This window comes from Apium graveolens, unplaced genomic scaffold (genome assembly GCF_009905375.1).
Source record: "Apium graveolens cultivar Ventura unplaced genomic scaffold, ASM990537v1 ctg7096, whole genome shotgun sequence".
NCBI classification, from domain to species: domain Eukaryota; kingdom Viridiplantae; phylum Streptophyta; class Magnoliopsida; order Apiales; family Apiaceae; genus Apium; species Apium graveolens.
Genome location: NW_027420034.1, coordinates 1 through 59,423, shown reverse-complemented (window position 1 = coordinate 59,423; position 59,423 = coordinate 1). Strand labels below are relative to the sequence as shown.

Here is a 59,423-nt window from a genome sequence, read left to right as displayed (position 1 = left end):
GGGGAACTCACAAACTACACTTAAGAGCCGTCAATTCATGTAGAAACTACTAAGCACATCATTAGCAACTTGTAACTGTTAAATCAAAACATAATTCCCCTGCCCCATATATAAAAACAGTTTCCCCTCCCCATTGTTCTTCAAACTTTTATATACATCCACTAGGAAGTGATAAAGAGAAAATAAACCTCAAAATATTTGAAGAAAAATTATAGCTAGGTAATTTATTAAGTGACCATTTCTCTTTATTTTTTCCTCTATATGAAGTACAATTTAAATTTCTTCACAGGAATTCTGATCTATCTAATTATATGTATGTCATATAGTATTCATCAAAGGTATTGATTGAAAACCATTCTTATTTTATTTTTAGATGGCTCGTACCAAGCAAACTGCTCGTAAATCTATTCGAGGAAAGGTTCCTCGAAAGCCGCTCACACAAGGTTACATCTTATTAAATGCCTATAATAGAATACATTATGATCTATCTTCTCCTAACTTGATATATCTTCTCCTAACATTTCTGTGTTTTGTTCTCCATCACAGGTTGCTCGTATGCGTGCTCCAACAACTGGTGCCTATAGGAAGCCACATAGATACCGCCCTGGAACAGTTGCCCTTCGGTATATATTTATCAATTCATGTTATTTATTGAAACATCATTTCCTGGTTGTTGCCCAAGGCTAATCATACAGTAATTTCTTGTAGTGAGATCCGTAAGTATCAGAAGACTACTGAGCTTTTGATATTAAAACTTCCATTCCAGAGGCTTGTACGTGAAATTGCTCAAGGAATTAAGGTTAATTAGTTTTTAGTATATTTTTTCAAATAACTTTACCCAAGAGAAACCTATCTCTGTGTATGGCATGTGCCAAATTTATTTCTAATTTGCAATAGTGAATTTGTTGCAGAGTGATTTGCGTTTCCAGAGCCATGCAGTCCTGGCTCTACAGGAGGCATCGGAGGCCTACCTGGTAGGCCTATTCCATGATGCCAACTTGTGTTTAATTCATGCTAAGCGGGTGACAATAATGCCAAGGACATTCAGCTGGCAAGGAGGATCCGCGGAGAGTGTGCTTAAGCAGTTGATTCTGCCCGAGAGCAGTTTAATTAAAATAGTAGTTGTAATTGTAAGTTTGAGGATTGCTGATATATGTGGGAGTGATGAAGAAAAATTATATGTTGAGTTAATCTTCAATGAGGAAGATACCTTTTTCTTTCGGTATTCACTAATATTAGGAAAGAAGATAATTCAAATAATGAGGAAATCCTAAATTATTAAAATGTAATAAGAAATGAAAATAGTACATTTACCTTTAATTAGTTTACTTATTAAAATGAGAATCCAAACTAATAAAAATTTAGAAAAAAATGAGAATCCAAACTAATGAAATTTAGTGAAAAAAATTACTTTATTCAAATTTAATATATTTGTACCCTTATTCCTCAATTTCTATTCCTTGTTGTATGTATTACCTCATGAAAGATTGTTCTAGCCAGGAGATGCCACTCACACATTCCTCATTTTCCAATTTGCCCCTCTCACCATCTCTAAAAGCATGGGTCAATTTGACTTTTTTGATAGTCTTTGTTCATAACATTTATTATTTTAATTCAAATTTTGTTATTTTAATTTTGAAAATTATGATATATAGTTTATTTAGTTTGTGTTTTATTAATTTTGATGATTATACATTTGATATTCAATCAGATCAATACTAAACAAACTCTAGAATTCAGTATGATATATCTCCTAACTTTTCTATAATTGTAAGTTTGAGAATTGATGATTTATGTGGAGTTATGAAGAAAAAATATATATGTTGAGTTAATCTTCAATGAGGACATGCTTTTTCTTTTGGTATTCAATAATATTAGGAAAGAAGATAATTTATCACATGAGGAAATCTGAAATTGTTAAAATGCATTATGAACTTAAAAATAGTATATTTACCTTAAATAAGTTTGTTTTGATAAGAGACACATGAAAAATGAGAATCCAAACTAATAATTTTTTTTTAAAATAAATCACTTTATTCACATCTAATCAATATATTTGTCCTACCTATTCCTCCATTTTTATTCCTTAATGTAAGCTTGTTCTAGCTCCTCTGCTCCTACACCATGAGATTACCATTCATTTACTCCTCCTTTCTATGGTCTGCCACTACATATTTCTTATTTTCCCATTTGCCCCTCTCCTATCCGAGCATCTCTAATAGTAGCATGGTTATGTTCTCTTTAGAATTTGGACATGAACTAAAATATTTTTTGAACATTTTTTTCAAATAATTATTCCTTCAGATTTTATTTGCTGAAATATTGGGTTTTTAACCGAGTCTACTACTACAAGTCTTTTATAAATATTAAAATACAATAATATTTAGAGAAGAAATAAAGTAAAAATATTTTGGATCGTGAGTCTTAGTCAGTAAACTTAAATAGTTTAATTTTGAATTTAGCACAATATTGATGATGCAATCAAATGTCAATTTGTAAAGATTTGCTCACACACACTAACCACCTCAACAAAAGAAAAACTTGATATCACAGTTATTCAAGAGTAGAACAATACTGGAGATTGGCCCGTTTAAGTGAACTCAGTTCGTCTCGTCTCCTTAGTCAAAACGATCTTAAACATGAAAATGAGTTCGGATGAGTAAAAGAGTGAAGCCGAGCTTTTTTCTTTTAAACTAGTACTCGGCTCGTTAAAATCAAAATCGCTTGAACTCAGTCCGGTTTCGGTAATAATTTAGTTCGGAATCAGCTCGAACTCAGTTAAAATTCTGTTATAATAAATTATTTATAATGATATATATTACAAATGATAAATTATTACTAATCACTAATATATTTATAAATTTATTTTTCTCGTCATTTATTAATAATTTAATTATTATGGAAATGTCGTTCATATTTCAAAATTTAACGCTTAATTTTTTCATAAGAGAACTATCAAACATTGTAATCATGATTTATTTGTCTTCAATTTTTTCATAATTTCATGAACATCATTAAATAACCTGTAATTTAGATACACCCGATTTTAGTAAAATATTAGAACATAATAAAATTTTGACATCTATATTTTAAAAAGTAATGTACGATTTCTAAAATTAGCATTTTCTAAACAGTGTAAAATAAAATTGGACATATTCTTAAACCTCGACGTCAAAAATAAATATATATAGATTTAAGAAACAAGTGTAGATCGATAATGTTTATATCATTATAAGAAAAAGTTTATTAATCAATATTGAACATTACTATTCTTTCGGTCGTTACACTCTGATCATCTCGTTTCATTTTTTTTAAAATAATTAACCTCGGCTCGGTTCAGAAAGAACTTGACTTGTTTGCAGCTCGATGAGTTTGATTTGATTTGCAAATGTAACTACTAAGCTCCGTATCATATAGTAAGATTATAGTCTTTGTACCATATTAGAACTTTATTACATATGAATTTACACGTACTTTTTATGAATATTTAAAATTAATTATCGTAAATTTATGTAAATGTATTTTAATTTAACTTATATACGTGTTAACCAAAGTTTTATATGAGTTTTATTTATTTATTTTTTGTAATTTTGTAGATAAAGACAGTTTGCATGCACCTATATATATATCAATATATGAATAATACGTTCAAGATCAAATACAAAATTCTTAAGTACAAGATTACAGTTTTTTTGATTCTACTTATATAACCCGGGTTAAACATCATTTATTCACTAATAACTTAAATTTTAATAAAAATGTAATTTATTTCTTCGATATCCTTCTCATTCGCCAGTATTAAATTAGCACGATCATAATATGATTTTATTTTTCTTCAAAAACCAAAAGATTATTTCTTTAATATAGAAGTGTGCTTAGTCATTACTAAAATTTTATTAAATTAATATTATATACTTTTCAATTTTCTTTATCAGTTCACCCAAAAACTATTGGGTACAAAAATTATAAAATATTGTTAATTTATTTTAATTTTATTAATAATACCAATTTAAAATTATATATGATATGAATTCAACACATGAACTATTGTTTAACACACACGAGTTTGAACTCTAGTTATGTATTTGTTGAGCATAGCTATAAGAAAATATGAGAATTTTGTAGAAATTTTTGCAACTTTTTCATAAATTATGAAATGTTATGAAAATGTTGTACGTATATAGTAAATGTTTTTAAAAATTTTACTCATTTATTGTTAAATGATGTTAAATTCAAGTGATATATGTAATAACCAAAATTTACTCATTTATTGTTAAATGATGTTAAATTCCAGTAATATATGTAATAACCAAAAAAGTTTGTACTAAAAAAGTTTGTACCGGATTTTATAATCAAAATTTATTGGTCTACGTGTGATTACTCGGGTTAATTTAGTCTAGTTATTAGTAAGCCCATTTGTAAAAATCTTCTATTATTTTTAGAAATTAAAATATTTTTTTAAATCTTTGCATATTTTGCACACAATCATCTAGATTTTTTATTAATTTTAGAATTATTACCATTTTATCTATAAAAGATCCTCGATCCAAAATTTTTTGAACACTCCAATAAGAACACATTGAGTAGGATTTATGATCCGCACCTACCTTTAAGATTGATTATAGACCGTCAGATGGAGGGGCCGGGAACTCACAAAACTACACTTAAGAGCCGTCAATTCATGTAGAAACTACTAAGCACATCATGAGCAACTTGTAACTGTTAAATCAAAACATAATCCCCGTGCCCCATATATAAAAACAGTTTTCCCCCTCCCCATTTGTTCTTCAAACTTTTATATACATCTTCACTAGGAAGTGATAAAGAGAAAATAAACCTCAAAATATTTGAAGAAGAATTATAGCTAGGTAATTTATTAAGTGACCATTCTCTTTATTTTTTTCCTCTATATGAAGTACAGTTTAAAGTTCTTCCCATGATTGAAAACCATTCTTATTTTATTTTAGATGGGCTCGTACCAAGCAAACTGCTCGTAATCTAGTGGAGGAAAGGTTCCTTGAAAGCAGCTCACACACAAGGTTACATCTTATTAAATGCCTATAATACAATACATTATGATCTATCTTCTCCTAACTTGATATATCTTCTCCTAACATTTCTGTGTTTTGTTCTCCATCACAGGTTGCTCGTATGCGTGCTCCAACATCTGGTGCCTATAGGAAGCCACATAGATACCGCCCTGGGAACAGTTGCCCTCTGTATATATTTATCAATTCATGTTATTTATTGAAACATCATTTCCTGGTTGTTGCCCAAGGCTAATCATACTGTAATTATTATGAACAACACTGGAGATCGGCTCGTTTAAGTGAATTCAGTTCGTCTCGTCTCCTTAGTTAAAACGATCTTAAACATGAAAATGAGTTCGGTTGAGTAAACGAGTGAAGCCGAGCTTTTTCTTTTAAACTAGTACTCGGCTCGTTAAACTCGAAATCGCTTGGACTAGTCCGGTTTCGGTAATAATTTAGCTCGGAATCAGCTCGAACTCAGTTAGAATTCTGTTATAAAAATTATTATAATGATATATATTACAAATGATAAATTATTACTAATCACTAATATATTTATAAATATATTTTTCTCGTCGTTTATTAATAATTTAATTATTATGGAAATGTCGTTCATATTTCAAAATTTAACGCTTAATTTTTTCATAAGAGAACTATCAAACATTTTAATCATGATTTATTTGTCTCCAATTTTTTCATAATTTCATGAACATCATTAAATAACCTGTAATTTACATACACCCGATTTTAGTAAAATATTAGAACATAATAAAATTTTGACATCTATATTTTAAAAAGTAATGTACGATTTCTAATATTAGCATTTTCTAAACAGTGTAAAATAAAATTGGACATATTCTTAAACCTCGATGTCAAAAATAAATATATATAGATTTAAAAAACAAGTGTAGATCGATAATGTTTATATCATTATAAGAAAAAGTTTAATAATCCATATTGAACATTACTATTCTTTCGGTCGTTACACTCTGATCAGCTCGTTTCATTTTTTTAAAAATAATTAAACCCGGCTCGGTTAAAAAAGAACTTGACTTGTTTGCAGCTCGATGAGTTTGAGTTGATTTGCCAATGTAACTACTAAGCTCCGTATCATATGGTAAGATTATAGTCTTTGTACCATATTAGAACTTTATTACATATGAATTTACACGTACTTTTTATGAATATTTAAAATTAATTGTCGTAAATATATGTAATTGTATTTTAATTTAAGTTATATATGTGTTAACCAAAGTTTTGTATGAGTTTTATTTATTTATTTTTTTTGTAATTTATAGTTAAAGACAGTTTGCATGCACGTATATATATATATATATATCTATATATGAATATATAGGTTCAAGATCAAATACAAAATTCTTAAGTACAAGATAAAATTTTTTTTGATATAAAATCTATTCTAATTTTATGTTGAGTTCTTCAATATAAATTGGAATAATTTAAACCAATAAGGACAAACTGGGTATTTGTACAACATCTCGATAAGTCACTATCTAGTTCTCGATAAGAGTCAAGAAAGTGACATCTGTACTTGAGTTCTCTATAGGTCATGAGACTTCTCTACAAGCAAATATTAACAGTTCATTATTCACTTTTTGACAAGTCACATCTCTACCCTATAAATACCCAGACATCTCGATATAACCCCTCTTACGCTTTTGAGATCTCAATTGACATATTTTCTGCAAAATTTCACCAATCTCTTTCGTTTCAACTTTTTCTTTCTCAAATCACTTACCCACTAAACGCAAACTCTTTAATGGTTGCTAACAATATGAGAACTGTTATTTCCAAGGATGGAACCAATTATCTGGCTTTTGTGGATCCAACTCAAGAACCTAATAACTTTAAGTGCTTTGTCAAGTTTATTTCTGATTCCTATATTTCAGGAGGATTAACTGTAAACCCAGAGCTCTACCTGGATGTCTTGAACGATTTCTGGAGCACTGTAGTCATGAACACCGTTGTTCATGAGAATCAAGCAGTTTCATGATGGTTAACCGTACAATTAGGGGTATTTCTGCGGAGTTCAATGCCGAGGACATCAACAAGGTCCTGTGTATTCCAATAGACAACTTTGTTGAAGCTGCCATAACTCAGGAATTGGTTGAATTCATGGACTTTATCAACTATAGTGAAAAGATGGACATGTCCAGGCTAAACAAGAAAAACTTGAGGAGGCAATGGTAATTTGTTTTTGACTCCATAACCAGGGCATTCACATGCAGGAAACTGGCCATGATAATATTTATGCGAATACTCGAGTTAAGCACCACACATAAAGTGTTAACCTGTTCTGTGTTTATATACTACATAGCTACAATCAATCCCTATCAAATACAAGATATGTTACAGTATAACTCTTCTACTTTCTATATATATCTAAATCAACTACGATCCTACAAATCAGCACCTCATGATTTATCTCGCAGAATTGACTTATCCACTCAGATCCTGATAGTAATCTTATCCTGACGGCTTGACATATCCTGACTGTCAAACATATCCTAATTGGCTTAACATATTCTAATTCCTCTCTCAGATCTTGACGCCTTGATAAATCGATCCCTGACATAGATAATTATTAAAATTTCTCCGCCAATTTATGCTTTGCAGAATAAGCATAAATTCCAAAGTAATGTCTAGTGCCAAAAACCAAAGAGATAAATTGTAGAGTACAAAGCATACTGTATTTTAGACTTTAATTTTTATATTTATTGATAAACTCTACAGTATCTTTGAACAAAAACTTTAAATCTATCATCAAACTTTTTCAACAATATCTCTTCTAATCTGATATTCTAGTTTTTCCCATATTCATATTAATTTGACAGTTGATAGATAGAAGCCCTTAAGTTTATGATGGGAATTCTTTCAATCATCAACTCGTCCAGTGTCACATAACAAGCATTAGAACCATCAGGATTCATGGTTTTTTGTCTGTGTAAGAACATTTTCAATAATAGCTCCTCCTTTCGTCATATTGACTTCTTGCCTTTTGAAATTTATGTATGTAGGAATATATGATCCAAATTAATATTGAGCATCATCCAGTATCTTTTTTCTGATATTGGCAAGAATCATGTTCGACCATAACCTTCAAGTTTCATCTTCAACTCTTAGCAAATAGTGAATGTATTTCAGTTCCTTTGTTGACATGATCATCAGTTCATCAAGTGAAAGAACTTGAATTTGATCATTTTGCAATAAGAGTAAGATCTTCTGTTCAGGTTCTGAACCATCATGTTTGTCAAGTATAATCTTCACAACTTCAAGTCTTTCCAGATGATCAACAATTACTTCCTGACCAGGACTATCAGCAAGAGTTTATATTGGTTCTTGATTTTTGGAAATACTTGAGCTTTTCTTTCTGCTCTTTCATGTAACATCTTCTTATCTATACTCCTCCATCTATTCATTTGAGGTCTTTTACGCATGTTCCTGTATGCTTGATTTGCTTTATCAACAGCAATTCTGATTTTTCTTCCCGTGCTCTTTTATCTCTGTCAAAAACTATTTCTTCTTCCTTGAAGTTTTCAACATTAAAGGCTTCACAATAAGCAGAAAGAATCTCTAAATCCACTCAAAATAGAATTTCTTCTTCTTCAATTTTAACATAATGAGGAGTTACTATCACTCTATCAGTGTCAGGAAAAGAATCAGAACTTGTTTCTTTGTTGTCAGGAATTGAACTTGGAGTAACACGAGCAACTTCTAAATTAGATCCATGTGATCTACCCTTAGAGACTTGAGTTGACTGTGTAGTTTGATTTGAATTCCAGTTCCAGTTTAAACTCTCACAACATCAGAGGTCTTCTTTGCTTGCTTATCACCATCATCGGAATTGGTATTCTCTTCAAAACTGATTCAGGTTGACACTTTGTCTTTGGTACTATCTCCCCCTTTTTGGCATCTAGACTTTGTAGAAGAGAGAGAATAACATCCAACTTAGAATTTGTTGTAGTCTGACTTGCTTCCAGAGCTGCGAGCTTCTCAGAAATTTGATCCTGCTTAGCTTCCATGCTGAACATCCTCTTGATCAAGCCATTATGTTTGTTTGTTCCTTTAATAATCACTGAAAAATCAACAATATTTTCTCTAAGATCAACATTATCTTTCTTGAGTGTAGAGACAGAAGAATGCAATCCTTTAACTAAAACTGTTGTAGCATTGATAGACGCTTTCATATCAGAATTAGAAAGCCAAATGAACAGAATGATCAACTAAAGTCTGAGCAGATTCCAGAGAGATCTTTTCACTTGGTAGTCCCAAGAGTGATTCCATTCATAAGCCCTATGAGTATTAAGAGTGGGAGCATGACCAGATGATGAACCAAAAATAGATAATTAGATACTTTTATTCCAGCTTTCATAGCAGTATCATCAGGATTATCAATGTCTACACGGGTGTAGAGAAACCACAAGTACCCAGTCAAACCACAAGTATGCTTCATCTCCTACAACTTCTTGAAGAATTCGCGTCTTACTTGGCATGTGGGTCCTCGACATGTGGCTGTCCAAATCATCATGTGGGCCACATTCACTGTGATCATACTCATTTCTCACCGATGTTATTTCCCACCTAGGAATTTCATCATTTCCTATAGATTTTGGGCATTTCCTACCAATTCCTCGGTAGGAAATACCCGTTTTTCTTGTATTGTAATATGATATTTTATTTTTATTAAAAAAATCATTTCTTTAATATAGATGTGTGCTAGCCGTTACTAATTTATTTTAATTAGTGTTATATACTTCTCAATTTTCTTTATCTATCACCCATTGGGTACAAAATTATGAAATATTGTTAATTTATTATCATTTTCTTAATAATACCAATCTAAAATTTTATATATTATATGAATTGAACACATGTATAACTATTCTTTAATACAAACAAATGTGAACTCTAGTTATGTATTTTTTTTATCGTAGGTAACCCGCAGCCGCTACCCTTCGGGTGCGCACCGGCTAAACCCTACGGGTTCACGTAATAGCCTGCAAACCACGTGAACCAAGGTAAACCGCATTTAAGTGACAGGCTTTGGATCGGGAGGTATAATCATAGATACTCCTCCCGTGGGATTCGAACCTGTGACCAAGAGGTTAGTTTTCCTCTCTTTAACCAACTGAGCGGGCAACTCTAGTTATGTATTTTTTGAGCACTAGCTATAAGAAAAATATCATAATTTCGTAGAAAGTTTTGCAATTTTTTAATAAATTATGAAATATTCTAAAAATGTTGTATGTATAAAATAAATGTTTTTCAAAATTTTACTCATTTATTATTAAATGATGTTAAACTCAAGTGATATATGTAATAACCAACAAAATTTGTACCATGTATAAATCTTAGTATGTTTTGCACACAATCATCTATATTTTCTATAATTTTAGAATTATTACCTTTTTATTAAAAAAAGATCCACATTCCAAATATTTTTGAAGACTCCAATAAAAAGACGTTGATCGAATGGAGTTTATGATCTCCTACCCTAGCTTTAAGATTGATTATAGACCGTTAGATGGAGGTTTCCCCATCCCCATTTGTTCGTTCAAACTCTTATATACATCTTCATTAGAAAGTGATAAACAAGAAATAAATATCAAAATATTTGAAGAAGAATTATAACTAGGTAATTTAAGTGATTATTTCTCTTTTAACTTTTTCCTGTATATGAAGTATAGTTTAAAGTTCTTCCTAGTCATTTTGATCTATCTAATTATTTGTATGTCATTTAGTATTCATAAGAGGTATTGATTGAAAACCATTCTTATATTATTTGTAGATGGCTGATACCAAACAAACCCCCTAGTAAATCTAGTGGATGAAAGGTTAAGAGAAAGCAGCTGGCACACAAGGTTACATATCTTATTAAATGCCTATAATAGAATTCAGTATGATCTCTCTTCTCCTAACTTTTCTATAATTGTAAGTTTGAGGATTGATGATTTATGTGGGAGTTATGAAGAAAAAAATATATATGTTGAGTTAATCTTCAATGAGGACATGCTTTTTTCTTTTGGTATTCAATAATATTAGGAAAAAAGATAATTTATCACAATGAGGAATCTGAAATTATTAAAATGTATTATGAAATTAAAAATAGTATATTTACCTTAAATAAGTTTGTTTTGATAAGAGACACATGAAAAATGAGAATCCAAACTAATAATTTTTTTTTTAAAACAAATCACTTTATTCACATCTAATCAATATATTTGTCCCACCTATTCCTCCATTTTTATTCCTTATTGTAAGCCTTGTTATAGCTCCTCTTCTCGTACAACCATGAGACACCATTCATTTACTCCTCCTTTCTTTGGTCTGCCACTACATATTTCTTATTTTTCCATTTGCCCTTCTCCTACACCAGCATCTCTAATAGAAGCATGGTTCAAATCTGAACACATAGGATGCCGATCTTGAAACATATGTTGTCTTTAGAATTTGGACATAAACTAAAATATTTTTTGAACATTTTTTTTTCAAATTATTATTCCTTCAGATTTTATTTGGTGAAATATTGGGTTTTTGACCGAGTCTACTACTACTAGTCTTTTATAAATATAAAAATACAATAATATTTAGAGAATAAATAAAGTAAAAAATTATGGATCGTGAGTCTTAGTTAGTAAACTTAAATAGTTTAATTTTGAATTTAGCACAATATTGATGATGCAATCAAATGTCAATTTATAAAGATTTGTTCACACAGTAACCACCTCAACAACAGAAAAACTTGATACCACAGTTATTCATGAGTAGGGCGATAAATAAACAGAGTTAGCTATAAATAAACAGAGTTAGCTATGAATAATAGTGGAGATCGGCTCGTTTAAGTGAACTCAGTTCGTCTCGTCTCCTTAGTCAAAATGATCTTAAACATGAAAATGAGTTCGGATGAGTAAAAGAGTGAAGCCGAGCTTTTTTCTTTTAAACTAGTACTCGGCTCGTTAAACTCGAAATCGCTTGGATTCAGTCCGGTTTCGGTAATAATTTAGCTCGGAATCAGCTCGAACTCAGTTAAAATTCTGTTATAATAAATTATTTATAATGATATATATTACAAATGATAAATTATTACTAATCACTAATATATTTATAAATATATTTTTCTCGTCGTTTATTAATAATTTAATTATTATGGAAATGTCGTTCATATTTCGAAATTTAACGCTTAATTTTTTCATAAGAGAACTATCAAACATCGTAATCATGATTTATTTGTCTCCAATTTTTTCATAATTTCATGAACATCATTAAATAACCTGTAATTTACATACACCCGATTTTAGTAAAATATTAGAACATAATAAAATTTTGACATCTATATTTGAAAAAGTAATTTACAATTTCTAAAATTAGCATTTTCTAAATAGTGTAAAATAAGATTGTACATATTCTTAAACCTCGACGTCAAAAATAAATATATATAGATTTAAGTTTATTAATCATATTGAACATTACTATTCTTTCGGTCGTTAAACTCTGATCATCTCGTTTCACTTTTTAAAAATAATTAACCTCAGCTCGGTTCAGAAAGAACTTGACTTGTTTGCAGCTCGATGAGTTTGATTTGATTTGCAAATGTAACTACCAAGCTCCGTATCATATAATAAGATTATAGTCTTTGTACCATATTAGAACTTTATTACATATGAATTTACACGTACTTTTTATGAATATTTAAAATTAATTGTCGTAAAATATATGTAATTGTATTTTAATTTAAGTTATATATGTGTTAACCAAAGTTTTATATGAGTTTTATTTTTTTATTTTTTTTAATTTTGTAGTTAAAGACAGTTTGCATGCACCTATATATATATATATATATCTATATATGAATATATAGGTTTAAGATCAAATACAAAATTCTTAAGTACAAGATAACAATTTTTTTGATTCTACTTATATAACACAGGTTAAACATCATTTATTCACTAATAACTTAAATTATAATAAATAAATGTAATTTATTTCTTCGATATCCTTCTCATTCGCCAATACTAAATTAGTTCACCCAAAAATATTAGGTACAGAAATTATAAAATATTGTTAATTTATTTTGATTTTATTAATAATACCAATTTAAAATTATATATGATATGAATTCAACACATGCATAACTATTGTTTAACACACACGAGTTTGAACTCTAGTTCTGTATTTGTTGAGCATAGCTATAAGAAAATATGAGACTTTCGTAGAAATTTTTGCAACTTTTTCATAAATTATGAAATTTTATGAAAATGTTGTACGTATATAGTAAATATTTTTAAAAATTTTACTCATTTATTGTTAAATGATGTTAAATTCAAGTGATATATGTAATAATCAAAATTTACTCATTTATTGTTAAATGATGTTAAATTCGAGTGATATATGTAATTACCAAAAAAGTTTGTACATAATTTGTACTGGATTTTATAATCAAAATTTATTGGTCGAGTGTGATTAGTCGGGTGAATTTAGTCTAGTTATTAGTAAGCCCATTTGTAAAAATCTACTCTTATTTTTAGAAATTAAAATATTCTTTTTAAATCTTTGCATATTTTGCACACAATCATCTAGATTTTTATTAATTTTAGAATTATTACCATTTTATCTATAAAGGTCCTCGAACCAAATATTTTTGAACACTCCAATAAGAACATGTTGAGTAGGATTTATGATCCGCACCTACCTTTAAGATTGATTATAGACCGTCAGATGGAGGGGGGGAACTCACAAAACTACACTTAAGAGCCGTCAATTCATGTAGAAACTACTAAGCACATCATTAGCAACTTGTAACTGTTAAATCAAATCATAATTCCCCTGCCCCATATATAAAAACAGTTTCCCCCTCCCCATTTGTTCTTCAAACTTTTATATACATCCACTAGGAAGTGATAAAGAGAAAATAAACCTCAAAATATTTGAAGAAGAATTATAGCTAGGTAATTTATTAAGTGACCTTTCTCTTTATTTTTTTCCTCTATATGAAGTACAATTTAAATTTCTTCCGAGGAATTCTAATCTATCTAATTATATGTATGTCATATAGTATTCATCAAAGGTATTGATTGAAAACCATTCTTATTTTATTTTTAGATGGCTCGTACCAAGCAAACTGCTCGTAAATCTATTGGAGGAAAGGTTCCTCGAAAGCCGCTCACACACAAGGTTACATCTTATTAAATGCCTATAATAGAATACATTATGATCTATCTTCTCCTAACTTGATATATCTTCTCCTAACATTACTGTGTTTTGTTCTCCATCACAGGTTGCTCGTATGCGTGCTCCAACAACTGGTGCCTATAGGAAGCCACATAGATACCGCCCTGGAACAGTTGCCCTTCGGTATATATTTATCAATTCATGTTATTTATTGAAACATCATTTCCTGGTTGTTGCCCAAGGCTAATCATACAGTAATTTCTTGTAGTGACATCCGTAAGTATCAGAAGACTACTGAGCTTTTGATATTAAAACTTCCATTCCAGAGGCTTGTACGTGAAATTGCTCAAGGAATTAAGGTTAATTAGTTTTTAGTATATTTTTTCAAATAACTTTACCCAAGAGAAACCTTATTTGAAGGGCTACAAATAAACAGAGTTATTATGAACAATACTGGAGATCGGCCCGTTTAAGTGAACTCAGTTCGTCTCGTCTCCTTAGTCAAACGATCTTAAACATGAAAATGAGTTCGGATGAGTAAAAGAGTGAAGCCGAGCTTTTTTCTTTTAAACTAGTACTCGGCTCGTTAAAATCAAAATTGCTTGAACTCAGTCCGATTTCGGTAATAATTTAGCTCGGAATCAGCTCGAACTCAGTTAAAATTCTGTTATAATAAATTATTTATAATTATATATATTACAAATGATAAATTATTACTAATCACTAATATATTTATAAATATATTTTTCTCGTCGTTTATTAATAATTTAATTATTATGGAAATGTCGTTCATATTTCGAAATTTAACGCTTAATTTTTTCATAAGAGAACTATCAAACATTGTAATCATGATTTATTTGTCTTCATTTTTTTCATAATTTCATGAACATCATTAAATAACCTGTAATTTAGATACACCCGATTTTAGTAAAATATTAGAACATAATAAAATTTTGACATCTATATTTTAAAAAGTAATGTACGATTTCTAAAATTAGCATTTTCTAAACAGTGTAAAATAAAATTGGACATATTCTTAAACCTCGACGTCAAAAATAAATATATATATATTTAAGAAACAGTGTAGATCGATAATGTTTATATCATTATAAGAAAAAGTTTATTAATCGATATTGAACATTACTATTATTTCGGTCGTTAAACTCTCATCAGCTCGTTTCATTTTTTAAAAATAATTAACCTCGACTCGGTTCAAAAAGAACTTGACTTGTTTGCAGCTCGATGAGTTTGAGTTGATTTGCAAATGTAACTACTAAGCTCCGTATCATATAGTAAGATTATAGTCTTTGTACCATATTAGAACTTTATTACATATGAATTTACACGTACTTTTTATGAATATTTAAAATTAATTGTCGTAAATATATGTAATTGTATTTTAATTTAAGTTATATATGTGTTAACCAAAGTTTTGTATGAGTTTTATTTATTTATTTATTTATTTGTAATTTTGTAGTTAAAGACAGTTTGCATGCACGTATACATATATATATCTATATATGAATATATAGGTTCAAGATCAAATACAAAATTCTTAAGTAAAAGATAATTTTTTTTTGATATAAAATCTATTCTAATTTTATGTTGAGTTCTTCAATATAAATTGGAATAATTTAATCCAATAAGGACAAACTGGGTATTTGTACAACATCTCGATAAGTCACTATCTAGTTCTCGATAAGAGTCAAGAAAGTGACATCTGTACTTGAGTTCTCTATAGGTCATGAGACTTCTCTATAAGCAAATATTAACAGTTCATTATTCACTTTTTGACAAGTCACATCTCTACCCTATAAATACCCAGACATCTCGACATAACCCCTCTTTACGCTTTTGAGATCTCAATTGACCTAGTTTCTGCAAAATTTCACCAATCTCTTTCGTTTCAAGTTTTTTCTTTCTCAAATCACTTACCCACTAAAACCCAAACTCTTTAATGGTTGCTAACAATATGAGAACTGTTATTCCCAAGGATGGAACCAATTATCTGGCTTTTGTGGATCCAACTCAAGAACCTGATAACTTTAAGTGCTTTGTCAAGTTCATTTCTGATTCCTATATTTCAGGAGGATTAACTGTAAACCCAGAGCTCTACCTGGATGTCTTGAACGATTTTTGGAGCACTGTAGTCATGAACACCATTGTTCATGAGAATCAAGTAGTTTCCATGATGGTTAACCGTACAATTAGGGGTATTTTTGCGGAGTTCAATGCCGAGGACATATCCTGACTGTCAAACAGATCCTGATTGGCTTAACATATCCTAATTCCTCTGTCAGATCTTGACGCCTTGATAAATCGATCCCTGACATTGATAATTATTAAAATTTCTCCGCCAATTTATGCTTTGCAGAATAAGCATAAATTCCAAAGTAATGTCTAGTGCCAAAAACCAAAGAGACAAATTGTAGAGTACAAAGCATACTGTATTTTAGACTTTAATTTTTATATTTATTGATAAACTCTACAGTATCTTTGAACAAAACTTTAAATCTATCATCAAACTTTTTAAACAATATCTCTTCTAATATGATATTCTAGTTTTTCCCATATCCAGATTAATTTGACAGTTGATAGATAGAAGCCCTTAAGTTTATGATTGGGAATTCTTTCAATCATTAACTCGTCCAGTGTCACATAACAAGCATTAGAACCATCAGGATTCATGGTTATGTGTCTGTGTAAGAATATTTTCAATAATAGCTCCTCCTTTCTTCATATTGACTTCTTGCCTTTTGAAATTTATGTATGTAGGAATATATGATCCAAATTAATATTGACCATCATCCAATATCTTTTTTCTGATATTGGCAAGAATCATGTTTGACCATAACCTTGAAGTTTCATCTTCAACTCTTAGCAAATAGTGAATGTATTTCAGTTCCTTTGTTGACATGATCATCAGTTCATCAAGTGAAAGAACTTGAATTTGATCATTTTGCAATAAGAGTAAGATCTTCGGTTCAGGTTCTGAACCATCATGTTTGTCAAGTATAATCTTCACAACTTCAAGTCTTTCCAGATGATCAACAATTACTTCCTGACCAGGACTATCAGCAAGAGTTTATATTGGTTCTTATTTTTGGAAATACTTGAGCTTTTCTTTCTGCTCTTTCATGTAACATCTTCTTATCTGTACTCCTCCATCTATTCATTTCAGGTCTTTTATGCATGTTCCTTGTATGCTTGATTTGCTTTGTCAACAGCAATTCTGATTTTTCCTTCCCGTGCTCTTTCTTCTCTGTCAAAAACCATTTCTTCTTCCTTGAAGTTTTCAGCATTAAAGGCTTCACAATAAGCAGAAAGAATCTGTAAATCCACTCGAAATAGAATTTCTTCTTCTTCAAATTTAACAGAATGAGGAGTTATTATCACTCTATCAGTATCAGGAAAAGAATCAGAACTTGTTTCTTTGTTGTCAGGAATTGAACTTGGAGTAACACGAGCAGTTTCTAAATTAGATCCATGTGATCTACCCTTAGAGACTTGAGTTGAGTGTGTAGTTTGATTTTGAATTCCAGTTCCAATTTGAACTATCACAACATCAGAGGACTTCTTTGCTTGCTTATCACCATCATTGGAATTGGTATTCTCCTCGAAACTGATTCAGGTTGACACTTTATCTTTGGTACTATCTCCCCCTTTTGGGCATCTAGACTTTGTAGAAGAGAGAGAATAACATCCAACTTAGAATTTGTTGTAGTCTGACTTGCTTCCAGAGCTGCGAGCTTCTCACAAATTTGATCCTGCTTAGCTTCCATGCAGAACATCCTCTTGATCAAGCCATTATGTTTGTTTATTCCTTTAATAATCACTGAAAAATCAACAATATTTTCTCTAAGATCAACATTATCTTTCTTGAGTGTAGAGATAGAAGAATGCAATCCTTTAACTAAAACTGTTGCGGCATTGATAGATGCTTTCATATCAGAATTAGAAACCAAATGAACAGAATGATCAACTAAAGTCTGAGCAGATTCCAGAGAGATCTTCTCACTTGGTAGTCCCAAGAGTGATTCCATTCATAAGCCCTATGAGTATTAAGAGTGGGAGCATGACCAGATGATGAACCAAAAATAGACAATTTAAACTCGAAATCGCTTGGACTTAGTCCGGTTTCGGTAATAATTTAGCTCGGAATCAGCTCGAACTAAGTTAAAATTCTGTTATAATAAATTATTTATAATGATATATATTACCATTGATAAATTATTACTAATCAATAATATATTTATAAATATATTTTTCTCGTCGTTTATTAATAATTTAATTATTATGGAAATGTCGTTCATATTTCAAAATTTAACGCTTAATTTTTTCATAAGAGAAGTATCAAACATTGTAATCATGATTTATTTGTCTCCAATTTTTTCATAATTTCATGAACATCATTAAATAACCTGTAATTTACATACACCCGATTTTAGTAAAATATTAGAACATAATAAAATTTTCACATCTATATTTTAAAAAGTAATGTACGATTTTTAAAATTAGCATTTTCTAAATAGTGTAAAATAAAATTGGACATATTCTTAAACCTCGACGTCAAAAATAAATATATATAAATTTAAGAAACAAGTGTAGATCGATAATGTTTATATCATTATAAGAAAAAGTTTATTAATCAATATTGAACATTACTATTCTTTCGGTCGTTAAACTCTGATGATCTCGTTTTATTTTTTTTAAAAATAATTAACCTCGGCTCGATTCATAAAGAAATTGACTTGTTTGCAGCTCGATGAGTTTGATTTGATTTGCAAATGTAACTACTAAGTTCCGTATCATATAGTAAGATTATAGTCTTTGTACCATATTAGAACTTTATTACATATGAATTTACACGTACTTTTTATGAATATTTAAAATTAATTGTCGTAAATTTATGTAATTGTATTTTAATTTAAGTTATATATGTGTTAACCAAAGTTTTATATGAGTTTTATTTATTTAGTTTTTTGTAATTTTGTAGTTAATGACAGTTTGCATGTACCTATATATATATATCTATATATGAATATGTAGGTTTTAGATCAAATACAAAATTCTTAAGTACAAGATTACAATTTTTTTGATTCCACTTATATAACTCGGGTTAACATCATTTATTCACTAATAACTTAAATTTTAATAAATAAATGTAATTTATTTCTTCGATATCATTCTCATTCGCCAATATTAAATTAGGGCACATAATATAATATTTTATTTTTCTTCAAAAAACCAAAAGTTTATTTCTTTAATATAGAAGTGTGCTTAGTCATTACTAAAATTTTGTTAAATTAATATTATATACTTTTCAATTTTCTTTATCAGTTCACCCAAAAAATATTGGGTACAAAAATTATAAAATATTGTTAATTTATTTTGATTTTATTAATAATACCAATTTAAAATTATATATGATATGAATTCAACCCATGCATAACTATTGTTTAACACACACCGAGTTTGAACTCTAGTTATGTATTTGTTGAGCACAGCTATAAGAAAATATGAGACTTTCGTAGAAATTTTTGCAACTTTTTCATAAATTATGAAATGTTATGAAAATGTTGAACGTATATAGTAAATGTTTTTAAAAATTTTACTCATTTATTGTTAAATGATGTTAAATTCAAGTGATATATGTAATAATCAAAATTTACTCACTTATTCTTAAATGATGTTAAATTCTAGTAATATATGTAATAACCAAAAAAGTTTGTACATAAAAAAGTTTGTACGGGATTTTATAATCAAAATTATTGGTCGAGCGTGATTACTCGGGTGAATTTAGTCTAGTTATTAGTAAGCCCATTTGTAAAAATCTGCTATTATTTTTAGAAATTAAAATATTCTTTTTAAATCTTTGCATATTTTGCACACAATCATCTAGATTTTTATTAATTTTAGAATTATTACCATTTTATCTATAAAAGATCCTCTATCCAAATATTTTTGAACACTCCAATAAGAACACGTTGAGTAGGATTTATGATCCGCACCTACCTTTAAGATTGATTATAGACCGTTAGATGGAGGGGCGGGGAACTCACAAAACTACACTTAAGAGCGGTCAATTTATGTAGAAACTATGAAGCACATCATTAGTAACTTGTAACTGTTAAATCAAAATATAATCCCCCTGCCCCATATATAAAAACAGTTTCTCCCTCCCCATTTGTTCTTCAAACTTTTATATACATCTTCACTACGAAGTGATAATGAGAAAATAAACCTCAAAATATTTGAAGAAGAATTATAGCTAGGTAATTTATTAAGTGACCATTTCTCTTTATTTTTTTCCTCTATATATATAAAGTACAGTTTAAAGTTCTTCCCATGAAATCTGATCTATCTAATTATATGTATATCATATAGTATTCATCAAAGGTATTGATTGAAAACCATTCTTATTTAAGTTTTAGATGGCTCGTACCAAGCAAACTGCTCGTAAATCTAGTGGAGGAAAGGTTCCTGGAAAGCAGCTCACACACAAGGTTACATCTTATTAAATGCCTATAATACAATACATTATGATCTATCTTCTCCTAACTTGATATATCTTCTCCTAACATTTCTGTGCTTTTTCTCTATCACAGGTTGCTCGTATGCGTGCTCCAACAACTGGTGCCTATAGGAAGCCACATAGATACCACCCTGGAACAGTTGCCCTTCGGTATATATTTATCAATTCATGTTATTATTGAAACATCAATTCCTGGTTGTTGCCCAAGGCTAATCATACAGTAATTTCTTGTAGTGAGATCCGTAAGTATCAGAAGACTACTGAGCTTTTGATATTAAAACTTCCATTCCAGAGGCTTGTACGTGAAATTGCTCAAGGAATTAAGGTTAATTAGTTTTTAGTATATTTTTTCAAATAACTTTACCCAAGAGAAACCTTATCTTTGTGTATCGCATGTGCCAAATTTATTTCTAATTTGCAATAGTGAATTTGTTGTAGTCTGACTTGCTTCCAGAGCTGCGAGCTTCTCAGAAATTTGATCCTGCTTAGCTTCCATGCTGAACATCCTCTTGATCAAGCCATTACGTTTGTTTGTTCCTTTAATAATCACCGAAGAATGCAATCCTTTAACTAAAACTGTTGTGGCATTGATAGATGCTCTCATATCAGAATTAGAAACCAAATGAACAGAATGATCAACTAAAGTCTGAGCAGATTCCAGAGAGATCTTCTCACTTGGTAGTCCCAAGAGTGATTCCATTCATAAGCCCTATGAGTATTAAGAGTGGGAGCATGAACAGATGATGAACCAAAAATAGACAATTTAGATACTTTTATTCCAGCTTTCAGAGCAGCATCATCAGGATTATCATCATCATCATCAGAATCATCAGACTCAGCATCATCACCAGAATATTTCTCAGGAACATCAAAATTAGTGTGAGGAACTATGCCTTTGAGCTTTAAATCAGGATTTGACTTAGAAGGCTTAGTTGCCTGTGATGATCCTTAAATACTACTAGAAAAAAGATCAATATACACCAGTTCTGAACTGATGTCTATTTCCTTCAAAACCAATGTCTACACGGGTGTAGAGAAAAGTATTTTTTTTCACATCAGTCCAAAACTGATATGAAATGTCATCTCAGATATCAGTTCCTTTAATTTCACATCGGTCCGAATCGTTGTTAAAAATCACCCCAGGCATCAGCTCCTTGCAAATATTGATGTCAAATATGTACATAAACATCGGTTTTAGGCGATGTCTGGTTAATATACATCAGCTATAAACTAATGTCTGGTTATTTAAAAACTGATGTTTTCGTAGCTGTAGAGAATGGGCTTTTTATATCAATTTTTTAAAAACATTTATTATGTAGATAAACATTTTATACATAATTTATAGTTATATAAACTGATGTTAAATATTTGACTGATTAAATTATATACATACAAAAAAATAGATAAAATCAAAAACCAACCAATAGTATTGCATTTGATTAACCAATACATAATTTTCATTACCAAACCAATCCAAAGGATTTCAGTAAACAATAGGAAAATCAAAAACATTAGTAATCAAAGCCTAATTTTCTTAAGAATAATGTCAGAAGCATGCGTTAATAGCATCGGCCATGCCAATTTCGATGTTTGTCTTCTTCAAAGCTTGGGGCATCATTGTCACCATATCCAGTCAAACCACAAGTATGCTTCATCTCCTACAACTTCTTGAAGAATTCGCGTCTTACTTGGCATGTGGGTCCTCGACATGTGGCTGTCCAAATCAACATGTGGGACCATGTTCACTGTGATCATACTCATTTCTCACCGATGTTATTTCCCACCTAGGAATTTCGTCATTTCGTATCGATTTTGGGGCATTTCCTACCAATTCCTCGGTAGGAAATACCCGTTTTTCTTGTATTGTAATATGATATTTTATTTTTCTTAAAAATATCATTTCTTTAATATAGATGTGTGCTTAGCCGTTACTAATTTATTTTAATTAATGTTATATACTTCTCAATTTTCTTTATCTATCACCCATTGGGTACAAGATTATGAAATATTGTTAATTTATTATCATTTTCATAATAATACAAATCTAAAATTATATATATTATATGAATTGAATACATGTATAACTATTCTTTAATACACACAAATGTGAACTCTAATTATGTATTTTTTGAGCACTAGCTATAAGAAAATATCATAATTTCGTACAAAGTTTTGGAATTATTAATAAATTATGAAATATTCTAAAAATGTTGTATGAATAAAATAAATATTTTTAAAAATTTTACTCATTTATTATTAAATGATGTTAAACTCAGGTGATATATGTAATAACCAACAAAATTTGTACCATGTATAAATCTTAGTATGTTTTGCACAGAATCATCTATATTTTCTTTAATTTTTTCCTCTATATGAAGTACAGTTTAAAGTTCTTCCTAGGCATTTTGATCTATCTAATTATTTGTATGCCATTTAGTATTCATAAGAGGTATTGATTGAAAACCATTCTTATTTTAGCAAACCCCTAGTAAATCTAGTGGATGAAAGGTTAAGAGAAAACAACTGGCACACAAGGTTACATATCTTATTAAATGCCTATAATAGAATTAGTATGATCTCTCTTCTCCTAACTTTTCTATAATTGTAAGTTTGAGGATTGATGATTTATGTGGGAGTTATGAAGAAAAATATATATGTTGAGTTAATCTTCAATGAGGACATGCTTTTTCCTTTTGGTATTCAATAATATTAGGAAACAAGATATATTATCACAATGAGGAAATCTGAAATTGTTAAAATGTATTATGAAATTAAAAATAGTATATTTACCTTAAATAAGTTTGTTTGATAAGAGACACATGAAAAATGAGAATCCAAACTAATAATTTTTTTTAAAACAAATCACTTTATTCACATCTAATCATTATATTTGTCCCACCTATTCCTCCATTTTTATTCCTTATTGTAAGCTTATTCTAGCTCCTCTTCTCCTACACCCATGAGATTACCATTCATTTACTCCTCCTTTCTTTGGTCTGCCACTACATATTTCTTATTTTCCCATTTGCCCCTCTCCTACACCAGCATCTCTAATAGAAGCATGATTCAAATCCGAAAATATAGGATGCCGATCTTGAAAACATATGTTGTCTTTAGAATTTGGACATGAACTAAAATATTTTGTGACATTTTTTTCAAATTATTATTCCTTCAGATTTTATTTGGTGAAATATTGGGTTTTTGACCGAGTCTACTACTACTAGTCTTTTATAAATATAAAAATACAATAATTTTTAGAGAAGAAATAAAGTAAAAATATTTTGGATCGTGAGTCTTAGTTAGTAAACTTAAATAGTTTAATTTTGAATTTAGCACAATATTGATGATGCAATCAAATGTCAATTTGTAAAGATTTGCTCACACATACTAACCACGTCAACAAAAGAAAAACTTGATACCAGAGTTATTCATGAGTAGGGCTACAAATAAACAGAGTTATTATGAACAATACTGGAGATCGGCTCGTTTAAGTGAACTCAGTTCGTCTCGTCTCCTTAGTCAAAACGATCTTAAACATGAAAATGAGTTCGGATGAGTAAAAGAGCCGAGCTTTTTTCTTTTAAACTAGTACTCGGCTCGTTAAACTCGAAATCGCTTGGACTCACTCCGGTTTCGGTAATAATTTAGCTCGGAATCAGCTCGAACTCAGTTAAAATTCTGTTATAATAAATTAGTTATAATGATATATATTACAAATGATAAATTATTACTAATCACTAATATATTTATAAATATATTTTTCTCGTCATTTATTAATAATTTAATTATTATGGAAATGTCGTTCATACTTCAAAATTTAACGCTTAATTTTTTCATAAGAGAACTATCAAACATCGTAATCATGATTTATTTGTCTCCAATTTTTTTATAATTTCACGAACATCATTAAATAACCTGTAATTTACATATACCCGATTTTAGTAAAATATTAGAACATAATAAAATTTTGACGTCTATATTTTAAAAAGTAATTTACGATTTCTAAAATTAGCATTTTCTAAATAGTGTAAAATAAGATTGGACATAATATTAAACCTCGACGTCAAAAATAAATATATATAGATTTAAGTTTATTAATCAATATTGAACATTACTATTCTTTCGGTCGTTAAATTCTGATCATCTCGTTTCATTTTTTTAAAAATAATTAACCTCAACTCTGTTCAGAAAGAACTTGACTTGTTTATGAGTTTGATTTGATTTGCAAATGTAACTACTAAACTCTGTATCATATAGTAAGATTATAGTCTTTGTACCATATTAGAACTTTATTACATATGAATTTACACGTACTTTTTATGAATATTTAAAATTAATTGTCGTAAAATATATGTAATTGTATTTTAATTTAAGTTATATATGTGTTAACCAAAGTTTTATATGAGTTTTTTTTTAATTTTGTAGTTAAAGACAGTTTGCATGCACCTATATATATATATCTATATATGAATATATAGGTTTAAGATCAAATACAAAATTCTTAAGTACAAGATTACAATTTTTTTGATTCTACTTATATAACACGGGTTAAACATCATTTATTCACTAATAACTTAAATTATAATAAATAAATGTAATTTATTTCTTCGATATACTTCTCATTCGCCAATATTAAATTAGTTCACCCAAAAAATATTGGGTACAGAAATTATAAAATATTGTTAAATGATGTTAAATTCGAGTGATATTTGTAATAACCAAAAAAGTTTGTACATAATTTGTATCGGATTTTATAATCAAAATTTATTGGTCGAGTGTGATTAGTCGGGTGAATTTAGTCTAGTTATTAGTAAGCCCATTTGTAAAAATCTACTCTTATTTTTAGAAATTAAAATATTCTTTTTAAATTTTTGCATAATTTGCAAACAATCATCTAGATTTTTATTAATTTTGGAATTATTACCATTTTATCTATAAAAGATCCTCGATCCAAATATTTTTGAACACTCCAATAAGAACATGTTGAGTAGGATTTATGATCCGCACCTACCTTTAAGATTGATTATAGACCGTCAGATGGAGGGTGGGGAACTCACAAAACTACACTTAAGAGCCTCAATTCATGTAGAAACTACTAAGCACATCATTAGCAACTTGTAACTGTTAAATCAAAACATAATCCCCCTGCCCCATATATAAAAACAGTTTCCCCCTCCCCATTTGTTCTTCAAACTTTTATATACATCCACTAGGAAGTGATAAAGAGAAAATAAACCTCAAAATATTTGAAGAAGAATTATAGCTAGGTAATTTATTAAGTGACCATTTCTGTTTATTTTTTTCCTCTATATGAATTACAATTTAAAGTTCTTCCCAGGAATTCTAATCTATCTAATTATATGTATGTCATATAGTATTCATCAAAGGTATTGATTCAAAGCCATTCTTATTTTATTTTTAGATGGCTCGTACCAAGCAAACTGCTCGTAAATCTATTGGAGGAAAGGTTCCTGGAAAGCAGCTCACACACAAGGTTACATCTTATTAAATGCCTATAATAGAATACATTATGATCTATCTTCTCCTAACTTGATATATCTTCTCCTAACATTTCTGTGTTTTGTTCTCCATCACAGGTTGCTCGTATGCGTGCTCCAACAACTGGTGCCTATAGGAAGCCACATAGATACCGCCCTGGAACAGTTGCCCTTCGGTATATATTTATCAATTCATGTTATTTATTGAAACATCATTTCCTGGTTGTTGCCCAAGGCTAATCATACTGTAATTTCTTGTAGGGAGATCCGTAAGTATCAGAAGACTACTGAGCTTTTGATATTAAACTTCCATTCCAGAGGCTTGTACGTGAAATTGCTCAAGGATTAAGGTTAATTAGTTTTTAGTATATTTTTTCAAATAACTTTACCCAAGAGAAACCTTATCTTTGTGTATGGTATGTGCCAAATTTATTTCTAATTTGCAATAGTGAATTTGTTGTTACAGAGTGATTTGCGTTTCCAGAGCCATGCATTCCTGGCTCTACAGGAGGCATCGGAGGACTACCTGGTAGGCCTATTCCATGATGCCAACTTGTGTTCAATTCATGCTAAGCGGGTGACAATAATGCCAAAGGACATTCAGCTGGCAAGGAGGATCCGCGGAGAGTGTGCTTAAGCAGTTGATTCTGCAGGAGAGCATTGTAATTAAAATAGTAGTTGTAATTGTAAGTTTGAGGATTGCTGATATATGTGGGAGTGATGAAGAAAAATTATATATGTTGAGTTAATCTTCAATGAGGATGATACCTTTTTCTTTCGGTATTCACTAATATTAGGAAAGAAGATAATTCACAATAATGAGGAAATCCTAAATTATTAAAATGTAATAAGAAATGAAAAATAGTACATTTCCCTTCAATTAGTTTACTTATTAAAATGAGAATCCAAACTAATGAAAATTAGAAAAAAATGAGAATCCAAACTAATGAAATTTAGTGAAAAAAATTACTTTATTCAAATTTAATATATTGTACCCTTATTCCTCAATTTCTATTCCTTGTTGTATGTATTACCTCATGAAAGATTGTTCTAGCGAGTAGATGCCACTCACACATTTCTCATTTTCCAATTTGCCCCTCTCACCATCTCTAAAAGCATGGGTCAATTTGACTTTTTTGATAGTCTTTGTTCATAACATTTATTATTTTAATTCAAATTTTGTTATTTTAATTTTGAAAATTATGATATATTGTTTATTTAGTTTGTGTTTATTAATTTTGATGATTATCAATTTGATATTCAATGGGATCAATACTAAACAAACTCTAGAATTCAGTATGATATATCTCCTAACTTTTCTATAATTGTAAGTTTGAGAATTGATGATTTATGTGGGAGTTATGAAGAAAAAATATATGTTGAGTTCATCTTCAATGAGGATATGCTTTTTTCTTCTTGGTATTCAATAATATTAGGAAAGAAGATAATTTATCACAATGAGGAAATCTGAAATTGTTAAAATGCATTATGAAATTAAAAATAGTATATTTACCTTAAATAAGTTTGTTTTGATAAGAGACACATGAAAAATGAGAATCCAAACTAATAATTTTTTTTTAAATAAATCACTTTATTCACATCTAATCAATATATTTGTCCCACCTATTCCTCCATTTTTATTCCTTACTGTAAGCTTTTTCTAGCTCCTCTGCTCCTACAACCATGAGATTACCATTCATTTACTCCTCCTTTCTTTGGTCTGCCACTACATATTTCTTATTTTCCCATTTGCCCCTCTCCTACCCTAGCATCTCTAATAGAAGCATGGTTCAAATCTGAAAACATAGGATGCCGATCTTGAAAACATATGTTGTCTTTAGAATTTGGACATGAACTAAAATATTTTTGAACATTTTTTTCAAATTATTATTCCTTCAGATTTTTTTGGTGAAATATTGGGTTTTTAACCGAGTCTACTACTACAAGTCTTTTATAAATATAAAAATACATAATATTTAGAGAAGAAATAAAGTAAAAATATTTTGGATCCTGAGTCTTAGTTAGTAAACTTAAATAGTTTAATTTTGAATTTAGCACAATTGATGATGCAATCAAATGTCAATTTGTAAAGATTTGCTCACACACACTAACCACCTCAACAAAAGAAAAACTTGATACCACAGGTTATTCAAGAGTACGGCTATAAATAAACAGAGTTATTATGAACAATACTGGCGATAGGCTCGTTTAAGTGAACTCAGTTTGTCTTCGTCTCCTTAGTCAAAACGATCTTAAACATGAAATGAGGTTTGGATTAGAAAAAGATGAAGCCGAGCTTTTTTCTTTTAAACTAGTACTCGGCTCGTTAGAAATCCAAATCGCGCTTGGACTCACGCTCCGCTTTCGGTAATAATTAGCTTCGGAATCAGCTCGAACTCAGTTAAAATGTCTGTTATAATGAAATTATTAGAATGATAATATATACAAATGATAAATTATTACGAATCAACATAATATATTTATTAAAAATATAGTTTTTCTCGTCGTTTATTAATAATTTATTATTAAGGAAATAAAAGTTCGTTCATATTCGAAATTTAACGCTTAATTTAATTTTCATAAGAGAACTATCAAAACATTGTAAGGTCATGATTTATTTGTCTCCAGATTTTTTTTCGATAATTTCATGAACAGTCATTAAATAACCGTAATTTACATACACCCGATTTTAGTAAAATATTAGAACATAATAAAATTTTGACATCTATAGTTTAAAAAGTAATTTACGATTTCTAAAATTAGCATTTCTAAATAGTGTAAATAAAATTGGACATTTCTTAAACCTCGACGTCAAAAATAAATATATTAGCTTTAAGAAACAAGTGTAGATCGTATAATGTTTATATCATATAGAAAAAAGTTATTAATCAATATTGAACAGTACTATTCTTTCAGTCGTTACACTCTGATCATCTCGTTTCATTTTTTTAATAATAATTAACCTCGGCTCGGTTCAGAAGAACTTGACTTGTTTGCAGCTCGATGAGTTTGATTTGATTTGCAAATGTAACTACTAAGCTCCGTATCATATAGTAAGATATACGTCTTTGTACCGATTAGAACTTTATACTATGAAGTTACCAACGTACTTTTTATGAAATTTAAAATTAATTGTCGTAAATTTATGTAAATGTATTTTAATCTAACTTATATACGTGTTAACCAAAGTTTTATATGAGTTTATTTATTTATTTTTTTGTAATTTTGTAGATAAAGACAGTTTGCATGCCCTATATATAGATATATAAATATATGAATATATAGGTTCAAGATCAAATACAAACATCTTAAGTTACAAGATTACAATTTTTTTTGATTCTACGTATAGACCCGGGTTAAATATCATTTATTCACTAATACTTAAATTTTAATAAATAAATGTAATTTATTTCTTCGATATCCTTCTCATTCGCCAGTAAGTAAATTAGCACATAATATGATATTTATTTTCTTCAAAAAACCAAAAGTTTAGTTCTTTAATATAGAAGATGCTTAGCTTACTAAAATTTTGTTAAATTAATATTATATACTTTCAATTTTCTTTATCAGTTCACAACCAAAAAATATTGGGTACAAAAATTATAAAATAACTGTTAATTTATTTTAATTTTATTAATAATACCAATTTAAAATTATATATGATTAATTCAACACATGCATAACTATTGTTTAACACACACGAGTTTGAACTCTAGTTATGTATTTGTTGAGCATAGCTATAAGAAAATATGAGACTTTTGTAGAAACTTTTGCAACTTTTTCATAAATTATGAAATGTTATGAAAATGTTGTACGTATATAGTAAATATTTTTAAAAATTTTACTCATTTATTGTTAAATGATGTTAAATTCAAGTGATATATGTAATAACCAAAATTTACTCATTTATTGTTAAATGATGTTAAATTCCAGTAATATGTAATAACCAAAAAAGTTTGTACATAAAAAAGTTTGTACCGGATTTTTAATCAAAATTTATTGGTGGAGCGTGATTACTTAGGTGAATTTAGTCTAGTTATTAGTAAGCCCATTTGTAAAAATCTTCTATTATTTTTAGAAATTAAAATATTTTTTTAAATCTTTGCATATTTTGCACACAATCATCTAGATTTTTATTAATTTTAGAATTATTACCATTTTATCTATAAAAGATCCTCGATCCAAAATTTTTTGAACACTCCAATAAGAACACTTTGAGTAGGATTTATGATCCGCACCTACCTTTAAGATTGATTATAGACCGTCAGATGGAGGGGCGGGGAACTCACAAAACTACACTTAAGAGCCGTCAATTCATGTAGAAACTACTAAGCACATCATGAACAACTTGTAACTGTTAAATCAAAACATAATCCCCCTGCCCCATATATAAAAACAGTTTCCCCCTCCCCATTTGTTCTTCAAACTTTTATATACATCTTCACTAGGAAGTGATAAAGAGAAAATAAACCTCAAAATATTTGAAGAAGAATTATAGCTAGGTAATTTATTAAGTGACCATTTCTCTTTATTTTTTTCCTCTATATGAAGTACAGTTTAAAGTTCTTCCCATGAAATCTGATCTATCTAATTATATGTATGTCATATAGTATTCATCAAAGGTATTGATTGAAAACCATTCTTATTTTATTTTAGATGGCTCGTACCAAGCAAACTGCTCGTAAATCTATTGGAGGAAAGGTTCCTCGAAAGCAGCTCACACACAAGGTTACATCTTATTAAATGCCTATAATAGAATACATTATGATCTATCTTCTCCTAACTTGATATATCTTCTCCTAACATTTCTGTGTTTTGTTCTCCATCACAGGTTGCTCGTATGCGTGCTCCAACAACTGGTGCCTATAGGAAGCCACATAGATACCGCCCTGGAACAGTTGCCCTTCGGTATATATTTATCAATTCATGTTATTTATTGAAATCATTTCCTGGTTGTTGCCCAAGGCTAATCATACAGTAATTTCTTGTAGTGAGATCCGTAAGTATCAGAAGACTACTGAGCTTTTGATATTAAAACTTCCATTCCAGAGGCTTGTACGTGAAATTGCTCAAGGAATTAAGGTTAATTAGTTTTTAGTATATTTTTTCAAATAACTTTACCCAAGAGAAACCTTATCTTTGTGTATGGCATGTGCCAAATTTTTTATTTGCAATAATTTGCAGAGTGATAGTGAATTTGTTGTTACAGAGTGATTTGTGTTTCCAGAGCCATGCAGTCCTGGCTCTACAGGAGGCATCGGAGGCCTACCTGGTAGGCCTATTCCATGATGCCAACTTGTGTTTAATTCATGCTAAGCTGGTGACAATAATGCCAAAGGACATTCAGCTGGCAAGGAGGATCGGCGGAGAGTGTGCTTAAGCAGTTGATTCTGCCCGAGAGCAGTTTAATTAAAATAGTAGTTGTAATTGTAAGTTTGAGGATTGCTGATATATGTGGGAGTGATGAAGAAAAATTATATATGTTGAGTTAATCTTCAATGAGGAAGATACCTTTTTCTTTCGGTATTCACTAATATTAGGAAAGAAGATAATTCAAATAATGAGGAAATCCTAAATTATTAAAATGTAATAAGAAATGAAAAATAGTACATTTACCTTTAATTAGTTTACTTATTAAAATGAGAATCCAAACTAATGAAAATTTAGAAAAAAATGAGAATCCAAACTAATGAAATTTAGTGAAAAAAATTACTTTATTCAAATTTAATATTTGTACCCTTATTCCTCAATTTCTATTCCTTGTTGTATGTATTACCTCATGAAAGATTGTTCTAGCCAGGAGATGCCACTCACACATTCCTCATTTTCCAATTTGCCCCTCTCACCATCTCTAAAAGCATGGGTCAATTTGACTTTTTTGATAGTCTTTGTTCATAACATTTATTATTTTAATTCAAATTTTGTTATTTTAATTTTGAAAATTATGATAATAGTTTATTTAGTTTGTGTTTTATTAATTTTGATGATTATACATTTGATATTCAATCGGATCAATACTAAACAAACTCTAGAATTCAGTATGATATATCTCCTAACTTTTCTATAATTGTAAGTTTGAGAATTGATGATTTATGTGGGAGTTATGAAGAAAAAATATATATGTTGAGTTAATCTTCAATGAGGACATGCTTTTTTTTTTGGTATTCAATAATATTAGGAAAGAAGATAATTTATCACAATGAGGAAATCTGAAATTGTTAAAATGCATTATGAAATTAAAAATAGTATATTTACCTTAAATAAGTTTGTTTTGATAAGAGACACATGAAAAATGAGAATCCAAACTAATAATTTTTTTTAAAACAAATCACTTTATTCACATCTAATCAATATATTTGTCCTACCTATTCCTCCATTTTTATTCCTTAATGTAAGCTTGTTCTAGCTCCTCTGCTCCTACAGCCATGAGATTACCATTCATTTACTCCTCCTTTCTTTGGTCTGCCACTACATATTTCTTATTTTCCCATTTGCCCCTCTCCTTCCCGAGCATCTCTAATAGAAGCATGGTTCAAATCTGAAAACATAGGATGCCGATCTTGAAAACATATGTTCTCTTTAGAATTTGGACATGAACTAAAATATTTTTTGAACATTTTTTTCAAATTATTATTCCTTCAGATTTTATTTGGTGAAATATTGGGTTTTTAACCGAGTCTACTACTACAAGTCTTTTATAAATATAAAAATACAATAATATTTAGAGAAGAAATAAAGTAAAAATATTTTGGATCGTGAGTCTTAGTCAGTAAACTAAATAGTTTAATTTTGAATTTAGCACAATATTGATGATGCAATCAAATGTCAATTTGTAAAGATTTGCTCACACACTAACCACCTCAACAAAAGAAAAACTTGATATCACAGTTATTCAAGAGTAGGGCTACAGAGTAGGCTACAAATAAACAGAGTTATTATGAACAATACTGGAGATCGGCCCTTTTAAGTGAACTCAGTTCGTCTCGTCTCCTTAGTCAAAACGATCTTAAACATGAAAATGAGTTCGGATGAGTAAAAGAGTGAAGCCGAGCTTTTTTCTTTTAAACTAGTACTCGGCTCGTTAAAATCAAAATCGCTTGAACTCAGTCCGGTTTCGGTAATAATTTAGCTCGGAATCAGCTCGAACTCAGTTAAAATTCTGTTATAATAAATTATTTATAATGATATATACAAATGATAAATTATTACTAATAACTAATATATTTATAAATATTTTTCTCATCGTTTATTAATAATTTAATTATTATGGAAATGTCATTCATATTTCGAAATTTAACGCTTAATTTTTTCATAAGAGAACTATCAAACATTGTAATCATGATTTATTTGTCTTCAATTTTTTCATAATTTCATGAACATCATTAAATAACCTGTAATTTAGATACACCCGATTTTAGTAAAATATTAGAACATAATAAAATTTTGACATCTATATTTAAAAAGTAATGTACGATTTCTAAAATTAGCATTTTCTAAACAGTGTAAAATAAAATTGGACATATTCTTAAACCTCGACGTCAAAAATAAATATATATATATTTAAGAAACAGGCGTAGATCGATAATGTTTATATCATTATAAGAAAAAGTTTATTAATCGATATTGAACATTACTATTCTTTCGGTCGTTAAACTCTGATCAGCTCATTTCATTTTTTAAAAATAATTAACCTCGACTCGGTTCAAAAATAACTTGACTTGTTTGCAGCTCGATGAGTTTGAGTTGATTTGCAAATGTAACTACTAAGCTCCGTATCATATAGTAAGATTATAGTCTTTGTACCATATTAGAACTTTATTACATATGAATTTACACGTACTTTTTATGAATATTTAAAATTAATTGTCGTAAATATATGTAATTGTATTTTAATTTAAGTTATATATGTTAACCAAAGTTTTGTATGAGTTTTATTTATTTATTTATTTATTTGTAATTTTGTAGTTAAAGACAGTTTGCATGCACGTATATATATATATCTATATATGAATATATAGGTTCAAGATCAAATACAAAATTCTTAAGTAAAAGATAAATTTTTTTTTGATATAAAATCTATTCTAATTTTATGTTGAGTTCTTCAATATAAATTGGAATAATTTAATCCAATAAGGACAAACTGGGTATTTGTACAACATCTCGATAAGTCACTATCTAGTTCTCGATAAGAGTCAAGAAAGTGACATCTGTACTTGAGTTCTCTATAGGTCATGAGACTTCTCTACAAGCAAATATTAACAGTTCATTATTCACTTTTTGACAAGTCACATCTCTACCCTATAAATACCCAGACATCTCGACATAACCCCTCTTTACGCTTTTGAGATCTCAATTGACCTAGTTTCTGCAAAATTTCACCAATCTCTTTCGTTTCAAGTTTTTTCTTTCTCAAATCACTTACCCACTAAAACCCAAACTCTTTAATGGTTGCTAACAATATGAGAACTGTTATTCCCAAGGATGGAACCAATTATCTGGCTTTTGTGGATCCAACTCAAGAACCTGATAACTTTAAGTGCTTTGTCAAGTTCATTTCTGATTCCTATATTTCAGGAGGATTAACTGTAAACCCAGAGCTCTACCTGGATGTCTTGAACGATTTCTGGAGCACTGTATTCATGAACACCATTGTTCATGAGAATCAAGCAGTTTCCATGATGGTTAACCGTACAATTAGGGGTATTTTTGCGGAGTTCAATGCCGAGGACATATCCTGACTGTCAAACAGATCCTGATTGGCTTAACATATCCTAATTCCTCTGTCAGATCTTGACGCCTTGATAAATCGATCCCTGACATTGATAATTATTAAAATTTCTCCGCCAATTTATGCTTTGCAGAATAAGCATAAATTCCAAAGTAATGTCTAGTGCCAAAAACCAAAGAGACAAATTGTAGAGTACAAAGCATACTGTATTTTAGACTTTAATTTTTATATTTATTGATAAACTCTACAGTATCTTTGAACAAAAACTTTAAATCTATCATCAAACTTTTTAAACAATATCTCTTCTAATATGATATTCTAGTTTTTCCCATATCCAGATTAATTTGACAGTTGATAAATAGAAGCCCTTAAGTTTATGATGGGAATTCTTTAATCATCAACTCGTCCAGTGTCACATAACAAGCATTAGAACCATCAGGATTCATGGTTATGTGTCTGTGTAAGAACATTTTCAATAATAGCTCCTCCTTTCGTTATTGACTTCTTGCCTTTTGAAATTTATGTATATAGGAATATATGATCCAAATTAATATTGACCATCATCGAGTATCTTTTTCTGATATTGGCAAGAATCATGTTTGACCATAACCTTGAAGTTTCATCTTCAACTCTTAGCAAATAGTGAATGTATTTCAGTTCCTTTGTTGACATGATCATCAGTTATCAAGTGAAAGAACTTGAATTTGATCATTTTGCAATAAGAGTAAGATCTTCGGTTCAGGTTCTGAACCATCATGTTTGTCAAGTATAATCTTCACAACTTCAAGTCTTTCCAGATGATCAACAATTACTTCCTGACCAGGACTATCAGCAAGAGTTTATATTGGTTCTTGATTTTTGGAAATACTTGAGCTTTTCTTTCTGCTCTTTCATGTAACATCTTCTTATCTGTACTCCTCCATCTATTCATTTCAGGTCTTTTACGCATGTTCCTGTATGCTTGATTTGCTTTGTCAACAGCAATTCTGATTTTTCCTTCCCGTGCTCTTTCTTCTCTGTCAAAAACCATTCTTCTTCCTTGAAGTTTTCAACATTAAAGGCTTCACAATAAGCAGAAAAAATCTGTAAATCCACTCGAAATAGAATTTCTTCTTCTTCAAATTTAACAGAATGAGGAGTTACTATCACTCTATCAGTATCAGGAAAAGAATCAGAACTTGTTTCTTTGTTGTCAGGAATTGAACTTGGAGTAACACGAGCAGCTTCTAAATTAGATCCATGTGATCTACCCTTAGAGACTTGAGTTGACTGTGTAGTTTGATTTTGAATTCCAGTTCCAATTTGAACTATCACAACATCAGAGGACTTCTTTGCTTGCTTATCACCATCATTGGAATTGGTATTCTCCTCGAAACTGATTCAGGTTGACACTTTATCTTTGGTACTATCTCCCCCTTTTGGGCATCTAGACTTTGTAGAAGAGAGAGAATAACATCCAACTTAGAATTTGTTGTAGTCTGACTTGCTTCCAGAGCTGCGAGCTTCTCACAAATTTGATCCTGCTTAGCTTCCATGCAGAACATCCTCTTGATCAAGCCATTATGTTTCTTTATTCCTTTAATAATCACTGAAAAATCAACAATATTTTCTCTAAGATCAACATTATCTTTCTTCAGTGTAGATAGAAGAATGCAATCCTTTAACTAAAACTGTTGTGGCATTGATAGATGCTTTCATATCAGAATTAGAAACCAAATGAACAGAATGATCAACTAAAGTCTGAGCAGATTCCAGAGAGATCTTCTCACTTGGTAGTCCCAAGAGTGATTCCATTCATAAGCCCTATGAGTATTAAGAGTGGGAGCATGACCAGATGATGAACCAAAAATAGACAATTTAAACTCGAAATCGCTTGGACTCAGTCCGATTTCGGTAATAATTTAGCTCGGAATCAGCTCGAACTAAGTTAAAATTCTGTTATAATAAATTATTTATAATGATATATTATCATTGATAAATTATTACTAATCAATAATATATTTATAAATATATTTTCTCGTCGTTTATTAATAATTTAATTATTATGGAAATGTCGTTCATATTTCAAAATTTAACGCTTAATTTTTCATAAGAGAAGTATCAAACATTGTAATCATGATTTATTTGTCTCCAATTTTTTCATAATTTCATGAACATCATTAAATAACCTGTAATTTACATACACCCGATTTTAGTAAAATATTAGAACATAATAAAATTTTGACATCTATATTTTAAAAAGTAATGTACGATTTTTAAAATTAGCATTTTCTAAATAGTGTAAAATAAAATTGGACATATTCTTAAACCTCGACGTCAAAAATAAATATATAAATTTAAGAAACAAGTGTAGATCGATAATGTTTATATCTATAAGAAAAAGTTTATTAATCAATATTGAACATTACTATTCTTTCGGTCGTTAAACTCTGATGATCTCGTTTCATTTTTTTAAAAATAATTAACCTCGGCTCGATTCATAAAGAAATTGACTTGTTTGCAGCTCGATGAGTTTGATTTGATTTGCAAATGTAACTACTAAGTTCCGTATCATATAGTAAGATTATAGTCTTTGTACCATATTAGAACTTTATTACATATGAATTTACACGTACTTTTTATGAATATTTAAAATTAATTGTCGTAAATTTATGTAATTGTATTTTAATTTAAGTTATATATGTGTTAACCAAAGTTTTATATGAGTTTTATTTATTTATTTTTTTGTAATTTTGTAGTTAATGACAGTTTGCATGTACCTATATATATATATCTATATATGAATATGTAGGTTTTAGATCAAATACAAAATTCTTAAGTACAAGATTACAATTTTTTTGATTCTACTTATATAACTCGGGTTAAACATCATTTATTCACTAATAACTTAAATTTTAATAAATAAATGTAATTTATTTCTTCGATATCATTCTCATTCGCCAATATTAAATTAGGGCACATAATATAATATTTTATTTTTCTTCAAAAAACCAAAAGTTTATTTCTTTAATATAGAAGTGTGCTTAGTCATTACTAAAATTTTGTTAAATTAATATTATATACTTTTCAATTTTCTTTATCAGTTCACCCAAAAAATATTGGGTACAAAAATTATAAAATATTGTTAATTTATTTTGATTTTATTAATAATACCAATTTAAAATTATATATGATATGAATTCAACCCATGCATAACTATTGTTTAACACACACGAGTTTGAACTCTAGTTATGTATTTGTTGAGCACAGCTATAAGAAAATATGAGACTTTCGTAGAAATTTTTGCAACTTTTTCATAAATTATGAAATGTTATGAAAATGTTGTACGTATATAGTAAATGTTTTTAAAAATTTTACTCATTTATTGTTAAATGATGTTAAATTCAAGTGATATATGTAATAATCAAAATTTACTCACTTATTCTTAAATGATGTTAAATTCTAGTAATATATGTAATAACCAAAAAAGTTTGTACATAAAAAAGTTTGTACGGGATTTTATAATCAAATTTATTGGTCGAGCGTGATTACTCGGGTGAATTTAGTCTAGTTATTAGTAAGCCCATTTGTAAAAATCTGCTATTATTTTTAGAAATTAAAATATTCTTTTTAAATCTTTGCATATTTTGCACACAATCATCTAGATTTTTATTAATTTTAGAATTATTACCATTTTATCTATAAAAGATCCTCGATCCAAATATTTTGAACACTCCAATAAGAACACGTTGAGTAGGATTTATGATCCGCACCTACCTTTAAGATTGATTATAGACCGTCAGATGGATGGGCGGGGAACTCACAAAACTACACTTAAGAGCCGTCAATTTATGTAGAAACTACGAAGCACATCATTAGAACTTGTAACTGTTAAATCAAAATATAATCCCCCTGCCCCATATAAAAACAGTTTCCCCCCCCATTTGTTCTTCAAACTTTTATATACATCCACTAGGAAGTGATAAAGAGAAAATAAACCTCAAAATATTTGAAGAAGAATTATAGCTAGGTAATTTATTAAGTGACCATTTCTCTTTATTTTTTTCCTCTATATGAAGTACAATTTAAATTTCTTCCCAGGAATTCTGATCTATCTAATTATATGTATGTCATATAGTATTCATCAAAGGTATTGATTGAAAACCATTCTTATTTTATTTTAGATGGCTCGTACCAAGCAAACTGCTCGTAAATCTATTGGAGGAAAGGTTCCTCGAAAGCCGCTCACACACAAGGTTACATCTTATTAAATGCCTATAATAGAATATTATGATCTATCTTCTCCTAACTTGATATATTCTCCTAACATTTCTGTGTTTTGTTCTCCATCACAGGTTGCTCGTATGCGTGCTCCAACAACTGGTGCCTATAGGAAGCCACATAGATACCGCCCTGGAACAGTTGCCCTTCGGTATATATTATCAATTCATGTTATTTATTGAAACATCATTTCCTGGTTGTTGCCCAAGGCTAATCATACAGTAATTTCTTGTAGTGAGATCCGTAAGTATCAGAAGACTACTGAGCTTTTGATATTAAAACTTCCATTCCAGAGGCTTGTACGTGAAATTGCTCAAGGAATTAAGGTTAATTAGTTTTTAGTATATTTTTTCAAATAACTTTACCCAAGAGAAACCTTATCTCTGTGTATGGCATGTGCCAAATTTATTTCTAATTTGCAATAGTGAATTTGTTGCAGAGTGATTTGCGTTTCCAGAGCCATGCAGTCCTGGCTCTACAGGAGGCATCGGAGGCCTACCTGGTAGGCCTATTCCATGATGCCAACTTGTGTTTAATTCATGCTAAGCGGGTGACAATAATGCCAAAGGACATTCAGCTGGCAAGGAGGATCCGCGGAGAGTGTGCTTAAGCAGTTGATTCTGCCCGAGAGCAGTTTAATTAAAATAGTAGTTGTAATTGTAAGTTTGAGGATTGCTGATATATGTGGGAGTGATGAAGAAAAATTATATATGTTGAGTTAATCTTCAATGAGGAAGATACCTTTTTCTTTCGGTATTCACTAATATTAAGAAAGAAGATAATTCAAATAATGAGGAAATCCTAAATTATTAAAATGTAATAAGAAATGAAAAATAGTACATTTACCTTTAATTAGTTTACTTATTAAAATGAGAATCCAAACTAATGAAAATTTAGAAAAAAATGAGAGTCCAAACTAATGAAATTTAGTGAAAAAAATTACTTTATTCAAATTTAATATATTTGTACCCTTATTCCTCAATTTCTATTCCTTGTTGTATGTATTACCTCATGAAAGATTGTTCTAGCCAGGAGATGCCACTCACACATTCCTCATTTTCCAATTTGCCCCTCTCACCATCTCTAAAAGCATGGGTCAATTTGACTTTTTTGATAGTCTTTGTTCATAACATTTATTATTTTAATTCAAATTTTGTTATTTTAATTTTGAAAATTATGATATATGTTTATTTAGTTTGTGTTTTATTAATTTTGATGATTATACATTTGATATTCAATCGGATCAATACTAAACAAACTCTAGAATTCAGTATGATATATCTCCTAACTTTTCTATAATTGTAAGTTTGAGAATTGATGATTTATGTGGGAGTTATGAAGAAAAAATATATATGTTGAGTTAATCTTCAATGAGGACATGCTTTTTCTTTTTGGTATTCAATAATATTAGGAAAGAAGATAATTTATCACAATGAGGAAATCTGAAATTGTTAAAATGCATTATGAAATTAAAAATAGTATATTTACCTTAAATAAGTTTGTTTTGATAAGAGACACATGAAAAATGAGAAACCAAACTAATAATTTTTTTTAAAACAAATCACTTTATTCACATCTAATCAATATATTTGTCCTACCTATTCCTCCATTTTTATTCCTTAATGTAAGCTTGTTCTAGCTCCTCTGCTCCTACAGCCATGAGATTACCATTCATTTACTCCTCCTTTCTTTGGTCTGCCACTACATATTTCTTATTTTCCCATTTGCCCCTCTCCTACCCGAAGCATCTCTAATAGAAGCATGGTTCAAATCTGAAAACATAGGATGCCGATCTTGAAAACATATGTTCTCTTTAGAATTTGGACATGAACTAAAATATTTTTTGAACATTTTTTTCAAATTATTATTCCTTCAGATTTTATTTGGTGAAATATTGGGTTTTTAACCGAGTCTACTACTACAAGTCTTTTATAAATATAAAAATACAATAATATTTAGAGAAGAAATAAAGTAAAAATTTTGGATCGTGAGTCTTAGTCAGTAAACTTAAATAGTTTAATTTTGAATTTAGCACAATATTGATGATGCAATGAAATGTCAATTTGTAAAGATTTGCTCACACACACTAACCACCTCAACAAAAGAAAAACTTGATATCACAGTTATTCAGAGTAGAACAATACTGGAGATCGGCCGTTTAAGTGAACTCAGTTCGTCTCGTCTCCTTAGTCAAAACGATCTTAAACATGAAAATGAGTTCGGATGAGTAAAAGAGTGAAGCCGAGCTTTTTTCTTTTAAACTAGTACTCGGCTCGTTAAAATCAAAATCGCTTGAACTCAGTCCGGTTTCGGTAATAATTTAGCTCGGAATCAGCTCGAACTCAGTTAAAATTCTGTTATAATAAATTATTTATAATGATATATTACAAATGATAAATTATTACTAATCACTAATATATTTATAAATATATTTTTCTCGTCGTTTATTAATAATTTAATTATTATGGAAATGTCGTTCATATTTCGAAATTTAACGCTTAATTTTTTCATAAGAGAACTATCAAACATTGTAATCATGATTTATTTGTCTTCAATTTTTTCATAATTTCATGAACATCATTAAATAACCTGTAATTTAGATACACCCGATTTTAGTAAAATATTAGAACATAATAAAATTTTGACATCTATATTTTAAAAAGTAATGTACGATTTCTAAAATTAACATTTTCTAAACAGTGTAAAATAAAATTGGACATATTCTTAAACCTCGACGTCAAAAATAAATATATATAGATTTAAGAAACAAGTGTAGATCGATAATGTTTATATCATTATAAGAAAAAGTTTATTAATCAATATTGAACATTACTATTCTTTCGGTCGTTACACTCTGATCATCTCGTTTCATTTTTTTAAAAATAATTAACCTCGGCTCGGTTCAGAAAGAACTTGACTTGTTTGCAGCTCGATGAGTTTGATTTGATTTGCAAATGTAACTACTAAGCTCCGTATCATATAGTAAGATTATAGTCTTTGTACCATATTAGAACTTTATTACATATGAATTTACACGTACTTTTTATGAATATTTAAAATTAATTATCGTAAATTTATGTAAATGTATTTTAATTTAACTTATATACGTGTTAACCAAAGTTTTATATGAGTTTTATTTATTTATTTTTTTGTAATTTTGTAGATAAAGACAGTTTGCATGCACCTATATATATATCAATATATGAATATATAGGTTCAAGATCAAATACAAAATTCTTAAGTACAAGATTACAGTTTTTTTGATTCTACTTATATAACCCGGGTTAAACATCATTTATTCACTAATAACTTAAATTTTAATAAATAAATATAATTTATTTCTTCGATATCCTTCTCATTCGCCAGTATTAAATTAGGGCACATAATATGATATTTTATTTTTCTTCAAAAAACCAAAAGTTTATTTCTTTAATATAGAAGTGTGCTTAGTCATTACTAAAATTTTATTAAATTAATGTTATATACTTTTCAATTTTCTTTATCAGTTCACCCAAAAACTATTGGGTACAAAAATTATAAAATATTGTTAATTTATTTTAATTTTATTAATAATACCAATTTAAAATTATATATGATATGAATTCAACGCATGCATAACTATTGTTTAACACACACGAGTTTGAACTCTAGTTATGTATTTGTTGAGCATAGCTATAAGAAAATATGAGACTTTCGTAGAAATTTTTGCAACTTTTTCATAAATTATGAAATGTTATAAAAATGTTGTACGTATATAGTAAATGTTTTAAAAATTTTACTCATTTATTGTTAAATGATGTTAAATTTAAGTGATATATGTAATAACCAAAATTTACTCATTTATTGTTAAATGATGTTAAATTCCAGTAATATATGTAATAACCAAAAAAGTTTGTACATAAAAAGTTTGTACCGGATTTTATAATCAAAATTTATTGGTCGAGTGTGATTACTCGGGTTAATTTAGTCTAGTTATTAGTAAGCCCATTTGTAAAAATCTTCTATTATTTTTAGAAATTAAAATATTTTTTTTAAATCTTTGCATATTTTGCACACAATCATCTAGATTTTTATTAATTTTAGAATTGTTACCATTTTATCTATAAAAGATCCTCGATCCAAAATTTTTTGAACACTCCAATAAGAACACATTGAGTAGGATTTATGATCCGCACCTACCTTTAAGATTGATTATAGACCGTCAGATGGAGGGGCGGGGAACTCACAAAACTACACTTAAGAGCCGTCAATTCATGTAGAAACTACTAAGCACATCATGAGCAACTTGTAACTGTTAAATCAAAACATAATCCCCCTGCCCCATATATAAAAAGAGTTTCCCCCTCCCCATTTGTTCTTCAAACTTTTATATACATCTTCACTAGGAAGTGATAAAGAGAAAATAAACCTCAAAATATTTGCAGAAGAATTATAGCTAGGTAATTTATTAAGTGACCATTTCTCTTTATTTTTTTCCTCTATATGAAGTACAGTTTAAAGTTCTTCCCATGAAATCTATCTATCTAATTATATGTATGTCATATATTCATCAAAGGTATTGATTGAAAACCATTCTTATTTTATTTTTAGATGGCTCGTACCAAGCAAACTGCTAGTAAATCTAGTGGAGGAAATGTTCCTTGAAAGCAGCTCACACACAAGGTTACATCTTATTAAATGACTATAATAGAATACATTATGATCTATCTTCTCCTAACTTGATATATCTTCTCCTAACATTTCTGTGTTTTGTTCTCCATCACAGGTTGCTCGTATGCGTGCTCCAACAACTGGTGCCTATAGGAAGCCACATAGATACCGCCCTGGAACAGTTGCCCTTCGGTATATATTTATCAATTCATGTTATTTATTGAAACATCATTTCCTGGTTGTTGCCCAAGGCTAATCATACTGTAATTTCTTGTAGTGAGATCCGTAAGTATCAGAAGACTACTGAGCTTTTGATATTAAAACTTCCATTCCAGAGGCTTGTACGTGAAATTGCTCAAGGAATTAAGGTTAATTAGTTTTTAGTATATTTTTTCAAATAACTTTACCCAAGAGAAACCTTATCTTTGTGTATCTCATGTGCCAAATTTATTTCTAATTTGCAATAGTGAATTTGTTGTTACAGAGTGATTTGCGTTTCCAGAGCCATGCAGTCCTGGCTCTACAGGAGGCATCGGAGGCCTACCTGGTAGGCCTATTCCATGATGCCAACTTGTGTTCAATTCATGCTAAGCGGGTGACAATAATGCCAAAGGACATTCAGCTGGCAAGGAGGATCGGCGGAGAGTGTGCTTAAGCAGTTGATTTTGCCGGAGAGCAGTGTAATTAAAATAGTAGTTGTAATTGTAAGTTTGAGGATTGCTGATATATGGGAGTGATGAAGAAAAATTATATATGGTGAGTTAATCTTCAATGATGATGATACCTTTTTCTTTTGGTATTCACTAATATTAGGAAAGAAGATAATTCACAATAATAAGGAAATCCTAAATTATTAAAATGTACCCATATTCCTCAATTTTTATTCCTTGTTGTATGTATCACCTCCTGAAAGATTGTTCTAGCCGGGAGATGCCACCCACACATTCCTCATTTTCCAATTTGCCCCTCTCACCATCTCTAAAAGCATGGGTCAATTCTGACTTTTTTGATAGTCTTTGTTCATAACATTTATTATTTTAATTCAAATTTTTCTATTTTAATTTTGAAAATTATGATATATTGTTTATTTAGTTTATGTTTTATTAATTTTGATGATTATCAATTTGATATTCAACGGATCAATAACTAAACAAACTCTAGAATTCAATATGATCTATCTTCTCCTAACTTTTCTATAATTGTAAGTTTGAGGATTGATGATTAATGTGGGAGTTATGAAGAAAAAATTATATGTTGAGTTAATCTTCAATGAGGACATGCTTTTTCTTTTTGGTATTCAATAATATTAGGAAAGAGGATAATTTATCACAATGAGAAAATCTGAAATTGTTAAAATGTATTATGAAATTAAAAATAGTATATTTACCTTAAATAAGTTTGTTTTGATAAGAGACACATGAAAATTGAGAATCCAAACAAATAACTTTTTTTAAAAAAATTCACTTTCTTCACATCGAACTAATCAATATATCTGTCCCACCTATTCCTCCATTTTTATTCCTTATTGTAGATGGCTAATACCAAGCAAATCCCCCAGTAAATCTAGTGGATGAAAGGTTAAGAGAAAGCCACCGGCACACAAGGTTACATATTTTATTAAATGCCTATAATAGAATTCTATGACCTTATTGCCTATAATAGAATTCAATATGATCTATCTTCTCCTAACATTTCTATAATTGTAAGTTTGAGGATTGATGATTTATGTGGGAGTTATGAAGAAAAAATATATATGTTGAGTTAATCTTCAACAAGGACATGTTTTTTCCTTTTGGTATTCAATAATATTAGGAAAGAGGATAATTTATGACAATGAGGAAATCTAAAATTGTTAAAATGTATTATGAAATTAAAAATAGTATATTTATCTTAAATAAGTTTGTTTTCATAAGAGACACATGAAAAATGAGAATCCAAAGAAATAATCCCTACCCTAGCTTTAAGATTGATTATAGACGGTCAGATGGAGGTTTTCCCATCCCCATTTGTTCCTTCAAACTTTTATATACATCTTCATTAGGAAGTGATAAACAAGAAATAAATCTCAAAATATTTGAAGAAGAATTATAACTAGGTAATTTAAGTGATTATTTCTCTTTTAATTTTTTCCTGTATATGAAGTACAGTTTAAAGTTCTTCCTAGGCATTTTGATCTATCTATTTATTTGTATGTCATTTAGTATTCATAAGAGGTATTGATTGAAAACCATTCTTATTTTATTTGTAGATGGCTGATACCAAGCAAACCCCCTAGTAAATCTAGTGGATGAAAGGTTTAGAAAGCAGCTGGCACACAAGGTTACATATCTTATTAAATGCCTATAATAGAATTCGTATGATCTATCTTCTCCTAACTTTTCTATAATTGTAAGCTTGAGGATTGATGATTTATGTGGGAGTTATGAAGAAAAAATATATATGTTGAGTTAATCTTCAATGAGGACAAGCTTTTTCCTTTTGGTATTCAGAAATATTAGGAAAGAGGATAATTTATCACAATGATGAGGAAAGCTGAAATTGTTAAAATGTATTATGAAATTAAAAATAGTATATTTACCTTAAATAAGTTTATTTTGATAAGAGACACATGAAAAATGAGAATCCAAAGTAATAATTTTTTTTAAAACAAATCACTTTATTCATATTTAATCAATATATTTGTCCCACCTATTCCTCCATTTTTATTCCTTATTGTAAGCTTGTTCTAGCTCCTCTTCTCCTACAGCCATGAGACACCATTCATTTACTCCTCCTTTCTTTGGTCTTCCACTACATATTTCTTATTTTCCCATTTTCCCCTCTCGTACACCAGCATCTCTAATAGAAGCATGGTTCAAATATGAAAACATAGGATGCCGAACTTGAAAACATATGTTGTCTTTAGAATTTAGACATGAACTAAAATTTTTTGAACATTTTTTTCAAATTATTCCTTCAGATTTCATTTGGCGAAATATTGGGTTTTTCACCGAGTCTACTACTAGCAGTTTTATAAATTTAATTATACAATAATAATTAGAGAAGAAATAAAATAAAAATATTTTGGATCGTGAGTCTTAGTTAGTAAACTTAAATAGTTTAATTTTGAATTTAGCACAATATTGCTCATGCAATCAAATGTCAATTTGTAAATATTTGCTCACACACACTAACCACCTCAACAAAAGAAAAATTTGATACCATAGTTATTCATGAGTAGGGCTACAAATAAACAGAGTTATTATGAACAACACTGGAGATCGGCTCGTTTAAGTGAATTCAGTTCGTCTCGTCTCCTTAGTTAAAACGATCTTAAACATGAAAATGAGTTCGGATGAGTAAACGAGTGAAGCCGAGCTTTTTTCTTTTAAACTAGTACTCGGCTCATTAAACTCGAAATCGCTTGGACTAGTCCGGTTTCGGTAATAATTTAGCTCGGAATCAGCTCGAACTCAGTTAGAATTCTGTTATAATAAATTATTTATAATGATATATATTACAAATGATAAATTATTACTAATCACTAATATATTTATAAATATATTTTTCTCGTCGTTTATTAATAATTTAATTATTATGGAAATGTCGTTCATATTTCAAAATTTAACGCTTAATTTTTTCATAAGAGAACTATCAAACATTTTAATCATGATTTATTTGTCTCCAATTTTTTCATAATTTCATGAACATCATTAAATAACCTGTAATTTACATACACCCGATTTTAGTAAAATATTAGAACATAATAAAATTTTGACATCTATATTTTAAAAATAATGTACGATTTCTAAAATTAGCATTTTCTAAACAGTGTAAAATAAAATTGAACATATTCTTAAACCTCGATGTCAAAAATAAATATATATAGATTGAAAAAACAAGTGTAGATCGATAATGTTTATATCATTATAAGAAAAAGTTTAATAATCCATATTGAACATTACTATTCTTTCGGTCGTTACTCTGATCAGCTCGTTTCATTTTTTTAAAAATAATTAAACCCGGCTCGGTTCAAAAAGAACTTGACTTGTTTGCAGCTCGATGAGTTTGAGTTGATTTGCAAATGTAACTACTAAGCTCCGTATCATATGGTAAGATTATAGTCTTTGTACCATATTAGAACTTTATTACATATGAATTTACACGTACTTTTTATGAATATTTAAAATTAATTATCGTAAATATGTAATTGTATTTTAATTTAAGTTATATATGTAACCAAAGTTTTGTATGAGTTTTATTTATTTATTTTTTTGTAATTTTGTAGTTAAAGACAGTTTGCATGCACGTATATATATATATATCTATCTATATATGAATATATAGGTTCAAGATCTAATACAAAATTCTTAAGTACAAGATAAATTTTTTTTGATATAACATCTATTCTAATTTTATGTTGAGTTCTTCAATATAAATTGGAATAATTTAATCCAATAAGGACAAACTGGGTATTTGTACAACATCTCGATAAGTCACTATCTAGTTCTCGATAAGAGTCAAGAAAGTGACATCTGTACTTGAGTTCTCTATAGGTCATGAGACTTCTCTACAAGCAAATATTAACAGTTCATTATTTTTTGACAAGTCACATCTCTACCCTATAAATACCCAGACATCTCGACATAACCCCTCTTTACGCTTTTGAGATCTCAATTGACCTAGTTTCTGCAAAATTTCACCAATCTCTTTCGTTTCAACTTTTTCTTTCTCAAATCACTTACCCACTAAAACGCAAACTCTTTAATGGTTGCTAACAATATGAGAACTGTTATTTCCAAGGATGGAACCAATTATCTGGCTTTTGTGGATCCAACTCAAGAACCTGATAACTTTAAGTGCTTTGTCAAGTTCATTTCTGATTCCTATATTTCAGGAGGATTAACTGTAAACCCAGAGCTCTACCTGGATGTCTTGAACGATTTCTGGAGCACTGTAGTCATGAACACCGTTGTTCATGAGAATCAAGCAGTTTCAATGGTTAACCGTACAATTAGGGGTATTTCTGCGGAGTTCAATGCCGAGGACATCAACAAGGTCCTGTGTATTCCTATAGACAACTTTGTTGAAGCTGCCACAACTCAGGAATTGGTTGAATTCATGGACTTTATCAACTATAGTGAAAAGATGGACATGTCCAGGCTAAACAAGAAAAACTTGAGGAGGCAATGGTAATTTGTTTTTGACTCCATAACCAGGGCATTCACATGCAGGAAACTGGCCATGATAATATTTATGCGAATACTCGAGTTAAGCACCACACATAAAGTGTTAACCTGTTCTGTGTTTATATACTACATAGCTACAATCAATCCCTATCAAATACAAGATATGTTACGGTATAACTCTTCTACTTTCTATACATATCTAAATCAACTACGATCCTACAAATCAGCACCTCATGATTTATCTCGCAGAATTGACTTATCCACTCAGATCCTGACTGTAATCTTATCCTGACGGCTTGCCATATCCTGACTGTCAAACAGATCCTGATTGGCTTAACATATTCTAATTCCTCTCTCAGATCTTGACGCCTTGATAAATCGATCCCTGACATAGATAATTATTAAAATTTCTCCGCCAATTTATGCTTTGCAGAATAAGCATAAATTCCAAAGTAATGTCTAGTGCCAAAAACCAAAGAGATAAATTGTAGAGTACAAAGCATACTGTATTTTAGACTTTAATTTTTATATTTATTGATAAACTCTACAGTATCTTTGAACAAAAACTTTAAATCTATCATCAAACTTTTTCAACAATATCTCTTCTAATCTGATATTCTAGTTTTTCCCATATCCAGATTAATTTGACAGTTGATAGATAGAAGCCCTTAAGTTTATGATGGGAATTCTTGCAATCATCAACTCGTCCAGTGTCACATAACAAGCATTAGAACCATCAGGATTCATGGTTTTTTGTCTGTGTAAGAACATTTTCAATAATAGCTCCTCCTTTCGTCATATTGACTTCTTGCCTTTTGAAATTTATGTATGGGAATATATGATCCAAATTAATATTGAGCATCATCCAGTATCTTTTTTCTGATATTGGCAAGAATCATGTTCGACCATAACCTTGAAGTTTCATCTTCAACTCTTAGCAAATAGTGAATGTATTTCAGTTCCTTTGTTGACATGATCATCAGTTCATCAAGTGAAAGAACTTGAATTTGATCATTTTGCAATAAGAGTAAGATCTTCTGTTCAGGTTCTGAACCATCATGTTTGTCAAGTATAATCTTCACAACTTAAGTCTTTCCAGATGATCAACAATTACTTCCTGACCAGGACTATCAGCAAGAGTTTATATTGGTTCTTGATTTTTGGAAATACTTGAGCTTTTCTTTCTGCTATTTCATGTAACATCTTCTTATCTATACTCCTCCATCTATTCATTTGAGGTCTTTTACGCATGTTCCTGTATGCTTGATTTGCTTTATCAACAGCAATTCTGATTTTTCTTCCCGTGCTCTTTTATCTCTGTCAAAAACCATTTCTTCTTCCTTAAGTTTTCAGCATTAAAGGCTTCACAATAAGCAGAAAGAATCTCTAAATCCACTCGAAATAGAATTTCTTCTTCTTCAATTTTAACATAATGAGGAGTTACTATCACTCTATCAGTGTCAGGAAAAGAATCAGAACTTGTTTCTTTGTTGTCAGGAATTGAACTTGGAGTAACACGAGCAGCTTCTAAATTAGATCCATGTGATCTACCCTTAGAGACTTGAGTTGACTGTGTAGTTTGATTTTGAATTCCAGTTCCAGTTTAAACTATCACAACATCAGAGGTCTTCTTTGCTTGCTTATTACCATCATCGGAATTGGTATTCTCTTCAAAACTGATTCAGGTTGACACTTTGTCTTTGGTACTATCTCCCCCTTTTTGGCATCTAGACTTTGTAGAAGAGAGAGAATAACATCCAACTTAGAATTTGTTATAGTCTGACTTGCTTCCAGAGCTGCGAGCTTCTCAGAAATTTGATCCTGCTTAGCTTCCATACTGAACATCCTCTTGATCAAGCCATTATGTTGTTTGTTCCTTTAATAATCACTGAAAAATCAACAATATTTTCTCTAAGATCAACATTATCTTTCTTGAGTGTAGAGACAGAAGAATGCAATCCTTTAACTAAAACTGTTGTAGCATTGATAGACGCTTTCATATCAGAATTAGAAACCAAATGAACAGAATGATCAACTAAAGTCTGAGCAGATTCCAGAGAGATCTTTTCACTTGGTAGTCCCAAGAGTGATTCCATTCATAAGCCCTATGAGTATTAAGAGTGGGAGCATGACCAGATGATGAACCAAAAATAGATAATTTAGATACTTTTATTCCAGCTTTCAGAGCAGCATCATCAGGATTATCAATGTCTACACGGGTGTAGAGAAACCACAAGTACCCAGTCAAACCACAAGTATGCTTCATCTCCTACAACTTCTTGAAGAATTCACGTCTTACTTGGCATGTGGGTCCTCGACATGTGGCTGTCCAAATCATCATGTGGGGCCACGTTCACTGTGATCATACTCATTTCTCACCGATGTTATTTCCCACCTAGGAATTTCATCATTTCCTATCGATTTTGGGGCATTTCCTACCAATTCCTCGGTAGGAAATACCCGTTTTTCTTGTATTGTAATATGATATTTTATTTTTATTAAAAAAATCATTTCTTTAATATAGATGTGTGCTTAGCCGTTACTAATTTATTTTAATTAGTGTTATATACTTCTCAATTTTCTTTATCTATCACCCATTGGGTACAAAATTATGAAATATTGTTAATTTATTATCATTTTCTTAATAATACCAATCTAAAATTTTATATATTATATGAATTGAACACATGTATAACTATTCTTTAATACAAACAAATGTGAACTCTAGTTATGTATTTTTTTATCGTAGGTAACCCGCAGCCGCTACCCTTCGGGTGCGCACCGGCTAAACCCTACGGGTTCACGTAATAGCCTGCAAACCACGTGAACCAAGGTAAACCGCATTTAAGCGACAGGCTCTGGATCGGGAGGTATAATCATAGATTCTCCTCCCGTGGGATTCGAACCTGTGACCAAGAGGTTAGTTTTCCTCTCTTTAACCAACTGAGCCAACCCTTGCGGGCAACTCTAGTTATGTATTTTTTGAGCACTAGCTATAAGAAAATATCATAATTTCGTAGAAAGTTTTGCAATTTTTTAATAAATTATGAAATATTCTAAAAATGTTGTATGTATAAAATAAATGTTTTTCAAAATTTTACTCATTTATTATTAAATGATGTTAAACTCAAGTGATATATGTAATAACCAACAAAACTTGTACCATGTATAAATCTTAGTATGTTTTGCACACAATCATCTATTTTCTATAATTTTAGAATTATTACCTTTTTATTAAAAAAAGATCCACAATCCAAATATTTTTGAAGACTCCAATAAAAACACGTTGATCGAATGGAGTTTATGATCCCTACCCTAGCTTTAAGATTGATTATAGACCGTTAGATGGAGGTTTCCCCATCCCCATTTATTCGTTCAAACTTTTATATCATCTTCATTAGAAAGTGATAAACAAGAAATAAATATCAAAATATTTGAAGAAGAATTATAACTAGGTAATTTAAGTGATTATTTCTCTTTTAATTTTTTCCTGTATATGAAGTATAGTTTAAAGTTCTTCCTAGGCATTTTGATCTATCTAATTATTTGTATGTCATTTAGTATTCATAAGAGGTATTGATTGAAAACCATTCTTATTTTATTTGTAGATGGCTAATACCAAACAAACCCCCTAGTAAATCTAGTGGATGAAAGGCTAAGAGAAAGCAGCTGGCACACAAGATTACATATCTTATTAAATGCCTATAATAGAATTCAGTATCATTTCTCTTCTCCTAACTTTTCTATAATTGTAAGTTTGAGGATTGATGATTTATGTGGGAGTTATGAAAAAAAATATATAGTTGAGTTAATCTTCAATGAGGACATGCTTTTTCCTTTTGGTATTCAATAATATTAGGAAAAAAGATAATTTATCACAATGAGGAAATCTGAAATTGTTAAAACGTATTATGAAATTAAAAATAGTATATTTACCTTAAATAAGTTTGTTTTGATAAGAGACACATGAAAAATGAGAATCCAAACTAATAATTTTTTTTAAAACAAATCACTTTATTCACATCTAATCAATATATTTGTCCCACCTATTCCTCCATTTTTATTCCTTATTGTAAGCTTGTTATAGCTCCTCTTCTGTACAACCATGAGACACCATTCATTTACTCCTCCTTTCTTTGGTCTGCCACTACATTTCTTATTTTTCCATTTGCCCCTCTCCTACACCAGCATCTCTAATAGAAGCATGGTTCAAATCTGAACACATAGGATGCCGATCTTGAAAACATATGTTGTCTTTAGAATTTGGACATAAACTAAAATATTTTTTGAACATTTTTTTTCAAATTATTATTCCTTCAGATTTTATTTGGTGAAATATTGGGTTTTTGACCGAGTCTACTACTACTAGTCTTTTATAAATATAAAAATACAATAATATTTAGAGAATAAATAAAGTAAAAAATTATGGATCGTGAGTCTTAGTTAGTAAACTTAAATAGTTTAATTTTGAATTTAGCACAATATTGATGATGCAATCAAATGTCAATTTATAAAGATTTGTTCACACACTAACCACCTCAACAACAGAAAAACTTGATACCACAGTTATTCATGAGTAGGGCGATAAATAAACAGAGTTAGCTATAAATAAACAGAGTTAGCTATGAACAATAGTGGAGATCGGCTCGTTTAAGTGAACTCAGTTCGTCTCGTCTCCTTAGTCAAAACGATCTTAAACATGAAAATGAGTTCGGATGAGTAAAAGAGTGAAGCCGAGCTTTTTTCTTTTAAACTAGTACTCGGCTCGTTAAACTCGAAATCGCTTGGATTCAGTCCGGTTTCGGTAATAATTTAGCTCGGAATAGCTCGAACTCAGTTAAAATTCTGATAATAAATTATTTATAATGATATATATTACAAATGATAAATTATTACTAATCACTAATATATTTATAAATATTTTCTCGTCGTTTATTAATAATTTAATTATTATGGAAATTCGTTCATATTTCGAAATTTAACGCTTAATTTTTTCATAAGAGAACTATCAAACATCGTAATCATGATTTATTTGTCTCCAATTTTTTCATAATTTCATGAACATCATTAAATAACCTGTAATTTACATACACCCGATTTTAGTAAAATATTAGAACATAATAAAATTTTGACATCTATATTTTAAAAAGTAATTTACGATTTCTAAAATTAGCATTTTCTAAATAGTGTAAAATAAGATTGTACATATTCTTAAACCTCGACGTCAAAAATAAATATATATAGATTTAAGTTTATTAATCAATATTGAACATTACTATTCTTTCGGTCGTTAAACTCTGATCATCTCGTTTCACTTTTTAAAAATAATTAACCTCAGCTCGGTTCAGAAAGAACTTGACTTGTTTGCAGCTCGATGAGTTTGATTTGATTTGCAAATGTAACTACTAAGCTCCGTATCATATAGTAAGATTATAGTCTTTGTACCATATTAGAACTTTATTACATATGAATTTACACGTGCTTTTATGAATATTTAAAATTAATTGTCGTAAAATATATGTAATTGTATTTTAATTTAAGTTATAATGTGTTAACCAAAGTTTTATATGAGTTTTATTTTTTTATTTTTTTTAATTTTGTAGTTAAAGACAGTTTGCATGCACCTATATATATATATATCTATATATGAATATATATGTTTAAGATCAAATACAAAATTCTTAAGTACAAGATAACAATTTTTTTGATTCTACTTATATAACACGGGTTAAACATCATTTATTCACTAATAACTTAAATTATAATAAATAAATGTAATTTATTTCTTCGATATCCTTCTCATTCGCCAATACTAAATTAGTTCACCCAAAAAATATTAGGTACAGAAATTATAAAATATTGTTAATTTATTTTGATTTTATTAATAATACCAATTTAAAATTATATATGATATGAATTCAACACATGCATAACTATTGTTTAACACACACGAGTTTGAACTCTAGTTATGTATTTGTTGAGCATAGCTATAAGAAAATATGAGACTTTCGTAGAAATTTTTGCAACTTTTTCATAAATTATGAAATTTTATGAAAATGTTGTACGTATATAGTAAATATTTTTAAAAATTTTACTCATTTATTGTTAAATGATGTTAAATTCAAGTGATATATGTAATAATCAAAATTTACTCATTTATTGTTAAATGATGTTAAATTCGAGTGATATATGTAATAACCAAAAAAGTTTGTACATAATTTGTACTGGATTTTATAATCAAAATTTATTGGTCGAGTGTGATTAGTCGGGTGAATTTAGTCTAGTTATTAGTAAGCCCATTTGTAAAAATCTACTCTTATTTTTAGAAATTAATATATTCTTTTTAAATCTTTGCATATTTTGCACACAATCATCTAGATTTTTATTAATTTTAGAATTATTACCATTTTATCTATAAAAGATCCTCGATCCAAAATTTTTGAACACTCCAATAAGAACACGTTGAGTAGGATTTATGATCCGCACCTACCTTTAAGATTGATTATAGACGTCAGATGGAGGGGGGGAACTCACAAAACTACACTTAAGAGCCGTCAATTCATGTAGAAACTACTAAGCACATCATTAGCAACTTGTAACTGTTAAATCAAAACATAATTCCCCTGCCCCATATATAAAAACAGTTTCCCCCTCCCCATTTGTTCTTCAAACTTTTATATACATCCACTAGGAAGTGATAAAGAGAAAATAAACCTCAAAATATTTGAAGAAGAATTATAGCTAGGTAATTTATTAAGTGACCATTTCTCTTTATTTTTTTCCTCTATATGAAGTACAATTTAAATTTCTTCCCAGGAATTCTGATCTATCTAATTATATGTATGTCATATAGTATTCATCAAAGGTATTGATTGAAAACCATTCTTATTTTATTTTTAGATGGCTCGTACCAAGCAAACTGCTCGTAAATCTATTGGAGGAAAGGTTCCTCGAAAGCCGCTCACACACAAGGTTACATCTTATTAAATGCCTATAATAGAATACATTATGATCTATCTTCTCCTAACTTGATATATCTTCTCCTAACATTTCTGTGTTTTGTTCTCCATCACAGGTTGCTCGTATGCGTGCTCCAACAACTGGTGCCTATAGGAAGCCACATAGATACCGCCCTGGAACAGTTGCCCTTCGGTATATTTATCAATTCATGTTATTTATTGAAACATCATTTCCTGGTTGTTGCCCAAGGCTAATCATACAGTAATTTCTTGTAGTGAGATCCGTAAGTATCAGAAGACTACTGAGCTTTTGATATTAAAACTTCCATTCCAGAGGCTTGTACGTGAAATTGCTCAAGGAATTAAGGTTAATTAGTTTTTAGTATATTTTTTCAAATAACTTTACCCAAGAGAAACCTTATCTTGTGTATGGCATGTGCCAAATTTATTTCTAATTTGCAATAGTGAATTTGTTGTTACAGAGTGATTTGTGTTTCCAGAGCCATGCAGTCCTGGCTCTACAGGAGGCATCGGAGGCCTACCTGGTAGGCCTATTCCATGATGCCAACTTGTGTTTAATTCATGCTAAGCGGGTGACAATAATGCCAAAGGACATTCAGCTGGCAAGGAGGATCCGCGAGAGTGTGCTTAAGCAGTTGATTCTGCCCGAGAGCAGTTTAATTAAAATAGTAGTTGTAATTGTAAGTTTGAGGATTGCTGATATATGTGGGAGTGATGAAGAAAAATTATATATGTTGAGTTAATCTTCAATGAGGAAGATACCTTTTTCTTTCGGTATTCACTAATATATAGGAAAGAAGATAATTCAAATAATGAGGAAATCCTAAATTATTAAAATGTAATAAGAAATGAAAAATAGTACATTTACCTTTAATTAGTTTACTTATTAAAATGAGAATCCAAACTAATGAAAATTTAGAAAAAAATGAGAATCCAAACTAATGAAATTTAGTGAAAAAAATTACTTTATTCAAATTTAATATATTTGTACCCTTATTCCTCAATTTCTATTCCTTGTTTGTATTACCTCATGAAAGATTGTTCTAGCCAGGAGATGCCACTCACACATTCCTCATTTTCCAATTTGCCCCTCTCACCATCTCTAAAAGCATGGGTCAATTTGACTTTTTTGATAGTCTTTGTTCATAACATTTATTATTTTAATTCAAATTTTGTTATTTTAATTTTGAAAATTATGATATATAGTTTATTTAGTTTGTGTTTTATTAATTTTGATGATTATACATTTGATATTCAATGGATCAATACTAAACAAACTCTAGAATTCAGTATGATATATCTCCTAACTTTTCTATAATTGTAAGTTTGAGAATTGATGATTTATGTGGGAGTTATGAAGAAAAAATATATATGTTGAGTTAATCTTCAATGAGGACATGCTTTTTCTTTTTGGTATTCAATAATATTAGGAAAGAAGATAATTTATCACAATGAGGAAATCTGAAATTGTTAAAATGCATTATGAAATTAAAAATAGTATATTTACCTTAAATAAGTTTGTTTTGATAAGAGACACATGAAAAATGAGAATCCAAACTAATAATTTTTTTTAAAAAAAATCACTTTATTCACATCTAATCAATATATTTGTCCTACCTATTCCTCCATTTTTATTCCTTAATGTAAGCTTGTTCTAGCTCCTCTGCTCCTACAGCCATGAGATTACCATTCATTTACTCCTCCTTTCTTTGGTCTGCCACTACATATTTTATTTTCCCATTTGCCCCTCTCCTTCCCGAGCATCTCTAATAAAAGCATGGTTCAAATCTGAAAACATAGGATGCCGATCTTGAAAACATGTTCTCTTTAGAATTTGGACATGAACTAAAATATTTTTTGAACATTTTTTTCAAATTATTATTCCTTCAGATTTTATTTGGTGAAATATTGGGTTTTTAACCGAGTCTACTACTACAAGTCTTTTATAAATTAAAAATACAATAATATTTAGAGAAGAAATAAAGTAAAAATATTTTGGATCGTGAGTCTTAGTCACTAAACTAAAATAGTTTAATTTTGAATTTAGCACAATATTGATGATGCAATCAAATGTCAATTTGTAAAGATTTGCTCACACACACTAACCACCTCAACAAAAGAAAAACTTGATATCACAGTTATTCAAGAGTAGGGCTACAATAAACAGAGTTATTATGAACAATACTGGAGATCGGCCCGTTTAAGTGAACTCAGTTCGTCTCGTCTCCTTAGTCAAAACGATCTTAAACATGAAAATGAGTTCGGATGAGTAAAAGAGTGAAGCCGAGCTTTTTTCTTTTAAACTAGTACTCGGCTCGTTAAAATCAAAATCGCTTGAACTCAGTCCGGTTTCGGTAATAATTTAGCTCGGAATCAGCTCGAACTCAGTTAAAATTCGGTTATAATAAATTATTTATAATGATATATATTACAAATGATAAATTATTACTAAAACTAATATTTATAAATATATTTTCTCATCGTTTATTAATAATTTAATTATTATGGAAATGTCATTCATATTTCGAAATTTAACGCTTAATTTTTTCATAAGAGAACTATCAAACATTGTAATCATGATTTATTTGTCTTCAATTTTTTCATAATTTCATGAACATCATTAAATAACCTGTAATTTAGATACACCCGATTTTAGTAAAATATTAGAACATAATAAAATTTTGACATCTATATTTTAAAAAGTAATGTACGATTTCTAAAATTAGCATTTTCTAAACAGTGTAAAATAAAATTGGACATATTCTTAAACCTCGATGTCAAAAATAAATATATATATATTTAAGAAACAGGCGTAGATCGATAATGTTTATATCATTATAAGAAAAAGTTTATTAATCGATATTGAACATTACTATTCTTTCGGTCGTTAAACTCTGATCAGCTCGTTTCATTTTTTAAAAATAATTAACCTCGACTCAGTTCAAAAAGAACTTGACTTGTTTGCAGCTCGATGAGTTTGAGTTGATTTGCAAATGTAACTACTAAGCTCCGTATCATATAGTAAGATTATAGTCTTTGTACCATATTAGAACTTTATTACATATGAATTTACACGTACTTTTTATGAATATTTAAAACTAATTGTCGTAAATATATGTAATTGTATTTTAATTTAAGTTATATGTGTTAACCAAAGTTTTGTATGAGTTTTATTTATTTATTTATTTATTTGTAATTTTGTAGTTAAAGACAGTTTGCATGCACGTATATATATATTATATATATATATATATATCTATATATGAATATATAGGTTCAAGATCAAATACAAAATTCTTAAGTAAAAGATAAATTTTTTTTTGATATAAAATCTATTCTAATTTTATGTTGAGTTCTTCAATATAAATTGGAATAATTTAATCCA

General features: G+C 29.3%; 4 protein-coding genes and 3 pseudogenes across 4 annotated transcripts; all 7 read left to right on the top strand.

Annotated features, from left to right (window-relative positions):
* Nucleotides 1-373: 373 nt before the first annotated feature.
* Nucleotides 374-1,081, top strand: LOC141703771 (histone H3.3-like; annotated as a pseudogene).
* Nucleotides 1,082-14,150: 13,069 nt separating this feature from the next.
* Nucleotides 14,151-14,587, top strand: LOC141703769 (histone H3.3-like). The gene is made up of 3 exons (XM_074507199.1): nucleotides 14,151-14,222; nucleotides 14,326-14,402; nucleotides 14,488-14,587. Exons 1-3 carry the CDS (start codon nucleotides 14,151-14,153, stop codon nucleotides 14,585-14,587), a joined length of 249 nt encoding a protein of 82 aa, XP_074363300.1.
* An 11,589-nt stretch (nucleotides 14,588-26,176) lies between these two features.
* On the top strand, nucleotides 26,177-26,889 carry LOC141703768 (histone H3.3-like; annotated as a pseudogene).
* Nucleotides 26,890-30,908: 4,019 nt separating this feature from the next.
* On the top strand, nucleotides 30,909-31,343 carry LOC141703772 (histone H3.3-like). Its single transcript, XM_074507200.1, has 3 exons — nucleotides 30,909-30,980; nucleotides 31,084-31,160; nucleotides 31,244-31,343. Exons 1-3 carry the CDS (start codon nucleotides 30,909-30,911, stop codon nucleotides 31,341-31,343), a joined length of 249 nt encoding a protein of 82 aa, XP_074363301.1.
* Nucleotides 31,344-39,143: 7,800 nt separating this feature from the next.
* On the top strand, nucleotides 39,144-39,996 carry LOC141703767 (histone H3.3-like). Its single transcript, XM_074507198.1, has 4 exons — nucleotides 39,144-39,215; nucleotides 39,315-39,391; nucleotides 39,476-39,566; nucleotides 39,680-39,996. Exons 1-4 carry the CDS (start codon nucleotides 39,144-39,146, stop codon nucleotides 39,848-39,850), a joined length of 411 nt encoding a protein of 136 aa, XP_074363299.1. The 3' UTR covers nucleotides 39,851-39,996.
* Nucleotides 39,997-43,830: 3,834 nt separating this feature from the next.
* LOC141703770 (histone H3.3-like) lies at nucleotides 43,831-44,545 on the top strand (annotated as a pseudogene).
* An 11,413-nt stretch (nucleotides 44,546-55,958) lies between these two features.
* LOC141703773 (histone H3.3-like) lies at nucleotides 55,959-56,393 on the top strand. The gene is made up of 3 exons (XM_074507201.1): nucleotides 55,959-56,030; nucleotides 56,134-56,210; nucleotides 56,294-56,393. The coding sequence occupies exons 1-3, from the start codon at nucleotides 55,959-55,961 to the stop codon at nucleotides 56,391-56,393; spliced, it is 249 nt and encodes an 82-aa protein (XP_074363302.1).
* Nucleotides 56,394-59,423: the final 3,030 nt, after the last annotated feature.

Excerpts from the sequence above, each read along its gene's own strand:
- LOC141703769 (XM_074507199.1), top strand. The coding sequence starts at position 14,151 with ATGGCTCGTACCAAGCAAACTGCTCGTAAATCTATTGGAGGAAAGGTT. Across the intron at positions 14,223-14,325 it reads GAAAGCCGCTCACACACAAG|GTTGCTCGTATGCGTGCTCC; the intron begins GTTACATCTTAT and ends TCTCCATCACAG. Across the intron at positions 14,403-14,487 it reads CCTGGAACAGTTGCCCTTCG|TGACATCCGTAAGTATCAGA; the intron begins GTATATATTTAT and ends AATTTCTTGTAG.
- LOC141703772 (XM_074507200.1), top strand. The coding sequence starts at position 30,909 with ATGGCTCGTACCAAGCAAACTGCTCGTAAATCTATTGGAGGAAAGGTT. Across the intron at positions 30,981-31,083 it reads GAAAGCAGCTCACACACAAG|GTTGCTCGTATGCGTGCTCC; the intron begins GTTACATCTTAT and ends TCTCCATCACAG. Across the intron at positions 31,161-31,243 it reads CCTGGAACAGTTGCCCTTCG|TGAGATCCGTAAGTATCAGA; the intron begins GTATATATTTAT and ends AATTTCTTGTAG.
- LOC141703767 (XM_074507198.1), top strand. The coding sequence starts at position 39,144 with ATGGCTCGTACCAAGCAAACTGCTCGTAAATCTATTGGAGGAAAGGTT. Across the intron at positions 39,392-39,475 it reads CCTGGAACAGTTGCCCTTCG|TGAGATCCGTAAGTATCAGA; the intron begins GTATATATTATC and ends AATTTCTTGTAG. Across the intron at positions 39,567-39,679 it reads AAATTGCTCAAGGAATTAAG|AGTGATTTGCGTTTCCAGAG; the intron begins GTTAATTAGTTT and ends AATTTGTTGCAG.
- LOC141703773 (XM_074507201.1), top strand. The coding sequence starts at position 55,959 with ATGGCTCGTACCAAGCAAACTGCTCGTAAATCTATTGGAGGAAAGGTT. Across the intron at positions 56,031-56,133 it reads GAAAGCCGCTCACACACAAG|GTTGCTCGTATGCGTGCTCC; the intron begins GTTACATCTTAT and ends TCTCCATCACAG. Across the intron at positions 56,211-56,293 it reads CCTGGAACAGTTGCCCTTCG|TGAGATCCGTAAGTATCAGA; the intron begins GTATATTTATCA and ends AATTTCTTGTAG.